At 54.9% G+C, this 53280-nt stretch overlaps 1 protein-coding gene and 2 long non-coding RNA genes across 3 annotated transcripts; 1 reads left to right on the forward strand and 2 right to left on the reverse strand.

The window, feature by feature from the left end:
• The first annotated feature begins 21711 nt into the window (after positions 1-21711).
• LOC142073776 (uncharacterized) lies at positions 21712-33160 on the forward strand. Its single transcript, XR_012670467.1, has 4 exons — positions 21712-22137; positions 24068-25917; positions 26429-26553; positions 31316-33160. It is a non-coding gene; the product is annotated as an uncharacterized LOC142073776 (long non-coding RNA).
• LOC142073777 (uncharacterized) lies at positions 24582-29955 on the reverse strand. The gene is made up of 3 exons (XR_012670468.1): positions 26798-29955; positions 26395-26539; positions 24582-24971 (listed from the first exon to the last, which is right to left on the reverse strand). It is a non-coding gene; the product is annotated as an uncharacterized LOC142073777 (long non-coding RNA).
• A 2211-nt stretch (positions 33161-35371) lies between the features above and the next one.
• On the reverse strand, positions 35372-43902 carry GLI1 (GLI family zinc finger 1). Its single transcript, XM_075133649.1, has 11 exons — positions 43806-43902; positions 43531-43626; positions 42002-42197; positions 41601-41763; positions 41396-41497; positions 41127-41267; positions 40361-40510; positions 39696-39860; positions 39001-39249; positions 38552-38831; positions 35372-37697 (listed from the first exon to the last, which is right to left on the reverse strand). The coding sequence occupies exons 1-11, from the start codon at positions 43900-43902 to the stop codon at positions 35425-35427; spliced, it is 3912 nt and encodes a 1303-aa protein (XP_074989750.1). The 3' UTR covers positions 35372-35424.
• Positions 43903-53280: the final 9378 nt, after the last annotated feature.

Here is a 53280-nt window from a genome sequence, read left to right on the forward strand (position 1 = left end):
ACTCAAGCCAACAGCAAAAGGTAACAAAGCAAGCACAATTATACCTTGTACTTTATATTTCTTCATTACGGCACGTCTTCCACGTCCTTCACGTCCTCCCCTAACATTTTCTCAACCTTCCTTCTCCTTCTGTATTCAGCATTTTCACACAATAGACCATAAACCGTCTGTTTTCTATGCTGACTGCCGTTTTCTTAGCTATCTATTTCTCACCCAGCGTCCAGCCACGGACCAAAAGCCCATCTTTTAACCCTTCCGTATGCGTGTGTATCTCCCGTCAGCTGCGGACAGACTAAAACAGAACAGACCTCATCGACACCCAAATCCAACTGCAAAACCCACCTCAGTAAGGCTCGTGAACACACCTCCCTTTCCCAACCAAAAGGTCCCCTGGTCCCAAAAGTTTAGAAAACCCTTCTCTTCTCCTCAACCGTCAGGGAAGGAACCCCGCTCCTTCCTGACAGCTCCTGCCCTGGATTTGCACCCCCGAACCCCCTGTGTCGCCCGCTCCCCGGGAGCTGCTCTTCCCAGCTATGCCCAGGCTTCCGCGAGCACCTCCTATCTTCCACCTTCCCACACACTCTCACCTCTGCTACAGCCCCACAAAATAAGCAAAGTCCTGACGCTTGTCATCTACGAGGGGCTGGCCGCAAGCTGCATCCGTTCTAGGGACAACATGATACTCTGTGGGCGAACGGGAAAGGCCATGAGCCGTTCCATACGCTGAAAGGTACTATGCCTTATATGTCCCTGCTACTTTCTTGAACAATGCTAGAACTCCGTCTACAGATGCATACAAGATGCTCACCTCAACCCCTGCTAAATACTCTCACCATTGCTCCTATCCAGAGACGATGTCAACAGCTTCTGCAATATACAGCAAGTCTGGTGGAAAAAAAAAACACAACAAGGTTCCATCTTCAATAAAGTCAGGAATTCCAAAACAATACAATGCACCTGGAATAAAATAAAAACCAAAACCATATTATTAACCAAAACCATACATCTTGCCACCTCTGATCACCCAATACAAATTTACTGACCTGGGGGGAAAAAAAAAAAGCTGCATACAAGTGTGCTTTCTTCTACACATGCAGCTGAACCTTGACTGGTCCTGAAGCCCTTACCTTAAACAGACACCTCTGCTTCTCTAAATATCAAAACAAGACTACGCAAAGAGCTTAGGCAGCTCAAAAGCTGCAGTCAGCTGCAGGAACAGCAGACCACCACCTCCAGAGAAGCCCAGCAGCAGAATGAGCTGCCTGAGGAGAGGCTGTAGCTCATATGCTCCGGGCCCCGCCCACCACCCTTCCCACAATCCCCTGGCAAAGGGGAGGAGCGAACGACCAGAAGCACGGGGAAAAAAACCAGGGCCCCGGGGGACAACACCAGGGCCCCGGGGGACAACACCAGGGCCCCGGTATCACAAGCTGGGCCCGAGGCGCGTCACCTGAGCTCCGAACAGCGGAAGTGGCGCCCCATGAGATGCAGAACCGGCGCCTAGAACCGGCGCCTAGAACCGGCGCCTAGAACCGGCGCCTAGAACCGGCGCCTAGAAACCCAGGAGCGTGCTGTGGGCACACCGGGACCCCCAGCAGCACCGCAAGAAGGCCCAGAACCACCCCAAGACGCCCAGAAGCATCCTCTGGCCACCCCGACAACCCCAGGAGCACCCCGTGGGCACACAGGGACTCCCAGAGCATCCAGAACCCCCACAAGCACCCCAGGACCCCCACGAGCACCCCGTGGGCATCCAGAAACCCCCCCGGAGCACAACAAGAACCCCCACAAGCACCCCAAGACCCTCAGGACCATCCTCTGGGCACCCAGACACCCACGGGACCACACCAAGAACCCCCGGCACCACCCCAAAGGCAGCCGGTACAGACCTCAGAGTTCTGCACCATCTATTTCGATGGACCTTAACAGACCTCATCCTTTCCCACAGGAGACTTCTCTCACCTTCAGCCCTCTATCTTGTGATGCGCAGGCCCGGGCCGTTTACTCGGCGTCTCCCGTCACTTTGGGGTTCCTTTAGACTGGCTTTCGAGGATTCCTTTACAAGGGGAGCACACATAGGCTACACAGACTATAAGCAAGGGGAAAAGCAAGCACTTCAGTCACTACAATCATCCATTACGCTAAGGGTATTTTGCAAAGCCAGTGTCTTACCAACCCGACGACCAGCAGAAAGACGAACCATCCCTACATTCTCGGATCGTCTTGCGCCGCAAACTCAGCCCCAGCAGTCGGTAGGTGCCAGCTTTACGTGGGCGTCCCCACGGAGGCAACGGTGACCTCGCTGTACACCGGCCCACTGTTCTTCGGGAAAATCCCGGTATTTATACATTTGCCAAGGAAACGGGTTGCGACACACGTGGCCAGCGGGTGCCGAAACACGCCTCAATTGGCAACTCTCAACATAGGGAGCCTACGGCGCATGCGCTCGCCGATCGAGTGCGCTGCACGAGCCACAGCCACCCCGTCTATTGGTTCCTAGGCCTTGTTCACGCGACATATTACCATAGTCCAGCATTTACGTATTAACCTATACTCAAGCCAACAGCAAAAGGTAACAAAGCAAGCACAATTATACCTTGTACTTTATATTTCTTCATTACGGCACGTCTTCCACGTCCTTCACGTCCTCCCCTAACATTTTCTCAACCTTCCTTCTCCTTCTGTATTCAGCATTTTCACACAATAGACCATAAACCGTCTGTTTTCTATGCTGACTGCCGTTTTCTTAGCTATCTATTTCTCACCCAGCGTCCAGCCACGGACCAAAAGCCCATCTTTTAACCCTTCCGTATGCGTGTGTATCTCCCGTCAGCTGCGGACAGACTAAAACAGAACAGACCTCATCGACACCCAAATCCAACTGCAAAACCCACCTCAGTAAGGCTCGTGAACACACCTCCCTTTCCCAACCAAAAGGTCCCCTGGTCCCAAAAGTTTAGAAAACCCTTCTCTTCTCCTCAACCGTCAGGGAAGGAACCCCGCTCCTTCCTGACAGCTCCTGCCCTGGATTTGCACCCCCGAACCCCCTGTGTCGCCCGCTCCCCGGGAGCTGCTCTTCCCAGCTATGCCCAGGCTTCCGCGAGCACCTCCTATCTTCCACCTTCCCACACACTCTCACCTCTGCTACAGCCCCACAAAATAAGCAAAGTCCTGACGCTTGTCATCTACGAGGGGCTGGCCGCAAGCTGCATCCGTTCTAGGGACAACATGATACTCTGTGGGCGAACGGGAAAGGCCATGAGCCGTTCCATACGCTGAAAGGTACTATGCCTTATATGTCCCTGCTACTTTCTTGAACAATGCTAGAACTCCGTCTACAGATGCATACAAGATGCTCACCTCAACCCCTGCTAAATACTCTCACCATTGCTCCTATCCAGAGACGATGTCAACAGCTTCTGCAATATACAGCAAGTCTGGTGGAAAAAAAAAACACAACAAGGTTCCATCTTCAATAAAGTCAGGAATTCCAAAACAATACAATGCACCTGGAATAAAATAAAAACCAAAACCATATTATTAACCAAAACCATACATCTTGCCACCTCTGATCACCCAATACAAATTTACTGACCTGGGGGGAAAAAAAAAAAGCTGCATACAAGTGTGCTTTCTTCTACACATGCAGCTGAACCTTGACTGGTCCTGAAGCCCTTACCTTAAACAGACACCTCTGCTTCTCTAAATATCAAAACAAGACTACGCAAAGAGCTTAGGCAGCTCAAAAGCTGCAGTCAGCTGCAGGAACAGCAGACCACCACCTCCAGAGAAGCCCAGCAGCAGAATGAGCTGCCTGAGGAGAGGCTGTAGCTCATATGCTCCGGGCCCCGCCCACCACCCTTCCCACAATCCCCTGGCAAAGGGGAGGAGCGAACGACCAGAAGCACGGGGAAAAAAACCAGGGCCCCGGGGGACAACACCAGGGCCCCGGGGGACAACACCAGGGCCCCGGTATCACAAGCTGGGCCCGAGGCGCGTCACCTGAGCTCCGAACAGCGGAAGTGGCGCCCCATGAGATGCAGAACCGGCGCCTAGAACCGGCGCCTAGAACCGGCGCCTAGAAACCCAGGAGCGTGCTGTGGGCACACCGGGACCCCCAGCAGCACCGCAAGAAGGCCCAGAACCACCCCAAGACGCCCAGAAGCATCCTCTGGCCACCCCGACAACCCCAGGAGCACCCCGTGGGCACACAGGGACTCCCAGAGCATCCAGAACCCCCACAAGCACCCCAGGACCCCCACGAGCACCCCGTGGGCATCCAGAAACCCCCCCGGAGCACAACAAGAACCCCCACAAGCACCCCAAGACCCTCAGGACCATCCTCTGGGCACCCAGACACCCACGGGACCACACCAAGAACCCCCGGCACCACCCCAAAGGCAGCCGGTACAGACCTCAGAGTTCTGCACCATCTATTTCGATGGACCTTAACAGACCTCATCCTTTCCCACAGGAGACTTCTCTCACCTTCAGCCCTCTATCTTGTGATGCGCAGGCCCGGGCCGTTTACTCGGCGTCTCCCGTCACTTTGGGGTTCCTTTAGACTGGCTTTCGAGGATTCCTTTACAAGGGGAGCACACATAGGCTACACAGACTATAAGCAAGGGGAAAAGCAAGCACTTCAGTCACTACAATCATCCATTACGCTAAGGGTATTTTGCAAAGCCAGTGTCTTACCAACCCGACGACCAGCAGAAAGACGAACCATCCCTACATTCTCGGATCGTCTTGCGCCGCAAACTCAGCCCCAGCAGTCGGTAGGTGCCAGCTTTACGTGGGCGTCCCCACGGAGGCAACGGTGACCTCGCTGTACACCGGCCCACTGTTCTTCGGGAAAATCCCGGTATTTATACATTTGCCAAGGAAACGGGTTGCGACACACGTGGCCAGCGGGTGCCGAAACACGCCTCAATTGGCAACTCTCAACATAGGGAGCCTACGGCGCATGCGCTCGCCGATCGAGTGCGCTGCACGAGCCACAGCCACCCCGTCTATTGGTTCCTAGGCCTTGTTCACGCGACATATTACCATAGTCCAGCATTTACGTATTAACCTATACTCAAGCCAACAGCAAAAGGTAACAAAGCAAGCACAATTATACCTTGTACTTTATATTTCTTCATTACGGCACGTCTTCCACGTCCTTCACGTCCTCCCCTAACATTTTCTCAACCTTCCTTCTCCTTCTGTATTCAGCATTTTCACACAATAGACCATAAACCGTCTGTTTTCTATGCTGACTGCCGTTTTCTTAGCTATCTATTTCTCACCCAGCGTCCAGCCACGGACCAAAAGCCCATCTTTTAACCCTTCCGTATGCGTGTGTATCTCCCGTCAGCTGCGGACAGACTAAAACAGAACAGACCTCATCGACACCCAAATCCAACTGCAAAACCCACCTCAGTAAGGCTCGTGAACACACCTCCCTTTCCCAACCAAAAGGTGCCCTGGTCCCAAAAGTTTAGAAAACCCTTCTCTTCTCCTCAACCGTCAGGGAAGGAACCCCGCTCCTTCCTGACAGCTCCTGCCCTGGATTTGCACCCCTGAACCCCCTGTGTCGCCCGCTCCCCGGGAGCTGCTCTTCCCAGCTATGCCCAGGCTTCCGCGAGCACCTCCTATCTTCCACCTTCCCACACACTCTCACCTCTGCTACAGCCCCACAAAATAAGCAAAGTCCTGACGCTTGTCATCTACGAGGGGCTGGCCGCAAGCTGCATCCGTTCTAGGGACAACATGATACTCTGTGGGCGAACGGGAAAGGCCATGAGCCGTTCCATACGCTGAAAGGTACTATGCCTTATATGTCCCTGCTACTTTCTTGAACAATGCTAGAACTCCGTCTACAGATGCATACAAGATGCTCACCTCAACCCCTGCTAAATACTCTCACCATTGCTCCTATCCAGAGACGATGTCAACAGCTTCTGCAATATACAGCAAGTCTGGTGGAAAAAAAAAACACAACAAGGTTCCATCTTCAATAAAGTCAGGAATTCCAAAACAATACAATGCACCTGGAATAAAATAAAAACCAAAACCATATTATTAACCAAAACCATACATCTTGCCACCTCTGATCACCCAATACAAATTTACTGACCTGGGGGGAAAAAAAAAAAAGCTGCATACAAGTGTGCTTTCTTCTACACATGCAGCTGAACCTTGACTGGTCCTGAAGCCCTTACCTTAAACAGACACCTCTGCTTCTCTAAATATCAAAACAAGACTACGCAAAGAGCTTAGGCAGCTCAAAAGCTGCAGTCAGCTGCAGGAACAGCAGACCACCACCTCCAGAGAAGCCCAGCAGCAGAATGAGCTGCCTGAGGAGAGGCTGTAGCTCATATGCTCCGGGCCCCGCCCACCACCCTTCCCACAATCCCCTGGCAAAGGGGAGGAGCGAACGACCAGAAGCACGGGGAAAAAAACCAGGGCCCCGGGGGACAACACCAGGGCCCCGGGGGACAACACCAGGGCCCCGGTATCACAAGCTGGGCCCGAGGCGCGTCACCTGAGCTCCGAACAGCGGAAGTGGCGCCCCATGAGATGCAGAACCGGCGCCTAGAACCGGCGCCTAGAACCGGCGCCTAGAACCGGCGCCTAGAACCGGCGCCTAGAACCGGCGCCTAGAACCGGCGCCTAGAACCGGCGCCTAGAAACCCAGGAGCGTGCTGTGGGCACACCGGGACCCCCAGCAGCACCGCAAGAAGGCCCAGAACCACCCCAAGACGCCCAGAAGCATCCTCTGGCCACCCCGACAACCCCAGGAGCACCCCGTGGGCACACAGGGACTCCCAGAGCATCCAGAACCCCCACGAGCACCCCGTGGGCATCCAGAAACCCCCCCGGAGCACAACAAGAACCCCCACAAGCACCCCAAGACCCTCAGGACCATCCTCTGGGCACCCAGACACCCACGGGACCACACCAAGAACCCCCGGCACCACCCCAAAGGCAGCCGGTACAGACCTCAGAGTTCTGCACCATCTATTTCGATGGACCTTAACAGACCTCATCCTTTCCCACAGGAGACTTCTCTCACCTTCAGCCCTCTATCTTGTGATGCGCAGGCCCGGGCCGTTTACTCGGCGTCTCCCGTCACTTTGGGGTTCCTTTAGACTGGCTTTCGAGGATTCCTTTACAAGGGGAGCACACATAGGCTACACAGACTATAAGCAAGGGGAAAAGCAAGCACTTCAGTCACTACAATCATCCATTACGCTAAGGGTATTTTGCAAAGCCAGTGTCTTACCAACCCGACGACCAGCAGAAAGACGAACCATCCCTACATTCTCGGATCGTCTTGCGCCGCAAACTCAGCCCCAGCAGTCGGTAGGTGCCAGCTTTACGTGGGCGTCCCCACGGAGGCAACGGTGACCTCGCTGTACACCGGCCCACTGTTCTTCGGGAAAATCCCGGTATTTATACATTTGCCAAGGAAACGGGTTGCGACACACGTGGCCAGCGGGTGCCGAAACACGCCTCAATTGGCAACTCTCAACATAGGGAGCCTACGGCGCATGCGCTCGCCGATCGAGTGCGCTGCACGAGCCACAGCCACCCCGTCTATTGGTTCCTAGGCCTTGTTCACGCGACATATTACCATAGTCCAGCATTTACGTATTAACCTATACTCAAGCCAACAGCAAAAGGTAACAAAGCAAGCACAATTATACCTTGTACTTTATATTTCTTCATTACGGCACGTCTTCCACGTCCTTCACGTCCTCCCCTAACATTTTCTCAACCTTCCTTCTCCTTCTGTATTCAGCATTTTCACACAATAGACCATAAACCGTCTGTTTTCTATGCTGACTGCCGTTTTCTTAGCTATCTATTTCTCACCCAGCGTCCAGCCACGGACCAAAAGCCCATCTTTTAACCCTTCCGTATGCGTGTGTATCTCCCGTCAGCTGCGGACAGACTAAAACAGAACAGACCTCATCGACACCCAAATCCAACTGCAAAACCCACCTCAGTAAGGCTCGTGAACACACCTCCCTTTCCCAACCAAAAGGTCCCCTGGTCCCAAAAGTTTAGAAAACCCTTCTCTTCTCCTCAACCGTCAGGGAAGGAACCCCGCTCCTTCCTGACAGCTCCTGCCCTGGATTTGCACCCCTGAACCCCCTGTGTCGCCCGCTCCCCGGGAGCTGCTCTTCCCAGCTATGCCCAGGCTTCCGCGAGCACCTCCTATCTTCCACCTTCCCACACACTCTCACCTCTGCTACAGCCCCACAAAATAAGCAAAGTCCTGACGCTTGTCATCTACGAGGGGCTGGCCGCAAGCTGCATCCGTTCTAGGGACAACATGATACTCTGTGGGCGAACGGGAAAGGCCATGAGCCGTTCCATACGCTGAAAGGTACTATGCCTTATATGTCCCTGCTACTTTCTTGAACAATGCTAGAACTCCGTCTACAGATGCATACAAGATGCTCACCTCAACCCCTGCTAAATACTCTCACCATTGCTCCTATCCAGAGACGATGTCAACAGCTTCTGCAATATACAGCAAGTCTGGTGGAAAAAAAAAACACAACAAGGTTCCATCTTCAATAAAGTCAGGAATTCCAAAACAATACAATGCACCTGGAATAAAATAAAAACCAAAACCATATTATTAACCAAAACCATACATCTTGCCACCTCTGATCACTCAATACAAATTTACTGACCTGGGGGGAAAAAAAAAAAAGCTGCATACAAGTGTGCTTTCTTCTACACATGCAGCTGAACCTTGACTGGTCCTGAAGCCCTTACCTTAAACAGACACCTCTGCTTCTCTAAATATCAAAACAAGACTACGCAAAGAGCTTAGGCAGCTCAAAAGCTGCAGTCAGCTGCAGGAACAGCAGACCACCACCTCCAGAGAAGCCCAGCAGCAGAATGAGCTGCCTGAGGAGAGGCTGTAGCTCATATGCTCCGGGCCCCGCCCACCACCCTTCCCACAATCCCCTGGCAAAGGGGAGGAGCGAACGACCAGAAGCACGGGGAAAAAAACCAGGGCCCCGGGGGACAACACCAGGGCCCCGGGGGACAACACCAGGGCCCCGGGGGACAACACCAGGGCCCCGGTATCACAAGCTGGGCCCGAGGCGCGTCACCTGAGCTCCGAACAGCGGAAGTGGCGCCCCATGAGATGCAGAACCGGCGCCTAGAACCGGCGCCTAGAACCGGCGCCTAGAACCGGCGCCTAGAACCGGCGCCTAGAACCGGCGCCTAGAACCGGCGCCTAGAAACCCAGGAGCGTGCTGTGGGCACACCGGGACCCCCAGCAGCACCGCAAGAAGGCCCAGAACCACCCCAAGACGCCCAGAAGCATCCTCTGGCCACCCCGACAACCCCAGGAGCACCCCGTGGGCACACAGGGACTCCCAGAGCATCCAGAACCCCCACAAGCACCCCAGGACCCCCACGAGCACCCCGTGGGCATCCAGAAACCCCCCCGGAGCACAACAAGAACCCCCACAAGCACCCCAAGACCCTCAGGACCATCCTCTGGGCACCCAGACACCCACGGGACCACACCAAGAACCCCCGGCACCACCCCAAAGGCAGCCGGTACAGACCTCAGAGTTCTGCACCATCTATTTCGATGGACCTTAACAGACCTCATCCTTTCCCACAGGAGACTTCTCTCACCTTCAGCCCTCTATCTTGTGATGCGCAGGCCCGGGCCGTTTACTCGGCGTCTCCCGTCACTTTGGGGTTCCTTTAGACTGGCTTTCGAGGATTCCTTTACAAGGGGAGCACACATAGGCTACACAGACTATAAGCAAGGGGAAAAGCAAGCACTTCAGTCACTACAATCATCCATTACGCTAAGGGTATTTTGCAAAGCCAGTGTCTTACCAACCCGACGACCAGCAGAAAGACGAACCATCCCTACATTCTCGGATCGTCTTGCGCCGCAAACTCAGCCCCAGCAGTCGGTAGGTGCCAGCTTTACGTGGGCGTCCCCACGGAGGCAACGGTGACCTCGCTGTACACCGGCCCACTGTTCTTCGGGAAAATCCCGGTATTTATACATTTGCCAAGGAAACGGGTTGCGACACACGTGGCCAGCGGGTGCCGAAACACGCCTCAATTGGCAACTCTCAACATAGGGAGCCTACGGCGCATGCGCTCGCCGATCGAGTGCGCTGCACGAGCCACAGCCACCCCGTCTATTGGTTCCTAGGCCTTGTTCACGCGACATATTACCATAGTCCAGCATTTACGTATTAACCTACACTCAAGCCAACAGCAAAAGGTAACAAAGCAAGCACAATTATACCTTGTACTTTATATTTCTTCATTACGGCACGTCTTCCACGTCCTTCACGTCCTCCCCTAACATTTTCTCAACCTTCCTTCTCCTTCTGTATTCAGCATTTTCACACAATAGACCATAAACCGTCTGTTTTCTATGCTGACTGCCGTTTTCTTAGCTATCTATTTCTCACCCAGCGTCCAGCCACGGACCAAAAGCCCATCTTTTAACCCTTCCGTATGCGTGTGTATCTCCCGTCAGCTGCGGACAGACTAAAACAGAACAGACCTCATCGACACCCAAATCCAACTGCAAAACCCACCTCAGTAAGGCTCGTGAACACACCTCCCTTTCCCAACCAAAAGGTCCCCTGGTCCCAAAAGTTTAGAAAACCCTTCTCTTCTCCTCAACCGTCAGGGAAGGAACCCCGCTCCTTCCTGACAGCTCCTGCCCTGGATTTGCACCCCCGAACCCCCTGTGTCGCCCGCTCCCCGGGAGCTGCTCTTCCCAGCTATGCCCAGGCTTCCGCGAGCACCTCCTATCTTCCACCTTCCCACACACTCTCACCTCTGCTACAGCCCCACAAAATAAGCAAAGTCCTGACGCTTGTCATCTACGAGGGGCTGGCCGCAAGCTGCATCCGTTCTAGGGACAACATGATACTCTGTGGGCGAACGGGAAAGGCCATGAGCCGTTCCATACGCTGAAAGGTACTATGCCTTATATGTCCCTGCTACTTTCTTGAACAATGCTAGAACTCCGTCTACAGATGCATACAAGATGCTCACCTCAACCCCTGCTAAATACTCTCACCATTGCTCCTATCCAGAGACGATGTCAACAGCTTCTGCAATATACAGCAAGTCTGGTGGAAAAAAAAAACACAACAAGGTTCCATCTTCAATAAAGTCAGGAATTCCAAAACAATACAATGCACCTGGAATAAAATAAAAACCAAAACCATATTATTAACCAAAACCATACATCTTGCCACCTCTGATCACCCAATACAAATTTACTGACCTGGGGGGAAAAAAAAAAAAGCTGCATACAAGTGTGCTTTCTTCTACACATGCAGCTGAACCTTGACTGGTCCTGAAGCCCTTACCTTAAACAGACACCTCTGCTTCTCTAAATATCAAAACAAGACTACGCAAAGAGCTTAGGCAGCTCAAAAGCTGCAGTCAGCTGCAGGAACAGCAGACCACCACCTCCAGAGAAGCCCAGCAGCAGAATGAGCTGCCTGAGGAGAGGCTGTAGCTCATATGCTCCGGGCCCCGCCCACCACCCTTCCCACAATCCCCTGGCAAAGGGGAGGAGCGAACGATCAGAAGCACGGGGAAAAAAACCAGGGCCCCGGGGGACAACACCAGGGCCCCGGGGGACAACACCAGGGCCCCGGGGGACAACACCAGGGCCCCGGGGGACAACACCAGGGCCCCGGGGGACAACACCAGGGCCCCGGGGGACAACACCAGGGCCCCGGGGGACAACACCAGGGCCCCGGGGGACAACACCAGGGCCCCGGTATCACAAGCTGGGCCCGAGGCGCGTCACCTGAGCTCCGAACAGCGGAAGTGGCGCCCCATGAGATGCAGAACCGGCGCCTAGAACCGGCGCCTAGAACCGGCGCCTAGAAACCCAGGAGCGTGCTGTGGGCACACCGGGACCCCCAGCAGCACCGCAAGAAGGCCCAGAACCACCCCAAGACGCCCAGAAGCATCCTCTGGCCACCCCGACAACCCCAGGAGCACCCCGTGGGCACACAGGGACTCCCAGAGCATCCAGAACCCCCACAAGCACCCCAGGACCCCCACGAGCACCCCGTGGGCATCCAGAAACCCCCCCGGAGCACAACAAGAACCCCCACAAGCACCCCAAGACCCTCAGGACCATCCTCTGGGCACCCAGACACCCACGGGACCACACCAAGAACCCCCGGCACCACCCCAAAGGCAGCCGGTACAGACCTCAGAGTTCTGCACCATCTATTTCGATGGACCTTAACAGACCTCATCCTTTCCCACAGGAGACTTCTCTCACCTTCAGCCCTCTATCTTGTGATGCGCAGGCCCGGGCCGTTTACTCGGCGTCTCCCGTCACTTTGGGGTTCCTTTAGACTGGCTTTCGAGGATTCCTTTACAAGGGGAGCACACATAGGCTACACAGACTATAAGCAAGGGGAAAAGCAAGCACTTCAGTCACTACAATCATCCATTACGCTAAGGGTATTTTGCAAAGCCAGTGTCTTACCAACCCGACGACCAGCAGAAAGACGAACCATCCCTACATTCTCGGATCGTCTTGCGCCGCAAACTCAGCCCCAGCAGTCGGTAGGTGCCAGCTTTACGTGGGCGTCCCCACGGAGGCAACGGTGACCTCGCTGTACACCGGCCCACTGTTCTTCGGGAAAATCCCGGTATTTATACATTTGCCAAGGAAACGGGTTGCGACACACGTGGCCAGCGGGTGCCGAAACACGCCTCAATTGGCAACTCTCAACATAGGGAGCCTACGGCGCATGCGCTCGCCGATCGAGTGCGCTGCACGAGCCACAGCCACCCCGTCTATTGGTTCCTAGGCCTTGTTCACGCGACATATTACCATAGTCCAGCATTTACGTATTAACCTATACTCAAGCCAACAGCAAAAGGTAACAAAGCAAGCACAATTATACCTTGTACTTTATATTTCTTCATTACGGCACGTCTTCCACGTCCTTCACGTCCTCCCCTAACATTTTCTCAACCTTCCTTCTCCTTCTGTATTCAGCATTTTCACACAATAGACCATAAACCGTCTGTTTTCTATGCTGACTGCCGTTTTCTTAGCTATCTATTTCTCACCCAGCGTCCAGCCACGGACCAAAAGCCCATCTTTTAACCCTTCCGTATGCGTGTGTATCTCCCGTCAGCTGCGGACAGACTAAAACAGAACAGACCTCATCGACACCCAAATCCAACTGCAAAACCCACCTCAGTAAGGCTCGTGAACACACCTCCCTTTCCCAACCAAAAGGTCCCCTGGTCCCAAAAGTTTAGAAAACCCTTCTCTTCTCCTCAACCGTCAGGGAAGGAACCCCGCTCCTTCCTGACAGCTCCTGCCCTGGATTTGCACCCCCGAACCCCCTGTGTCGCCCGCTCCCCGGGAGCTGCTCTTCCCAGCTATGCCCAGGCTTCCGCGAGCACCTCCTATCTTCCACCTTCCCACACACTCTCACCTCTGCTACAGCCCCACAAAATAAGCAAAGTCCTGACGCTTGTCATCTACGAGGGGCTGGCCGCAAGCTGCATCCGTTCTAGGGACAACATGATACTCTGTGGGCGAACGGGAAAGGCCATGAGCCGTTCCATACGCTGAAAGGTACTATGCCTTATATGTCCCTGCTACTTTCTTGAACAATGCTAGAACTCCGTCTACAGATGCATACAAGATGCTCACCTCAACCCCTGCTAAATACTCTCACCATTGCTCCTATCCAGAGACGATGTCAACAGCTTCTGCAATATACAGCAAGTCTGGTGGAAAAAAAAAACACAACAAGGTTCCATCTTCAATAAAGTCAGGAATTCCAAAACAATACAATGCACCTGGAATAAAATAAAAACCAAAACCATATTATTAACCAAAACCATACATCTTGCCACCTCTGATCACCCAATACAAATTTACTGACCTGGGGGGAAAAAAAAAAAGCTGCATACAAGTGTGCTTTCTTCTACACATGCAGCTGAACCTTGACTGGTCCTGAAGCCCTTACCTTAAACAGACACCTCTGCTTCTCTAAATATCAAAACAAGACTACGCAAAGAGCTTAGGCAGCTCAAAAGCTGCAGTCAGCTGCAGGAACAGCAGACCACCACCTCCAGAGAAGCCCAGCAGCAGAATGAGCTGCCTGAGGAGAGGCTGTAGCTCATATGCTCCGGGCCCCGCCCACCACCCTTCCCACAATCCCCTGGCAAAGGGGAGGAGCGAACGACCAGAAGCACGGGGAAAAAAACCAGGGCCCCGGGGGACAACACCAGGGCCCCGGGGGACAACACCAGGGCCCCGGTATCACAAGCTGGGCCCGAGGCGCGTCACCTGAGCTCCGAACAGCGGAAGTGGCGCCCCATGAGATGCAGAACCGGCGCCTAGAACCGGCGCCTAGAACCGGCGCCTAGAACCGGCGCCTAGAAACCCAGGAGCGTGCTGTGGGCACACCGGGACCCCCAGCAGCACCGCAAGAAGGCCCAGAACCACCCCAAGACGCCCAGAAGCATCCTCTGGCCACCCCGACAACCCCAGGAGCACCCCGTGGGCACACAGGGACTCCCAGAGCATCCAGAACCCCCACAAGCACCCCAGGACCCCCACGAGCACCCCGTGGGCATCCAGAAACCCCCCCGGAGCACAACAAGAACCCCCACAAGCACCCCAAGACCCTCAGGACCATCCTCTGGGCACCCAGACACCCACGGGACCACACCAAGAACCCCCGGCACCACCCCAAAGGCAGCCGGTACAGACCTCAGAGTTCTGCACCATCTATTTCGATGGACCTTAACAGACCTCATCCTTTCCCACAGGAGACTTCTCTCACCTTCAGCCCTCTATCTTGTGATGCGCAGGCCCGGGCCGTTTACTCGGCGTCTCCCGTCACTTTGGGGTTCCTTTAGACTGGCTTTCGAGGATTCCTTTACAAGGGGAGCACACATAGGCTACACAGACTATAAGCAAGGGGAAAAGCAAGCACTTCAGTCACTACAATCATCCATTACGCTAAGGGTATTTTGCAAAGCCAGTGTCTTACCAACCCGACGACCAGCAGAAAGACGAACCATCCCTACATTCTCGGATCGTCTTGCGCCGCAAACTCAGCCCCAGCAGTCGGTAGGTGCCAGCTTTACGTGGGCGTCCCCACGGAGGCAACGGTGACCTCGCTGTACACCGGCCCACTGTTCTTCGGGAAAATCCCGGTATTTATACATTTGCCAAGGAAACGGGTTGCGACACACGTGGCCAGCGGGTGCCGAAACACGCCTCAATTGGCAACTCTCAACATAGGGAGCCTACGGCGCATGCGCTCGCCGATCGAGTGCGCTGCACGAGCCACAGCCACCCCGTCTATTGGTTCCTAGGCCTTGTTCACGCGACATATTACCATAGTCCAGCATTTACGTATTAACCTATACTCAAGCCAACAGCAAAAGGTAACAAAGCAAGCACAATTATACCTTGTACTTTATATTTCTTCATTACGGCACGTCTTCCACGTCCTTCACGTCCTCCCCTAACATTTTCTCAACCTTCCTTCTCCTTCTGTATTCAGCATTTTCACACAATAGACCATAAACCGTCTGTTTTCTATGCTGACTGCCGTTTTCTTAGCTATCTATTTCTCACCCAGCGTCCAGCCACGGACCAAAAGCCCATCTTTTAACCCTTCCGTATGCGTGTGTATCTCCCGTCAGCTGCGGACAGACTAAAACAGAACAGACCTCATCGACACCCAAATCCAACTGCAAAACCCACCTCAGTAAGGCTCGTGAACACACCTCCCTTTCCCAACCAAAAGGTGCCCTGGTCCCAAAAGTTTAGAAAACCCTTCTCTTCTCCTCAACCGTCAGGGAAGGAACCCCGCTCCTTCCTGACAGCTCCTGCCCTGGATTTGCACCCCTGAACCCCCTGTGTCGCCCGCTCCCCGGGAGCTGCTCTTCCCAGCTATGCCCAGGCTTCCGCGAGCACCTCCTATCTTCCACCTTCCCACACACTCTCACCTCTGCTACAGCCCCACAAAATAAGCAAAGTCCTGACGCTTGTCATCTACGAGGGGCTGGCCGCAAGCTGCATCCGTTCTAGGGACAACATGATACTCTGTGGGCGAACGGGAAAGGCCATGAGCCGTTCCATACGCTGAAAGGTACTATGCCTTATATGTCCCTGCTACTTTCTTGAACAATGCTAGAACTCCGTCTACAGATGCATACAAGATGCTCACCTCAACCCCTGCTAAATACTCTCACCATTGCTCCTATCCAGAGACGATGTCAACAGCTTCTGCAATATACAGCAAGTCTGGTGGAAAAAAAAAACACAACAAGGTTCCATCTTCAATAAAGTCAGGAATTCCAAAACAATACAATGCACCTGGAATAAAATAAAAACCAAAACCATATTATTAACCAAAACCATACATCTTGCCACCTCTGATCACCCAATACAAATTTACTGACCTGGGGGGAAAAAAAAAAAAGCTGCATACAAGTGTGCTTTCTTCTACACATGCAGCTGAACCTTGACTGGTCCTGAAGCCCTTACCTTAAACAGACACCTCTGCTTCTCTAAATATCAAAACAAGACTACGCAAAGAGCTTCAGCAGCTCAAAAGTTGCAGTCAGCTGCAGGAACAGCACACCACCACCTCCAGAGAAGCCCAGCAGCAGAATGACCTGCCTGAGGAGAGGCTGTGGCTCATATACCCCGGGCCCCGCCCACCACCGTTCCCACAATCCCCTGGAAAGGGGGAGGGATAAAGAAGGGATAAAGGCAGCCAGAGGAGCAGCAGGGAGTTTTCTCACCTGCCTTATGTTTACAGAATGCAAAGCACCAAACAGAGGAAGCCCCCCTTACAGCAAACGACCGTGCCCGCTCTTTTACTACAACTGCATCTATTGCATCAGCAATGTGACCAGGTAGGGACTTAGACTTAATTTTTCTGGGGCGTAGATAGAAAAAGAGAGATGTCCTACTAAGCTGCACGGGAAGGTAGATCATTCGATGCAATAAAAATATCATTCTTAAAAGTTACGTGCCTTGGTTTCCTCTCAAAAACCCAAAATGCTGTGGGGTTAGACTTCATTTCTAGCAACCCCACGCATGCTACCTAACTTCTAACACAACTCTGTTCCAGATAGGACTGAACGACAAAGCAGAATTAGATCCTGTAAGACTCCCTTCTCAAAGATATCTCTGGGTGCAAAGCAAATTATTTGATGTAAATCACCAACGATTCAGAGACCCCCAGGAGCACCCCAGGACCCCCAGCAACACCCCATGGACACCTAGAGACCCCCAGGAGCACCCCACGCGCCCCCAGAGATCCCCAGGAGCACCCCAAAGGCACTCAGGAGACACAAGAACTCCCCAAGACCCTCTAGGAGCACCCCAGGGGAACCCCAAGGATACCCAGAGACACCTAGAACACCCCAAGACCCCCAGGAGCACAACAAGAACGCCCAGAAGCACCACAAGTTCTCCCGGAGCATCCTGTGGGCACCCAGAAACCCCCAGGTGCCCCCTAAAATGCCCAGGAGCACCCCAAGACCCCCAGGAGCATCCTGTGAGCACCCAGAGTCCCCCAGGAGCACTCCAAGACCCCCAGGAGCACCTAGGAACCCTAGCAGCACCCTGTGGACATCCAGAGTCCCCCAGGAATACCCCATGCCCCCTAGGAGCACTACAAGGGCACCCAGAAACGCCCAGGAGCACCCAGATAGCACCCAGGAGACCCTCAGGAGACCCCAGGAGCACCCCAAAGACCCCCCCAGGGGCAACCCAAGGCTACCCAGAGACACCTAGAACACCCCAAGACTCCCAGCAACACCCCATGGGCACCCAGAGACCCCCCAGGAGCACAACAAGAACATCCAGCAGCACCCCAAGATCCCCAGGAGCATCCTGTGAGCACCTAGAGAAACCCAGGAGCACCCCAAGGCCCCCAGAGCATCCTATATGCACCCAGAGACCCTCAGGAACACCCCAGGACCACTCCACGGTACTCAGAGACACCTAGAACACCCCAAGACCCCAAGGAACAACCCATGGGCCAGGGCCGGGGCTGTTGCTGTCAAGGCCCTGGAACTCCTGCCAGGGCCGGGGCTGTTGCTTCTGTGGCCTCGGGACCCAGGTCGGGGCCGGGGCTGGGGCTGTTGCTGCCGGAGCCCCGTGACACCTGCCGGAGCTCGGGCTGTTGCTGCTGGGGCCCCAGGTCCCTGCCTGAGCCTGGGCTGTTGCTGCCAGGGCCCCGGGACCCAGACCCGAGCTGGCCCTGCCCAATCCAAACCCTTACATACTGTAGAAGGGGATAAAGTCCCTGTTGTGCATATGAGAAATATGCTGGGGAAGACAGTCTGGATTACTCCTGCCTCTGGCAAGGGAAAACCCATCTGTGGGATTGCTTTTGCTCAAGGACCTGGGTGCACTTGGTGGGTAATGCGAAAGGATGGGGAAGTCCGATGTGTACCTCAAGGGAATTTAATTTTGGGTTGAAAATAGCCAATTAACTGAATTGTATTATGTTAGTTACTATATAATACTGTATGTCATCACTTCTATGGTTACCATATGCCATATTAACAGTATTACAGTAAGAATCACCCAGATTAATGAAGAATGAACTCCGATGAAACTGAGCAAAGTGCAACGATGGTAGAACCGGACGAGCGCCCAGAACTGGCCTCAGCATGCAACAGTCCAACACCACACACCATCTCTCCTGCCCTGAGAGACTGTTATGACAGATGGAACCCGAAGTCATGGACTAAATGAACTCAACAGACATTTTAGAGGGATGGCCCATGGACTAAGGGAATGATATCTCTGTGTGTGTATATATCAAAAGGCAGGAAAAGTGGTGATGATTAATTGGAGTGTATTGGAAAATGTGAGACCTGGGCGTGATGTAGGTGGTATAGAATAAGGGGTGGATACTGTCCTGGTTCCGGCTGGGACAGAGTTAACTTTCTTCCCAGTAGCTTGGGGGGTGTGCTGTGTTTTGGGTTTGGTGTGAAAGGAGCGTTGATGGCCTGTTGATGCTTTGGCTGTTGCTGGGTGGTGCTTGCACCGGGAAGAGCACAGCCGGGGTGGTGGACCCAGCTGGCCAATGGGGTATTCTGTACCATGTAACATCATGCTCAGTATAAAAACCAGGTGTTGGGGGGGGGCTCACCCCCTGTTCGTGACACGCGGTCGGCGGTCGGTGAGTGGTTGTGTTGTGCATCGCCTGCTTTGTATAGTCTGTTATTCTTGTTGTTCTCATTGTTATTATTACTGTTCTACTTCATTTTATTTCAATTATTAAACTGCTTTGATCTCAACACGGGAGTTTTCCTACTTGTGCCCTCCTGATTCTCTCCCCATCCCACCAGAGGTTGGGGTGAGCGAGCAGCTGCATGGGGTTTATGTGCTGGCTGGCGTTAAACCACGACATGGAGTATAGTATAGACAGGAAAAAATTAAAATAGGACAGGAAACTAAATAAATGGAGACAAAGAAAGAAAATTTTTAACGCAACTGGGTACAGGACAGAGAGGGAGGAATTTAAAAATAGGGACAGGGAACCAGATAGAGGGAGAAAGAAATTTTTAAAAGCAACAGGCTACAAGAAACATAGGAAAGAATTAAAAAATAGGAACAGAGATGAGAATAGGAGGAAACATTGAAAGAAAGTTTAAAAAGTGACAGGGTATACAGAAGAAAGGGAGGAATTAAAATTTAGGGAAAGGGAGCCAGATAAAAGGAATTCTTGAAAGATAAATTAAATAGCAATAGGGTACAAGAAATACAGGGAAGAATTAAAAAAATAAGAAAGGGAGCCGGATAGAGGAAGATGTAGAAGGAATTTAAAAAGCAACTGAGTACAAGAAACATAGACAACAATTAAAACATAGGGACAGGGAGATGGATAGAGGACAACGTAGAGAGAAAATTTAAACAATGATCGGGTACAAGAAACACAGGAATATTAAAAAACCAGGGGTAGGGAGAGGGATAGAAGGAACGATAATGAGAAAATTTTAAAAGCAACAGGGTACAAGAAACACAGGAAATAATTTAAAAATAGGGACAGGGATCTGGATAGAAGGAAACATAGAAAGAAAATTTAAAAAGCGACAGGGTACAGGACAGAGGGAGGAATTAAAAGATAGGGACATGGCACCAGAGAGAGGGAAATGTAGAAAGATAAATTAAAATGCAATAGGGTACAGAAAACACAGGAAAGCATTAAAAAATAGGGAGAGGCAGCCGCAGAGAAGAAAACATAGGAAAAAATTAATAGGTGAACTGGTACAGGGCAGAGTTGGCAGAAGAGTAACAAGTTTTGGGGAGCCGGACAGGTAGGTGGGCTGGCGGAGAGGGAGACAGAAGCAAGGACAGGCAGGGAGGCAGGCAGAGATCTGGAGAACAGCGGCAGAGATGGACCGGGACGCACATGAAAGAACGCGCAACTCACTGCAGCTCCTGGTGCAACTTGAAGATTTTCTGTCATCTGTTGGGGGAAGACCAGAGATCAGGGTCAGGAGCCAGGACATGCCCCCAGGACACACCGCCATCTCACCTGGCAGCCGAGACGAAGGGGGACGCACAGCAAGAGGATGACGATGACTCGGTGTAGAGGAAGGTGGCGACGGCTGTCCACTGCGGGCTCATGGCAGCCTGGGGTGGAGACAGGTGGGGTGGGGTGCTCTGGGGTGTTACGGGGGGGTCAGCACGGTTTGGGGGTAACCATCACAGCTCTGAAGAAGGCAGAGAAGGAGGTGCAGGCCAAGGGGCAAGAGTAAGACCAGTTGCTGGACCGGCACACCCACCTGCAGATACAGGGGACTCCCCCTAAACCACCCCCCCAAACCCCCTCTTCTGCACCCCCCAAAGGCAGCCCATGATGGCCCCCGAAACAAGAAGGAGGAGTGATGGACCAGGCCACGCCCCCCAGGTCCAAGCCAAACCTACTGACCCACCAGACACTCTGGAAGGCAGCAGAGTCCCACACAGGCCTCAGCAAAGCCCCACAAAAGCCCTGGGGCACTCTGGAGAGAAGCAAAGCCCAGCAAAAGCTGTCAGACACTCCAGAGGGCAGCAGTAATGCCTGTGTGCTTCAGCCACGTAATTTGCAATGAATAAATTCTTAGAACCCCATACTTCTTTGTTTCTGTGTATTGTAGAATCTTTAGAACCCCACAGTCATGATCTTTTCACAGGTTTGGGTTGGGTAAGCCTCTTAGCTTGCATCCATGATTGCTACCCAGGGTTATGGTGATCGGTGGGGTTACTGGCTGCTCGGGTTTAAGTGAGATGTGGTTAAAGAGGGCTAGTTGTGGGCTGGTGGAGTTGGTTTTGCCTTACCTCCTATATTTCATAGTTTTTGATTTCAAGGTGTTGTCTTTCCTCATGTTGTCTTTCTTGGGTTTAGGATGGGGTGTCAGATGTGTGTTTGACACGTCGTCTGGGTAAGTTGTTCTTGGTCTTTTGTTTTGGATTTTGATTATGATGTTTTAATGTGTTAGGTCTGGTCTAGTATGGCTGACTTCCAGTAGCTGGTTTTTTCCCTTCTGGGAGTTTCGAGCCACCTCCAGTGGTTATCGTACCACCTATGTTCAAGTTACGTCAACTTCTTGTTGTGGAGAAGACATTTCCACAGTGGTCCTTTCATTTTTTTTAATTTTTAGTTATTTTTATGGTTAATTTTGGACCATTTTCTGTAATTTTGGAGGAGTGCTGTTACACAGAGTGCGATCTCCAGAGGACAGACGGGAAACACCAGGATCCCGGGAGGACTGCCGGCCCGTAGAGTGCGACTTCCGGAGGACTGATGGGCACTTCCGGATCGCTGGAGGACTGCCGGCCCGCAGAGTGCGACTTCCGGAGGACTGATGGGCACTTCCGGAGTCCTGGAGGACTGCCGGCCCGCAGAGTGCGACTTCCGGAGGACTGAGGGCACTTCCGGGAGCCCCTCGGGTGCGCAGAGCTCCTTTCCTGGGGCGCTGACGGGCGCTCTCGGTGCCGCGCGCGTGCGGGTCGTCCGTCGCTCCGGGACGGGGGGAGTGTCTGTTCGTAGCCAAGAAGCCGCTCCGTGCGGCCGGGAGCCCGCCGGAGCCCCGGAAGTGCCGGTCAGTCCCTCCGCGAGGGCGTTTCTGCGTCTCTCGGGGCCTCTCCAGCGGTCACGGCCGCCGTTGCCGCGGTCTGCGGCCGTTTTGCCGCGTTTGCGCTGGGCTGCGGGCGCCGCAGCGGTGCTGGCGGGGCCGGCGCTGTCACGGGGCTCCGGCCGGTGCCCGGTGGGTGCGCGGGGAGGGGGCGGCGGGGCTGTTTGTGAATTATGAGACGTGGCCGAGGCTGTGTGGTGGGGGGAACGCCCTGATTTGCATAACGGCGTTATTTGCATATTTAACCAATAATTGCTATTTGATCAGTATTGCTAATTACGGGTTACAACAAGCTGTTCCCCCCAGTAGTCGCTCCAACTTAGAACAGCAGTCGGGCGTGTGTGAACACGTGACAGTCCAGTAAGAAAAGTATAAAAATACCAAGTCTGAGCACTGGTGCAGCACTATTAAATGGAATACTCCTTGGGTGCAATAAATTCATTCCTTGTATTTTATCTAATTCTTGAACTGGATAACGTTACATTATTTAAATGGCCTAATTAAACAGTTTTAATATAAAATACAACGAATGACCAGCTTGCACCCAGAGAGCGCTCCATTTACTGCTGCTGCAGGAAAAATGGAAAAGGAGATAAAGCACAAAAACCAGACTGACACAAAGAAAGTTTAATTACTATTCTAAATCACGATTTCAGATTGTGGTAATTAAAGAACTCCTAATAAGGTTTCTAATTCACAATTACAGTGAGAGATTATTATAATTAAGTGCTCCCAATGAATATTCTATTTCTACCTCATAACTGGAAATTTTTGTTATGATAATAGGGCTTAGGCATCGCTAATGCATAAATTTAAGATAGCTATTATTAAATAAATAATAGGCATTAATGATGCCCAGTTAGTGTTCTAAATGTTTTTAAAATTAAATTTAACTTTTTGTTAATCATCAGATTTAATTTGCATTATTTTTATTTTAGCTCTACTTAGAAGTAATTAGTACCTGTTTTTATTTCCCCTCTCCCCACCAAAAAAATGGCTATGTTTAAATTTAGGCAGTCATAACTCACTTATTTTTCTAATTTTAGTTTTATTTTAAATCTAAATCCTTTAATGTTATGTTAGTTCTGGTTGGGAATCATTACCGCCTGGGAATTTTTTTAATACTTACATTTAAACGTAGCCATTATTAAATGATTCATTTTTATTTCTCTTTATTTACAAATCTAAAGCTTCGATTACTGTTTTGGTTCTAAGTGGGAGTCATTATTGCCTCCCAATTTACTTATGGCTGTTATAATTTAAGCATTAAAGACTCCCAATTACTTTCCTACTGTATTTATTTTAAAATCTAAAACTTTATTATTTTGTTTGTGATTCGGAGTCAGTAATGTCTGTGATTTATTTAATAATGGTTATGTTTAAATTTAGCTATTGATGACTCCCAATTAATTTTCTATCTTTATCACTCTAAAAGGATTTCTAATTATTAAATTTTTTAGTCACAATGCAGATTGGGAATAATTACTGCCTGGTTTGTTAAGTAATAGCTGCAATTAAAGTTAGTTATTACTTACTCCTAAATAATCTCTCTCTTATTTATTTACACTCTAACATTTTAATCGTTTACTTTACTACTAAGTGGATTAACTAGCACACGTGATTATTTGTTTGTAATATTAACTAGAATTGTTTCTGTACAGGTATTACTTCCAACTAGTGCCTATTATTTATATTCTGCTATTTGTAATTTTATTATATAAATTGGGAGCAATTACTTTCTCCAAAGTTTTAAGTAATAGCTAGAGTAGATTATAGGCATTATTTACTCCCAAAGTCTATTCTAGTTACTGTTATTTAAGTTTTTATTTTAAATGTTTTAAAGTAAATTAGTAGTAAAAATTAAAAGAATAGAAACCAAGGACTTTGGAATTCCCAGGAAAAACAACTGGAATGCCTCAACGTGACCAGAGGTTAGACAAGTGCTACGGTCCAGCTCGGACACTCAGTGATTTTGCACTTCAACTCCAAAGTTCGAAGCTCCGCAGGCAGCGACGCCTCCGAGCAAGCAACTGGGCCTTTAGCCATCACCTGCTCTCCTCCAGCTCCGCCACCCACTTTTTCTGGGGACCCCAGATTCCCAGGGGAACGAACACACATGCCACAGATGCACCACAAGATCAAACCATTGGTGGCGTGGCTGTGCCGCCACCACCAGCTGCACCCCGCCCTCACCGCTACGTCAACAGGAGCCTCCAGCCACGCAGCGCCGCCTGCGACCCCATTGACCGCTGGCTCCGCCAGCAGCGTGTCCAGCGCAGCCCGCAATGCTGCCAAGACTGCAGCGATGCAATGGAAACGAATGCGAGCTGTGGCGAGGACAGACGCATCACAGCAGGTACGATACATAATACTGAAACACTGCGCTAGCTCACCTCACACATGCGCACACACAGAGCACAAAGAATTTTATTCCACATGAGACACACAGCTGTCCTTGGCATCTTCACAACTGTCTCTTCACAGCAACGTCATCTCTGTGATTTGGATTCCTGGTGGAAAACGAGGGAGCTCTGCACGTTGCAGTGGGCCCTCACCTTCCAAACCTGCACACAAGAATAACGCTTCACCCATCAGATAACACGACAAACTAGAAAGCCCCTCAAAAGAATTTACAATCCCACACTTGCACAAACCAGTTACACTCACCTGCTTCACAGCCCGATCCTCCTCTACACTGACAGTCCACTTCAACTCCATGCACCCTTTAACAGTCTGATCCACAGTCGTCACCCCATGGTCATTCACTATGCTATATACAGCAGAGCAGGGGAAAAAAACAGCTGAAGGAAAAAATAAAAAAAAAAATCCGTGGCTGGGGTTTTTTGTTGGGGTTTTTAGGGGTTATTTTTGCTTGGGAGGGAGGTGGGTGTCATTTTTTTTTAATTAAGGAAAGTGCTATTTCAACTCTAAGTCCAACCTGCAAGGAAAAAAAGAAACCACACATACAAGTCTAGACACATTCAAAAACCACAACTCATTTAGCAACTGCTGACACCGCATCCATTCAGCCATCTGCCCAACCTGACAGGCGCTCGCCACCACACATACAGTGCTAGACACGTTCACGTGTATTGCTGAACTTGTACCAGCACCACATTCTGGATAGGGCTGAATGACAAAGCAGAATTAAATCCTGTAAGAATCCTCCTCTAAAAGATCTCTAGTTGCAAAGTGAATACTGTAGATCACTGACAACAGTTCTAAGTCACTGAGACTCCTAGTTTTCTCCGTGTGACTCCCTTTACAGAAATAAGTAAGTCCCAAAGGACAGAAAACACCAGAACAGGGTTGGGGCGGGGGGGCGCGGGGAAAACACAAAACCAACAAAAAAAAAGCATCAGAAACTGTACCAAGCACCTTAAGTAACACTTAAGCAGCTCAAACAAAAATAAATGACAAAACACCTCAGGAGAGGCGTCAAGAAAAACAAACGAGTCCACACAGAGCAATACAGAAGTCCTCCTCCGAAGAGGACTATGCAGGTGAGAGAAGGCCCTTTGAAGGCCAGTGGTTTTGACGAGGCCGCTTGTCACACAGATTGATTCTGGTGCCTGGAAGAAAATGGAGGAGGCTCGAGGGGACAGAGGGCACACAAAGGGTACGGAGGGAATTGAACAGCTTATCAAGGTGCCTGCGGTGCAAAGACAAAAGGATGGCTCCAGTGGAGAGGTCCTGCAGGGACTAGAGGGCACACAAAGGTCTCTGGATCACAAGAAAGGCAAACAGGTCTCTGAGGTGCAAGATACACAAATAGGCAGGTCTCCGGGCAACAAGAATGTGGGGCGGGCAGCTCTGAGGGTACAAGGAAGGTGAACGTGGGGCTCTCGGGTGCCCCAAAAGACAAGCTCAGCTGTCCTGAAAGGAGCAGATGGAAATCAGAGGAGTTCAGAGGGGATTGGAGGCAAACAAAGGGGTCTTGAGAGGGGATGAGAGGGAAAAACAAGGCCTCTGGGATGTACCAAAAGCAAATGGAGAAGTTTTGAGGGGACCAGACAGAAAAGAGAGGGCATTTAATGGGGCAAAAGGACAAACAGGCGCCTTGAGGCTACCAAAGAGCCTGCAGGGACCAAAAGGCAAGCAGAGTAATTGTGGGAATTAGACAGAAACAGGATTCTGAGGGAACAAGGCGGCAAATAAAAAGCTCTTGAGAGGCCCGGAAGCAAATGGATGGGTCCTGAAAGGAGCAAATTGAAAATTTCTTACCTCTGAGAAGTCATCCTTGACTTTTGTTCCGCAGACAGCTGTCCTGCAGGCTCAGCACGCGACGTGGGGATCCCTGCCCAGGCAGCCCCAACCCGCACCACCACACACGCACAGCCATTCTCGGGAAGTCGTGCAGTTTCATAACCTGAACGGCAAATGGCAAGTATTTCTCCAGGACAGCTTTGACATAGTTTTTTTCCCTCCAGAGGACAGGGAGAAATTGCTCCTCCCCTCACTACTGCCTCTGATAACGCACCTCCCTCGCCACCATCTCGCCCTTCTCCTGCCGCTCCTCTCCGCTGCCCACCTCAGGCACCCAGGGCAGCGGGTTCTCACCTGCGTGGTCCCTCGTATCCTGCCCCCAGCCCCTCTCTCTGCCCCGGCACCCCGGCCGAGCGCTCACCTGGGGGGACCCGGCCACCCGCGAGGGCAGAGCGAGGGCAGGGAGAAGGGCGTCCTCCGCACCGCGTGCCTGGGCACAGCCTGACGCAGCAGCACCGACAAGGCGCCCCAGGACCCCTGTGACAGGGGCAGCAGAAGGCTCTGGGGCACAATGGGACCTTCAGATGCCTTCTGGAGCAAAGGACGGAGGTAATAGGGGGGCTCAAGGGCTGATAGGAGAGCCCAGAGAGCGAGCGAGCAAAAGGAGTGCTTCAGGACACGAGGAGGGCCTCAGGAGGGGATCTGAGGAAACCAGAGAGGCTCAAAGCGCGCTACAGGGACAAGAAGGGACCAGAGAGACCAAAGAAGGCTCAGGGACACAGCGAGGAATTCGGGAGCGGATCTGAGCAGAGTGCCTATCTCCTCAGGGGGCCAGGGGCAGAACAAAGGCAACCTCGGTGGCTCTTCATGTTCTGCGGCACAAAGGTGGCCTCAGGAGGGGTCCCAAGGAGACTAAACAGGTCCAAAAAGAGTGAGAGGGGCAGAAGGCTCTGGGACACAATAAGGGATGCAGGAGGGGTTGGGATGACGCTAGAGGGGCCCTAAAAGGAACCTATACAGGTCCTATACAGGCAGGAAAAGGCTCACAGGGAACAACGGGACCTCAGGACAGCTTCTGTGTACAGCACAGAGGTCCTAGAGGAGCAAAAAGAGCAGTGGTCCAAGATGGGGTAGAAGGCCCAGAGTCTCTTAGGTGATTTTTGGGGTCCTTCGGCAGTCACAGTGCTGTCCACATTTCCCTGAGAACATCCCCGTGTGCTGCACCAGCCAGGCCGTTCTGCGCTGTCCCCTCCTGGTACCACCTGTCAAAGCAGACTGAAACATAAGTTTACTTTGAGCTTTTGCTGTTTATTGAGAACATCATAAAATCATGAAGAAGCACTGAGGATAAATCCCACCTTATCTTTAAGTTTACATGCTTTTATACATTCAGACAAACCATAAATTCTCTAGATAAGGGAAAACTCCTCGCTATGGGACTAGAATCTTGGTAGGTTGGTAACTAAGGATACGGTTTAGGGATAGAGAGATAGAGAAAGAGATGAATGGGGAGCAGGACAGAGTGGGAGAGAGAGACAAGAAGAAGAGGAAGAAGGAAGGGGAGAGAGAAAGACTGGGACAGGGAGCAGAACATACAGAAGGAGAAAAAAAGGACAGGCAACAAGCCAGAGAGACTGAGAAAAAAAGAAAGGGATGCAGATCAGTACAAAGATGGAGAAGAAAAAAGCGATGGGCTGTGGGATGGAGATGGAGGAAGAGAAAAAGGTCCGAGGAGCAGGACAGAGGATACAAGAGGCAGCTGGCTGGATGGGGGGATACAGTGAGAAACGAGACAGGCAGCAGGACAGAGAGCTACAAACAGAAAACATGGGAACAAGAAGCAGGACAGAGGAACAATCGGAGGAAAAAAGGGAGAGGGAGCTGGACAGAGATGGAGAAAGAAGCATTAGGGACAGAGGGAGTGTTGTACTTTAACCCCGGTAAGCACCACACAGCCGCTTGCTCGCTTCCCCCCAGTGCGATAGGGGAGGGAACAGGAAGGGTAAAAGTTAGAAAACTTGTGGGTTGAAATAAAAACAGTTTAATAGGTAAAGCAGAAGCTGCACGCGCAAGCAAAATAAAGAATTCACTCACTACTTCCCATCAGCAGGCAGGCATTTACCCATTTCTGGGAAAGCAGGGCTCCATCACACATAACGGTGACTTGTGAAGACAAATGCCATCGCTCCAAACGTCCCCTCCTTCCCCCAGCTTTTACTGCTGAGCATGGTGTCGTATGGCCTGGAATATCCCTTTGGTCAGGTGGGGTCAGCTGTCCCAGCGTCCCCTCCCAGCTTCTTGCCCACCCCCAGCCTGCTCGCTGGTGGGGTGGGGTGAGAAACAGAGAAAGCCTGGATGCTGTGTAAGTGCTGTTCAGCAATAGCTAACACAGCCGTGTGTAACCAACACTGTTTTCCTCACAAATCCAAAACGTAGCCCCATACAAGCTACTATGAAGAAATTAACTCCATCTCAGACAAAACCAGTACAGGGACAGACAGAGCATGATAGGACCAGGAGACAAAGAGAAAGAAAAAGCAGCAATGGGCAGCAGGACAGAGGGAGAGAGGGAAAAAGAAGCACAGGGAGACAGTCAGAGGGATATAGAAAACTAGTGAGGGACAGGAAGCAGGACACTGGGGAGAGAGAACAAGAGTGGCAGGGAGAACGACAAGAGATGGAGCAAGAGAAAGGGACAGAGAGCAGGATGAAGATGGAGCAATAAATAATAGGGAAACAGGGATAGACAGAGGAAAAAAATCGGGACAGAAAGAAAAGCAGAGTAAGCAGAGATGAAAAAAGGGGAAGGGAACAGGACAGAACCACCTCGAGGAGAGGAGGGGGTGGGCAGACCGGACGCCTGGGTCCCTCGCCCACCCTGGGGACATGTGCGCACATGGGCAGGGGGCGGGTAATATTTACATTAACAATAAGTTAAAACTACAAGACGCTGCAAATGGGCATGACACAACGCAAAAAGTGCGATGCGGGGGGTGGGGTCCCAGCGGTCCTGGGAGGGGCAGAAGGTCTCAGGGGTCCCAGGGCTGGGGAAAGCCAGCAAAGAACTGGAAATAAATAGGAACTGAAACCACTGAAAAGCAAGAAATTATCCTGATGGAGAAAAGAAAATTAATAATAACAACAACAACAATAATAATAATAGATTATGGTGATGACAACGATGACGGGGCTGCTATGGGGGGGCTCAGCTGGTCGGGGGCACATTGGGGGTTTCGGGGCTTTTCTGGTCAGGACGCTAGAACCAGCCAAGCAAAAGCACCCACCCTAGCAAGCTGAGGAGGTTGGGGCAAAAATGTCCATTTTAGGGTATTTGGAGAAGGATGGGGACAGGGAAGTGTGGACAAGACCCGCCCCCCCCAGTTTGGGGGTGCTGGAGGCTCAGCGGCAGCGGGACCTCCTAGCAGCCTCGACCTGACTGAGGCCAATTTAGTGCCATTGACCCCCACAAAACATGCTGTGACCCAGCTTGGGGATCACAACCTCTGGCCCTGCCTCCAAACAACGCGGGGGGCACATGGCAGATTCCCACCCACCCAGCAGCTTCTGCCCACGCAGCCCCTGGACAGCCTCCTCTGCCTCCATGCACTTGTCAATGCGGATGAAGCCAACCCCCCGCAAGACACCTGCATGCAGGGAGTCCAGGGGGCAGAGCCCCGAGACTCCGCTGCACCCCTGCAGGACCCAGGCATCTGGGAAATCCCCCCCCAGACCCGCCTGCGGGACCCAGGTGTCCGAGGAATCCCGCCCCCAGACACTCCCCCTGCCAACCCACAGGATCCAGGAACCGTTCCCCTGCTCCATAGACCTTACTGGGGACCCAGGCATCTGGGCAGCCTCCCTCCCCTGGGGGGACCCAGGCTTCCGGGCGCATGTGTGACCTGGTCGACGAGGATGCGGGAGGTGATGATGCAGCCATACTGTGAGAAGAGCTGCTCCATCTCCTGCCCTATGTCCTTGGGGAGGCAGCTGGTGTAGAGGTTGGCGTCACGGATGGAGACCAAGCTAGGCCAGGCACAGGACACCTGGGGGTGGAGGGGGCAGTCAGACCCAGGCGTCCACGCGCCAGAACCACCTCCCACCCATGGACCCCCCCCGCCAGGGACCCAGGCATCTGCTCCCCCCCTCCCCACAAGGGACACCCCGGTGTCCTTCCTCCCAAAGGACCCCAGCATCCACACACACCCCCCCCCCGAAGGACCCCATGGTATCCATACCCCCAAGAGACCCCGGCATCTGCCCCCCTACAAGGGACCCCCTGGTGTCCAGCACCTTGGTGATCTTGGTCTGCAGCTGAGGCCACTGAGGGTGCTGATGGCCTTGTTGGCATCGCCCATCTCGACACAGTTGATGAAGCCGTCGTAAGTCTGCTTACACTTGCCTCCCTGCATCTGCAGCAGGCAGCCATATGCTTTGGGGAGAAACCTCAGACCAGAAGGTGAGGAGAAAAGCCAGGGAAGATCAAATAGGTCCTCCCTGCGGCCCTGCCCTGCCTGGTACCGTTGCTGTGCAGTGCCATCTCCCCTTTCCCTGGTACCTTGGGGTGGCATCGTTATCAGCAGGCACGAGAATCGCAGGTGCCCCAGGCAACTCCGAGGAGCTCTTGCCCGGGCACTTGTCCACCACCAGCTAGGAGAGACTCGGCCCGGGCTGCCAGCCCAGCCGCGGTGCCACTGGCAGTCAGTGGCAGCACCTGTGAGGACAGGGCTGGGCATTTACGCCCTTACTGGCCATTAACCAAGCAGCCCACCAGTACCATGCAACACACGCGATCGGAACCCAAATCGTTATGTTCATGACTTCCCTGACAGCCACCCTATCCTGCAACTTCTTCCGTCTCTGCACCCCCTCCTTGCTTCCACTCTGTGTCCTCCCATCATTTCCTCCTTCCTCCATTCATGAGCATTATTTGCTTCCACAGCTGGAACCCCACAGGCAAGACAACCCCAGACCAGGAAAAAAACAAAACAACAACAAAAATCACAAAGCAGCACAAGAACATCCCTGAAATGTCTGTGCTAGATTCACGAATCAGAATCAGAAGAATCATCAGAAGAACACAATAAGCACAGAAGAGAACGCCAGCCACAAAAACCATACAACACACAACAGTGTAGCACAGGTGTCCTGCTGGAAAAGAAGGGCCAGAGAATGCTGCTCATTAGAAAATAATTAGCAGTACTGACACAGCAAGATGGCTAACCCAAAAGACCTAGGCCATGAAGATCACGATGCAGATGGCACAACTCAAGCACAGGCAACTAGGCAAGATGGATCATCAAGTACTTCCTGCTGGAGAAAGGCCAGCAGACCTGAGAGGGTGGTCACCGAGATGGCCAAACTGAAAGACTTTGGCCAAGATGACCACAGCAGAGACATCAGTACAGGCAGGTGGGAAAGGACCAGAGAGTGCTGCTACAGAGAATAGAGCCAGCAAAACAAAGATGACCAGTGGTAAGAAAGATGGACAGAAGGGCCTACAAACCTGGAATGCCACGATGCACCACTCTACACAACAGAAGACACACCTGATCTGTGCAAGGTCAGGATTGCTCTGAAAAGCACACGGGGGGCTCTGGGGCACACGGAAAGGCACACTGAAGGCCACAGACAGTGTGCTCCCCCATGCAGAAAAGAGCTAGCAAACCTGAGACAACCAGAGCTAAGACAGCTGGCAAGAAAAACCTGACACAAGAACACCACAACGCAACACTCACTGCTTCAGCATGAAGAGCAAGACAAGACATCCGATCCGTGCAGAAGGGACCGGTGATTTCACTCGCAAGGTGACCGTTGTGGTGGCACAATGATGCACGTATCACGCATTTCAAGCAGCAGGAATAATGCAAATAAGAGCTTGGACATCAGAACACCCATAGGTAAGACAAATGAAGCCTGATGGGTGCCACAGATGGCAAAGAGTAGCAAAGAAAAGCCAGAGCCATCCTGTCAGGCCTACCAGCTTCCAAACCCCTCTCTCCTGTAAGGCTCCCACCTCCCTCATTCTCAGTATAGCTCTACGCAGACTCTGTCCCCGGAAGGCACTCCCAACAGCCATCTTCTTTCACCCGCCCACCCTCAGCTCTGCCTCCACGGCAGCTTCTCCCCTGACCTTGTCCCAGCCTCCCCACTGACCTTGTCCGCAGCGCGCCGGCATTCCCCCACTGCCCGCGTCACCAAGCATTAGAACTGGTCCAGCCCCACTGAGCCTGCTGACGCGCTCGCTTTCCCCTGCTGAGCCTCAGCACAAGACGTGCTTCATTGCTGCGGAGAGACCCGGTGACAAGGCTGCATCGGCTCTACTGTGAGTGTTGTAATAGCCAGAAGGAAAAAACAGGGCACCACTGGGAAGAGCTCTGGCCAGGAGCACAACACACTCCCCCACGCCCTCCATCCCACGTGCCTGGACACCTCCATCAGCACGTGGCAGACCACAGTCACAAACTCAGCTTTTCTTTTGTTACCTTCTTTTTACAATTACAGTTCCAGCTCAGAGAACCCTGTATTTCGTCCCTTCCCAAGAACAATAAGCCTGGAGCAACCAGTGAAAATTCTTACCCCTTTCCCGAGAAGGAAAGGAAAAGGGTCGCTTACAGCTGCTAATAAACGAGACTCCCCCTCCCGCCTCCCTTTGCAGGATCGCAGACCTGTGCTTGCCCCCGGCAGACCCCCAAACCCAGGCACGACGGCACGTCCCTTCCCTCGGGTGGCGGCGCCGGCACAGCTCAGCCGCATCGCCTCTCCCACCACGGAGGCCAGCACCGCTGCGGTACGTTACGCCCCGAGGCGCCGCACCCGCCGGTACCAGCTCTGCCCCGGGTGTCGGAGGCGGCTTCTCTGCTCCGTTAGCGCCCGGCCGAGCCCCGGCCCCGCCGGCAGAGCCCCCGGGGCGCCGCCCAGCCCCGGAGGGCAGCGCAAAACGGCGGCGGAGCAGGCACCGGCCGGCGCCCGGGAGCCGTTCGGCGGGGCTCCGGGCGGGGCGCGGCCGAGAGGGCGCGGGGGCGGCGCCGTGTGCGGCGCGGAGGGGCGGGGCGGGCGGCGGATGGGCGGGGCTTCCCCGCCCGCTTGCGATGGTGCACGCAGCGGCGCCGCCTTGGTACCGGCTGGCGCCGAGCCGTCGCCATGGAAACGCCGGTTCCCGGTGCAGGCCCGGCAAGGAGCGCGGGGGCCCTCGTAACCGCCCGGAAAACAGACCCGCAGGCCAGGGAGGAGGAGCGGGAGCAAGCCCTGGAGACCCTGGACACTCCCCGCGGGTCCGAGGTGCAGCCCTACAGGGCAGGACGAGCCTCAGGGCCCTGAGGGAGACGCCAGGGTCGGGAAAGGGCCAGAGCTGCAGCCCCTAGGGACCCACCCCGGCCACAGAGACCCCGCAAGCACCTGGAAAGTCCCGGAGAGTCCCCAAACTCTGGCAGGGCACCTTCAGACCCTGAAAGAACCCCAGTTGGTCTGAGAACAGGCCCAGGGACCAGGAAAGACGCTCTTGAGCATGATTTGGAGGTTCTAGAAAAGCCCAGAGTCTCTGCAGGAGCCTTGGAATAACTGGGAATGCCCCAGCACACCTGGAGCAGCACAAGGACAAGACCTGGAGAACTGCCCCAGCAATGTACTAACAGCCTGGAACGAGCCCTGGAACATCCCCAGAGACACCGGGATGGCCTAAACCACCCAATTTATAGGTCTGAAACACTCAGTGCTGCCCTGAAGACCCCAAATGTCCCTTAGGGGCCTCGGGAAGCCCAGCCAGTTTGCAGAAGCAGCAAGGCAGCCCTCAGAAAGAATGCTGGAGAACACATAGCAGCTCAGAGCCATCAGAAGGCCACCTACAGACCCCAGAAAAGCCCCAGAGGAGCCCCAAACACACCTAGACAGTCCCAGAGACCCTACAAAGAGTCCCCAGCACTCAGAGCTGCCCTAGAGGTGCCAAGGGAGCGCACCAATGCCTAAGGAAGGGCGCATAGTAGCCCCCAGAGATGCCCAGATGGTCTGAAGGAAAAGATCCAGGCATAACTCCAGAGGCACTGAGCCATACCTTGAGACCATGCCTCCAGGTGGACGTGGGTCTTGCTGTGCTGGTGCTTTTGTTCAATGCTGCCAGGTCTGCAACACGAGGGCATCACGGCCCTTTCCTCCCCCCACCCCTGCACTGGGAATCAGTGTGCGGTTGCCCTGTGCAGCACGTGCGATGGCTGGATCCCCAATCCAAAGGGGGGGGTGCTTCTGCAGGGCCAGGCACAAGTGGGTCTTGGTCGCAGATGAAGGAAGGGAGGGGGCTGTACAGCACCTGGCACAGGGGTCCAGCTTGGAGCCCATCTGCAGGGATAAAAAGGCACACAGCTCACACTCCCCTGAGAAAGGGTTTAATGGGGAGGGGAGGCACTGCTGTTTCTTTCAAACAGAAGAAAGGCTGGGGTAACACCCACAGGAGAAACATACACATATGCACACTATGTACAGAGAGACACAGGCAGTGCCAGGTACCCCAAGCCCCCCACCACCATCCCTGTGATGGACAATTGCCTCCCCCTTCTCCCTCCTTGAGCGAGATGGAAGGGAGCGGGGGTGGGCTTGCCAAGCAAGGAGTGATTGCAGTCCTGACAAAGAGGATTTAAAGGGGAGGGGCACTGGGAAGATAGGGATGGGGCCTGCCCACATTGGTCGGGGAGGGTGGAATTCTTTGGTTTCGACATTAAGACTGCGCAGGGCCACCTTGTCCAGAGGGCTGCGGGAAGCAGGGAAAGGTTCCAGGCACTGGAATGGAAGGGGTCAGTAAAACCAGTCCCCCCCGACAAGAGCTGACCTGAAGCGTCTGATCAGGGTTGCGGCTGTGTCTGGGACCCAGCAACATCCCTCCCCTGAAAGAGCGTGACACTTACAGACTGGGAAATGGGAGACTCCAGGGGTGTTTCTCCCCCATTCCCCCCGCACCAGGCATAAATCTGCAAGTGAGAAGGGATTTCATGCCTCTGCCCAAATGTGATTTGGGCCCCCCCTGGTTGCAGACATGCCCACCTGATGGCTGGTACCTCCTAGTTAGGACAGGGAGTTGAGGAAATGGCTCTCCCCTGCCAGAGTGCTCAACATGGAGCTCATGTCACCCACGGCCATGTTGGCACCACCAGATGCAGGAAGCAGGAGGCCACCAGCAGGGCTTGGGGGCCCAGGCAGCAGTGCTGGTGTCTCTGGATCTTCCACAATGGCAGCGAAGTCAAGGTGCGTATTCTCCAGATCCAGGGAGTCCAGGCTGTTGGCCATCTGCTCCCCTGAATCCAGGTAGTAATATGAGCTGCCTTTGAGTCCTTCCAAGCTCCCACCATAATGCCCGGGACCCCCACAGCTTGCTGCCGTTTGGCCCAGCAGCTTATGCCCACCTTTGCCCACCTGCACATGTGTGCCCTGGCCTGGGTAATACAGCAGGGCATTACTGGGCCCCTCAGGTGTGGGGCGGGCAGGGGGCAAGCGAAGTACACGCCGGGAGCTGGCTTCCACTCCCTCGTAGGAATGACTTGGCTGAGCCAGGCTGCCCGCATAGTTCAGATTGTTTTGGTGACCAGGTGGTTTAGGGCCACCAGGTGGGTGTGGCACCATCTCTGGGTTGAAGCATGTGGCATTTAGGAGGTGTTGGGTCTCTGCCAGACCCTGCAGGTGATCTGGTTTGGCTTGGTAACCAGAGTACTTGGGACTGAGGTACAGTGGTGCTTGCATGGCTTGGCACTGCCCAGGTTCGCTGCCCAGCCCCATGCCAGCCTCCCCTCCCTTGGAGGCTAGTTGGTCTCCCCACATCAGAGCCTGCTGGGCCTGCACATAGCTACGGACCATCACTTCTTTGGTCTGCATGGTGGGGGTCTGGGCTCTTCTAGCGCCCAGGCTCAACATGCCCATGTAACTGACAGGTGCCTGTTCCTCAGACTGGTAACCACCAGGCCCTACATTCATGGCTTGGCCAAACGATGCAGGAGGCTGCATGGGCCCAGCAAGCTTGGCGTTCCGGCAGGGAGCAAGTGCTGGGGCAAGTGCTGGGTAACGCTGCTCAGATTTGATCTGTAGTCGATTAAGCCGGTGCCCCCCAGAAAATCCACTGTCCTGGCACGAGCTCACAAGCTTGGGTTGCTGCCCACAAGAACTGGGTAGTGGGTAATCAGTACTTTGGTGGTGACAGTGTTGCCCAGACATGGCAGCAGCAGAGGCACTGACACTTGACTGCCCAGAACTCATCTCCGGATTGCCTTGGGGAGGTTCGTCCCAAGGAGCTGGCATGGTCCTGTTGCCAGAATGCATAGTCATGAAGTGCTGGTTCATCTGGCACTGAGGGAGGGAGAACTCGGACTGAAGCAACCCCTCGTCCATGTCCCTGTGCCCTCCTGGGTTCAGCTGCATACCCACCGTGGTCCGGTGAGTGCTGGCGTAGAGGCTTTCACACTGGAGCTCCACACCTGTCCCCTGGCATGGGAAGCTTTCCTCGGGGTAGTTCAAGTACTGTTCCATCTCCAGCAAGCCAGCCTCCGTTCCTGGGTCAGGGCCCTCTACGCTCACACTCTCCAGGAAGACATTTTCACTGATGCTGGGTGGGCGTGGGGAGAAGATATGGCGCTGAAGGTTGGCATCAGAGCCACCCAAGGGCTGCAGAGCCGTTCTGCCCGCTCCTGGCACATTCACGTTACCCGTGCTCTTAAAACGATGCACCTTGGGCACAGCGTGAGGGTTGGCCGCGGTCCGAGCAGGGTCGCTGGCCCGCCGCACACCATTCCGAGGCACCAGGTGAGGGGGAACGCTGCCTGCATAGCCAGGGTAGTCATTGGAACTGTGCCTTCGCAGCAAACCATTTGCAAGGAAGCGGGTTTCAGCTGGCCCAAGGTAGTCCCCAGGTAAGCTGCTGTGGCCACCCATGCCCACCCGCTCCGTGTTGGGCAGTGGGGTTGGGGGTGGGCCACCTGTGGCTGCAGCATATTTGGCCTTGAGACGGTAGCGCTGGGCCGGGGTAAGGCTGCCCACGCCTGGCAGCCCTCCACAGTGGCTGGCATCACTGGAGCGTCGTGACTCGTCCGGAGAGATGGGGTCATAGCCATCTGCTGGGCCTGCCCCGCCGGGCATTGCCCCTGCCTCGCCACCCAGACATGGCCCAGCCAGATACGGGGACACTAGGGATGAGCGCCGGCTCACGGTGTAGGCTGAGCTTACGGTACTGGTGGCGCTGCTCCGGCGCTCGTTCAGTGGCATGCCCATCTCTGCTGCTGACAGCTCTGCGATGCGCCGGTGCGAAGCAGCTGGCGGTGGCACGGAAATCCCAGGCACCTCCCCAGGCGGGCCTGAGGAAAGAAAAGGAGGAATTACACCAGGACACTCAGGACACAGCATGGCAGCAGTGGTGTCCTGGTTCCAGCTGGGACAGGGTTAACTTTCTTCCCAGTAGCTTGGGGGTGTGTTGTGTTTTGGGTTCGGTGTGAAAGGAACGTTGATGGCCCATTGATGCTTTGGCTGTTGCTGGGTGATGCTTGCACCGGGAGGGGGGTGCACAGCCGGGGTGGTGGACCCAGCTGGCCAATGGGGTATTCTATACCACGTGACATCATGCTCAGTATAAAAACCAGGTGGGGGGGGTGCTCGCCCCCTGTTCGTGACACGCGGTCGGTGAGCGGTTGTGTTGTGCAGTGCCTGCTTTGTGTATTCTGTTATTGTTGTTGTTCTCATTGTTATTATTACTGTTCTACTTAGTTTTATTTCAATTATTAAACTGTTTTTATCTCAACCCGGGAGCTTTCCTACTTGTGCCCTCCCGATTCTCTCCCCCATCCCACTGGGGGGGGGTGATCGAGCGGCTGCGTGGCGTTTATTTTTGCTGGCTGGGGTTAAACCACGACAAGTGGTCAGAGGAGGAACAAGCAGCCTCCTCCAGTACCAGGATGTGGCCTCCTCCGTGGTTAGTGCCTGCTAGGACAGGAAGCAGGTTCAAGTGGTGGCAACAAAGAGGGGACAGAATCATTTAGGTTGGAAAAGACCTTTAAGATCATCGAGTCCAAAGATGGGGCACAGCCCAGATGTGGGGGTCCACCAGTAGTGAAAGGAAGGTGTGGAAGCCTCTCTGGCTGCAAACCAGACCTCTCTTGACACAGTGCCCATGGGACTGGCCCTGCATCTGGGTGGGAGGGAACCACAGTCTCACCGGCTCCAGGGATGGCTGGGAAATTCAGGCCCTTGGTAGCTGATGGCTTCCTCATCTGCTTCAGTTTGTCAATGCGAAGATTTTCTAGCTTGTGGAGGGCCATGAGCCCTGAAGTGCCCATGGGCTCACTGGACACCACATCCTCCAGTGTGGACAGATCCTCGTAGCTCCCACCTGCGTTGCCCGCCATCTCCACTCCGCTGTCATTGTTGGTGGTGCTGCCGAGTGGAGAGTGGTCACTGCTGCACGACGACTGCCCACCTGGGCTGGGCTGCGGCTTCTAGGGGGGACCCAAAACATTAACCAAGGAAAAGGGAGTGAGATATCCACTACACACTTAATGCAACCTGCACCCTGCCAGATGTGGAGATGACTCCCCTACCATGCAAACTGACTCCTCCGACAGGCCTGGCCAGGCCTCCCTCCATCATCACCCCCCAGCTCCTTACCAAGGCCAAGTCAGGCACCAAGAGCTTGCCGTCATCCTTCCGGGCCTCACCGGGGCCATTTGTGTCTTTCTCCTGCTTCATGTCTGGGGGGCCACTGGGGGTGGGCAGTGCACGGCCTGGCACCACATCCCCTCGGTGCTTCTTGGTGACGTGGGCGTCAGGGCCATGCACCGTCTTCACATGTTTGCGCAGGGAACTGGGGTCTGTGTAGCGCTTGGTGCAGCCTGGAATCTTGCACACATAGGGCTTCTGTCAGGGAAAAAAGGTAGGTACAGCGGAGGGAGGGTGTTAGTTCCGACTGGAGATCCCTCCCAACAAAGTACCCGCTGGGCATGAAATAAATCCCCCTCCCCTCCCTCTCGAGTAGGCCCGGGAACTGAGGGTGGGAAGGGATCAAAGAGGCCGAGTCCCCTTGGAGGGGGCATGTGAGGTGCTACAGTAGGGCCTTGGAGGAGGTCACAGGGAGCCAGAGGAAGAATGCAAGGATGGTGCTCCACAGGAGTGGGGCAGGGTGTAAAGGGACTCTGGTGGGAATGCAGGTGACCGAGGAAGGGAGCAGGGGGCCATACTTTATTAGGGAGGGAATCGGGGCACACAGAAAAAAAAAACAGGGATGCAGGGAGTTTTCAGAGCACAGGACTAATCAGGAGGCATACGGGGAGCCCAAAGGGGTGCAAAGAGCCTGGGGTCTGTACCTCATTGGAGTGAGTGCGGTTTTGATGCTTGGCCCGGTCAGAAGCATTGGAGAAGGCCTTGTTGCAGCCTTCGTGTTCACACACGTAGGGTTTTTCACCCGTGTGTGAGCGCAGATGGGTCTTGAGGTTCTCCAGACGTGAGTAGGCTTTGTTACAGCCCTCGAACTGTGCAGGCAAGGAGGGTGAAACATGCCACACACCTTCAACAGACCCTGTACCACATCACCCCCACACTACATACCCACAGCACATCTGCCACGGGCACCTGTCACACCTCCCAGCCAACGCACAACGCACTTGCCCTCCTTCAGGTGCGTGCCCTCGCACCGCTGCACAGCCCGTTACCCTTCTGGCCTATGTCGTGCCATCTCGCTAGGCACTGGCCACATGGCCGTGCTGCACCCAGCCTGCTACATGCCTCTTTACCTCATGTGCATCTCTGTCACGCCATTGATCACACGGGCTCTGGCCTGCCACACGTGAACCCCACTCTATCATGCACTACCACGCTCCTGATCACCTGTCTGTCCCACCTCATTTTCCCCACCACATGTCCCCCTCAATGCCATATACCAGATGGGGCAGCTCGCACCCTGCCCTGAGCTCTGCCTGGTGCAAGGCACCACAGCTCAGCTGAGGTTTTGCAAAGGCTCGTGCCAGCTCACCGTGCATTTGTGAGGTTTCTCGCCTGTGTGACGTCGCATATGCACCACCAACATGTACTGAGCCTTGAAGGGCCTCTGCTCTCGGGAACATGCTGCCCAGTGGCACACAAACTCCTTCTTCTCCCCGTGGATATGCTCATTGTTGATATGCTGAGGAGAGAGGGGCATCACTGGTGACATTGAGGAGGGCACCAAGGGTCAGGGAGATATAGGTGCCTTAAGAGAGTATCATGGGAGAAATGCACATAGAGAGACTGGGATGGCGGGTGGAGAAACCAGAGGTTAGGGGAAAACAGAGTGGTCAGATGGTGTCTAGAGGAGGCAGGGGATACAGGAGATGGCTGGGGGCTATTTTGGGAGGACCAAGAGAAGACATAGGGGTCAAGATGGTCTGAGGGGTGATCAAGGGGATATAGAAGAGTTAGAGTGTCTGGAGGGAGACAAAGAGCAAAGGAGGAAGTCCGGATGCACCAGTGGTTGTTCAGGAGAGCTGCCCCAGGGGTGAGGAAGGCCAGACTGGGAAGGTCGTATGGGAGGGTCACAAAGAACTTGCCCACAAGAAGTGGAGGATGCGTGTCCCTCCCTTCCTAGGGGCAACTTCCAACATCGTAAACCTCTGTGGTGAGTTCTCAGGGTGGGAGGGAGGGGAGCGGCCCAGTATAGGACAGTCTTAGAGTAGGAGTCGTGGGTTCACACAGGGGGATGTCAGCCAGCAGCCTGAGGGCAGGTTGTGGGACTGGGTGTACCCCGGCAGGACCTAACTCACGTGCACCAGCTGCTCCTGCGTATCGAACTCCTTGGCACAGCCATCCCAGTAGCAATTGGTTTCATACACGGTCTCAGACTCAGGTTTCCCATCCTCTTTCTCCAGATCTTCCCTAACATCGAGCATCCCCAGCAAGGGGTCCTGGGGGAGCACAGCCAGATGAGCACGCCCAGGTACGACCCTTCACGCTCCCTGTTACTGGGAGTGGTGCCAGGGAGGAGCGTAGAGCCCTGGGGAAGTGGGGGGGGGTCTCAAGGCCTGGGGAGTACCTGAGTGCCTGTGGAAGCTGGACTGGAGATGTTGCCTTCGGATCTCTCCTCTGGGTATTTGACAGTCAGAGGGCTGCTCAGGCTCCACTCCAACTTTAGCTGCTACCGGGGCAGGAGGAAAGTGGAAAACAGTTAGCACTGAGATGCCCACTGGACCACCGCTTACATGGGAGGCACCGCTTATATGGGTGCAAGGCCCTCTTACCTGGCAGTGTTTGAGGGTCCCACGAGCTGGGGCATGGTGCAGGAGCCCTGGGCGGGTGGACAGGTGTTCATGGGAGCTACATGGCGGGGGTGGGGGGGTGTGGCTGTACAGGTGGCCTTGGCCCTTCTGCTGACCTGGTGGACTCTGGTACCCCAGTGATGGACTGCAAAGAGCAAGAGGGATGAGCAGATGACACCATCAGAGGACAGAAATCTAGGTCTTCTGAGCCAGGGATCCCAGGTGTCTGAACTCCCAGCCACTCCTTCCCTAACCCACCGTCCCACTCTGCTCCCACCTTCCCTAGCCCTCACCCCAGGCACTCCCCAAGTTGGGAATCGGCATTCAGGCTCCCAGACTGACAGGCTGCATGCATGCCAGCGGGGCTGAAGTCTGGTGCCCACCTGATGGTGCTGATGGAGAGGTGGCCATAGGAGCCACTGGCAGAGGCGCAGCGGGAGTTGATGAACGCAACGAGGGAGTTGGGTGAGGTGCGGATTACCGTCTGCAGGTCAATGCTAGAGTCTGACAGGGGTGAGATGGACAGAGCCCGCTTCTTGCCCAGTTTGCCTGCACCACGGGGCGTTGAGAACCGTGAGCCTGGGATGGCAGCAGAGAGTGGGGGGCACTCCTCTCAGCATGGGTCCTAGGAGGCTGAAGAAACCCCCAAGGGCACAAGTCTGGTGCTTTGGAGCCTGGAGGAGTACCCTGAGTGTGCCGGTTAGCTTCTGATTTAGATTAGAATAGAATAGAATAGAATAGAATAGAATAGAATAGAATAGAATAGAATAGAATAGAAAAGAAATAGAATAGAAATAGAACAGAACAGAACAGAATAGAATAGAATATTTCAGTTGGAAGAGACCTACAATGATCAATTAGTCCAACTGCCTGATCCCGAGGCTGACCAAAAGTTAAAGCATGTTATTAAGGGCATTGTCCAAATGCCTCTTAAACATTGACAGGCTTGGGGCATCGACCACCTCTCTAGGAAGCCTTTTCCAGTGTCTGACCACCCTCTCGGTAAAGAAATGCTTCCTAATGTCCAGTCTAAACCGCCCCTGGCACAGATTTGAGCCATTCCCACGCGGCCTATCACTGGATGCCAGGGAGATCAGCACCTCCCTCTCCACTTCCCCTCCTCAGGAAGCTGTAGAGAGCAATTAGGTCACTCCTCAGCCTCCTTTTCTCCAAACTAGACATACCCAAAGTCCTAAGCCGCTCCTCAGAGGACAGGCCTTCCAGCCCTTTCACCAGCTTTGTTGCCCTCCCCTGGACACGCTCGAGGACCTTCACGTTCTTCTTAAATGGTGGGGCCCAGAACTGCACACAGTACTCCAGGTGAGGCTGCACCAACGCTGAATACATCGGGACAATCCCCTCTCTTGACTGGCTGGTTATACTGTGTTATATATATGTGTCCCAGGATGGGGTTTGCCCTCTTGGCTGCCAGGGCACACCGCTGACTCCTGCTGAGCCTGCTGCCAACCAGCATCCCAGGTCCTCTTCTGCAGGGATGCTCTCCAGCCACTCCTCTCCCAATTTATACTTGTTGCTGGCTTTGGACTGTGGCAAGGCTCAAAAGTGTCCCCCCTCCCTAAAACAGCCACCAATGTTCCTAGGGGGTACCTGAACTCCTTGACACACACGTACTCCCTGCTACAGCTGATATCATCCCAAGAAAAGTGCCTGACACCCTTGGCCACAGCCAACACAAATCCTCCTGTTCACACAGGCATCACTGTTTCAGGAAAGCTACCTGAAGCCCCAGCAGCCTCCTCCCTCATGACAGGCGTCACTGTCCCCAGCACTGCCCAACGCCCTCAGCAGACACACCTGCACTCCTGACACAACCAACGCAATCCCCAGGAGATGCCTAAACCCCTTGCAGAGCCCCTGCCTGCCCCATGCCCTCCCAAGACTGGAGACTTACCATCACCATTGCCCGGGTGCTCGGTTCCTGGCACCAACCCATACCCACGGTGACTGCTCATGAGGTTTGACTGATGGCATAAGGGGAAATCAAATCCTGGCAGAGGGGAGGAGAAAGACGGGAAGACGTGTTAGCATGGGTGGCACAAAGGGGAGAGGAAATCCCGAGAGCATCCCTGAACCCAAGGATTGAATCTGAAGCCGGGTGCCCCTTGCGCCCGTGCCAGGCACTGCTCAGGCCCGGGCACTGGCCAGGACGAGGGGGCTACCACCGACCTTGTGGCCCTGGAGCACCAGGGGCTGGTCCGTGGGGCGGGCGCAGGCAGCAGTGCTCAACGTAGCCGGTGGCCGGGGGGCTGGCAGGGTTGAACATGTCGCGGCGGGGCCTGGCCAGGCTCAGGAGCACATCTGGTCCTCGCCGAGGGGCTGGAGCCGGCCGAGGCCTGTGGAGGACAAGGGTGGGCTGCCGTCCCCGCCCGCGAGCTCCGCGCCCGCCGGGCCCCCGCGCCCGCCAGGGGGCGCCGCAGCACAGCTCAGCCGCGGGCAGCGGGACCGGCCGGGCCGCCCCTCGCCGCGGCCGGAGCCCTCGGGCCCGGGGCTCTGCCAGGGCCCCGCCCGGCGCCCCCCCACGTCCCACGTCCACCCCCGCCCCGCCCCCGGCCTGAAACCTCCCGCCGTGGCCCCGCACCCACCTGCCCAGGGAGCACAACCCTCCGTGCGGCCGCTTCGCGGCAGCCCCCAGCACAGAGCTCTGCCCCGAACCCACGGCAAAGGGAAGCCCCGGGGGCACTGCCAAGGCGGGAAGGGCAGGTGACGAAGGGGGAAACCCTGTCCCCCCCGTTTTGGGACACAGACACGAACCATGAAGGTCCTAGGCAGAGGAACTGGGCTAGAGGGCATCTGTCTCAGCAGCAACCACCAATGAACACCTCCGCACACCCAAAAACGTTAGGGACTCCCGCCCTGTCGTGGTGGCCCCTGGCATTTTCCCTTGCCTGCTTCCACAGATACACATTCTGGTGCTCCCTTCCCATCAGGGTGGCCCCCCACCTTCTCCTTGGAGCTGGGGGCCACTCCCCACCTGGGGCACGGGCCTGTATATACCTGGAAGGGAGAAGGGGCTGGTGCAAGAGGAGATGTCTGCAGGGCCAGGGTGCAGCCCCCCACATCCCTCTCCTCCCTTGCTGACATTGCAGAGACATAAACCATGCAGAAAACTGCATGCCTCCGGTGGGCTCACTGGGAGCAGGAGGTACAAGCCATGGCAGCTCTGTGTCACCACAGCCACCTGGCCAAACACAGAGGCCATCTGCCACCCCCTCCAAAGCAAGTATGTCTGTCCCCATGCCCCCAGTGCCTGGCAGGCTCCCAGGCCCCTTGTGGCACCAGCACGGGGGAGTTAACACACCCTAAGCACAAGGACCGCAGTACAGATCAGACCCTTGCCCAGTTCAAGGCCACCTCTGATAGCTTGGCACAAGTGGTGTCACTGCTGCAGGGCATCCTGTGGTCACCCATCACAAGACCCCCCCGATACTACCTTACCAAGGTGCCCTGGTGCTTGGCGCTGTACTAAGAGGGTCCTGTCCCAGCAAGAGTCCCAAGCCCACTGCAGTGTCTGTTGCAGGGGGAATGAAATACACACATGTGCACCCAGACATCTGCACTCAAGCACACACATAGAGGTAAAAATTGTGAGCCCTGAATGCTGAAAGGGGAAACTAAGGCACGGACGGTTAGAACCATTCTCAGTCAAAGGACCCGAGCTGGCACCCTGCTCTGCCCCTCTCATGGGTCCTTGAAGCATCTGCAGGTCCCACCCAGCCTTGCCTTGCCCATGGGTCCCCACCCTGCCTGCAGGTTAAAACCCTGCCCTGTCCCACCCACACATCGCACCCCTGCCCACAGGGCTCAGCCCAGCCCACTATCGCACCCCTGCCTGCAGGTTCCTGCCCTGTGCCTGGGTCTCGTTTCCACCTGCCGCTCTGCCTGGCCCTGCCCATGGTCAGATCTCCAACTGTGGCTGTGCCTTCAGCCTCTGCGCCCAGGTCCTGGCCCACAGCTCCATCCCCACCCATGGTCACTGTCCTGCCCCAAGACCCCCCTTACATGAAGGACAAAGGCTCTGGAAGCAGAAACAACCACAGGGTGAGGGAGAGGCACGTGTGGGTGGCGCTGGGAACAAGGCCTTCTGCCCCCTCAGCCTCCCCCTTTGAGAGACCAAGGGAATTGCCCCAAACAAGGGGTCTGGGGGAGTGGGAGCCCCTCGCCCCGCTGGGAAAGTGCTGGGTTGCGGGGGGGCGAGGGGAGCAGCAATTCTTCCGCATGAGTTGCCCCTTTGAAAGCTTGTCTCGGGGCTTTGTGAGAGTGTCAGCCCGGAAGAATGGGGGGGGGGGGCAGCAGGGCAGGCAAAGGGGGAGGGAGGTACCCGGGAAGGTGGTGGCACTGGGGGCAGGCAAGGGAAAGACAGATGAGTAGGAAACGAGGCGGGGGGATGGCAGAGGAGGGGCCTCCTACCTGCCTGCTGGACCTGGGCCTTGCAGCAAAGACTGGGGGATTAGCTCCAGGGGAAGCCTCCCATCTGCCCTCTAGCCCAGCCACAACAGCTAACGAAGAGAGGATTTGCAAGTTCCTCACAGAAGTTTGTCTAGTTGCGGAGTCAACCACAGCACACCCCCCAGCCCTTTGTCCACACAGCTATTCACGTGTGCGCAGACACACACACACACGGATGCATGAACATACATTGCACATATCTGGAGAGGCAGCTGGGAGATGATGGGGGATGCTGGAGTTCAGCAAAGCCAAAGCCCTCTGTCTGTCCCTCCCAAGAACCTGAGCTCCCCCTGAGCTCCCCCCACAGCCTTAGCCCACCAGTTCCTTGCTCTATGGGAGCAGGCACGTGGCTACCATGCAGTGCAGTAACCGTATGCGGCCACTCCAGCCCAAAGGGGAGCAGGGCTGTGCCTGCCCAGAGAGGTGGCACCCACCTGCTGCAGCAGCAATGGGACGATGGGCTCTGCCCTGGGCCCAGATGGCTCCCAGCTACAGCTCCCTGCCCCGACCTGGACTGGGGACTTGCTGCACTGCTGCCCTGAGCTCCAAGCAGATGGGGCACCATCTGTGGGGCAGCTACCACTTCCAGGAAAAGGGTTCATTCACCCATAGCCTTTGTGATGTCCCCTCTACCTTGCCGACTGTTAGCCCCATTCACCTTGCTATGCGCAGCTGTGCCAGCCCCTGCCATGCCCACCACCTGCTATATCCCTGCACACACATACGCGCACACACACATTCAGAACACATGTACACACACCTGCAGAGTGACGCAAACTCCATGTGCATGCACACAGCACCTGTGTAACATGCAGCGCACACACACACGCACACCAAAGAACACGTATGTCCAATGGAACACATACAAAGCTGTATGGGCATGCATACAGCACACATGCACACAACACAGCATATCCATACGTTTATGTAAACATGCATGGAGCACCTGTGGGCACACTGAGCACACACGCATGCACAGCATACCACCACACATGGGGAATACACAGGCATGTAGCACGGGGCACATTACCGCCGTCTCACGACTCTCCAGCCTTGTGCACCATCTCCCTGCCTGGGGTGGTAACCCTCTGTGCCCCCTCCAGCACCCCCCATGTAGGACTGGGGGCAGCTCAGCTGGGCTCTGGCCCCCACCACCCCCAGTCCCTGGCCACCTAGGTACAGCAGAGGGTCAGGGTCCCGCTGTGCCCAGACAGCCTCTCCTTCCTGGGTCCAGGCAGAGGGGAGGGGTTTGGTGAGCAGACCCAGCCTGGCAAGGGCTGGGTCTCCCCGCTGGGGCAGCCCGGAGGCAGGCGGGTGCCCCCGGGCATGACAGCAGCGACATGGCTCTCTCCGATCCCGCACGTTCCCCCTGCTGAGCACCAGCATAGGGGGTGGCTATGCAAGGCAGAAGGCGCCCAGGGCCCACACGTCCCAGCTGCAGGATGCTCCCCCCAGCCCATGGGGTCCGCAGAGGCTCCCTGGACCCTGGTGGCCCCCTGAGCAGGGGAAGTTGGAGGGGGCCGGGGACACAGGGAGCCAATGGGAACTGGCCCGCGGCTCCCCCACCGCCGCGCTCGCCTCCCCCGCCTGCCGCACACCGCCGCGGCCCACCCAAGTCGCAGCCTATGGGCATAAATTTGAGAGCCAGGCGCAGCCGGGATTGAGGGGAATCTTCCCTCGGTCTCCTCCTGCCAAGAAACTCGAACTGAAACACATTCCTCCTCCTCTCTGCCAAGAAAACAAGGAGCGCAGCCAGCGGCAGGAGCAGTTGAAGCAGGGCTGGCTCCAGACGCCGAAACGCCGCACAGGAGGGGGTCAGGACTGGCCATCCCCCTCCCCCCCCAGCTCCTTGCCTTTTATTTCCTGCAAACACATCTAAAATCTGTCATCTGGCTCCAGTTTCCTGAGGACACTGGGGAACGGTGGGGGGGGAAGGGAAGGAGACAGAGGAGAAGGCGCAAAAGGCAGAGAGGGAAAGGAGATGCAGTGAGCCTGTACCGCAGGACGACAGTCGGGATGCCTGCACTGATGGCTGGCGGAGCAGAGACGGCGGGAAGGAGGGAGAGGCACAGTCACAGGCACTGACAGGGGACTCGCACGCCCTTAGGAGCCCTGGCTGCAAGAGGAGGACGAGGCGGGCTGCATCCCACTGCACCCTGCGCCAGGGCAGACCCCCACCCCGGCTCCCACCTCGCACCAGGAACGCTCCCCGCTCCTGACCAGCTCAGCCAGCCCCGGGGCCGGCCAGCCCGCAGCAGTGGGTGCAGCGTGCTGCGGCAGGGTGGCCACCATCCAGCCCAGCACACAGGGGTGTGGGGGTCCCTGTCTGCGCCTCAGCATTGCCCCCATCATCTCCTGCCGCAGGCCCAGCCCCGGCAGGGTTAACCGCCCCGGAGTCCCACTGTGGAGGAATGTGATGTCAGGGCTGGATTAGCCCGTGCGGCTGAGATCCCAGCCGATAGACCAGCAGCACTGAGCTGTGTGTGGCACAATCCATCAACCCGCCCAGCACAGCCCCCAGCGTGGGGGGCCTGGGGGAGGGCTCTGTGTGTTCATGCGTGGGGGCATCTGTGTTTCTGTAAGCGCGTGTGTGTGTGTGTGTGAATGCACAAGTTTGGCCATATGTGTTTGCATGTGCGGAGAGGGACTTTTGTTTATGTGTGAGCATGTTTTGGGGGGCTGCTTGTGTGTATGTACTCACAGATGTATGCGTTTACATGCATGCTTGCACGTGTGCTTGTGCATGCCTACATATGTGTGGAATGTGCATATGTGCATGTCTACATGTGCATGTTGGGAGCTACAACAGTAACTAAGGGGACCCGCTCTATGTTTGCAGCCCCAGTCACCCCAAAACCCTTACTCACTGAGGGAGCAAGGGAGGGTCAGAGCAGAGAGAAGAGGCAGACAGGGAGCAGGTTCCGGCGGTGCGGCAGGGGCTAGGGTGGGGAGACACCCCAGAAGGCCACCACTGCACATCCTTTTCACTCCCTCAGGAGAGGTAGCTTCTAGCCCTGGGGTAGGCAAACCCCTGAGCCCGCCACAGGCCCAGAGCCCTGCCGACACCCCTGCAGCCCTTGCCTCAGCGGTCTTGTGACCCAAGGTCAGCCACATCCCAATTGGTTTAACCCTGCAGGGCCTTAGGAAAAACATTGATCTGGCTTAAGATCTGCCTTCCCGCACCGGAGCAGCAGTTCAGACAGAGCCGCGGCCGGGGGCAGTTCTGCAGACACAGAACAGGAACGCGGCAGAGGGCCAGGCTGAGCTGCAGCACCAAAGTGCAAGTAGCAAGGCTGGAAGAGAGCTGCCGGGCAGCCAACGCTCCCTCACGCCAGTGACCATCCGGGACCACGGGGACACATCCTAACTGCCTCCCAGGGCAGGTGAGGTCTGGCAGCGTCAACACACTCCTCCCCAGCTCTGATGTCTCCTGCGTGCTGCACAGCCTCCCCAGGCATGGGGGGTACCCGCTGGGTGGGGAAAGGCCACTGATGGTGGGGCAAAGACAGTGAAATTCCCCCCTGGAAGAAGCCCCTTTTCCCTGCCCTGGGACCAAGTTGGGGCCAGGCCAGTCTGCGCTGGGGAGCTGCCTCCCCTGACCCCACACACCTTCTCATCTCTGCCTGCAGCAGAACTGATGCACAGACCTCCCGCCCAGCTGCCTTGCTACGCATCTGACCCCGCTGTTAGGCCAGGCCTTTAGGGCGAGCCCAAGCTCCTCTGCATGGGGCAGCTAATCTGCCCAGGACTGCAGCTGCCACAAAGCACATTGCTTCAGGTTCAGGGGGTCTGAAAGGGGATGATTCAGGGTCGCGATCCCATGCTGGTGTGGGCTGCCAAGCTTGTTCCAAGGTGGTCCCTTGCCTGGAAAAGATGAGGCAGAGAAAAACCAGCTTCGGGGGAAGTTTACACACGTGTGGAGGGAAAGGGGCAGAGACATCCATGCCAGGACAGATTCAGGGCATCCTCCACTCAATTCTCCCTCCCTCCCTTCTCCAGCCCTGGCTGCCACCTTCAGAAAATGTAACACATCCTCATTCCCCACCCCTCGCCAAAATTCTTCTCTGCCCTTCGCACCGCTTCCAGTAAGGACCAGAGGTCCCTCCCCAGCCCACCCATCCCTCCAGCAGCACAGCCTTATGCAAGCCACAGTACACCACCACCCATACACCGCATCTCAGCAGGGGGCAAAACAATCCAGCCCCTTGCTCCCACACGCATCCACACCCGCTCGTGACCATGCACTGACATGCCTCTAGACACGTTAACACATGCTAACACACGTGTGCTTTGGGAAGAGGGGAAGGCAGAGGGGTGCAGCCCTGGCTGCCCAGTCTCTAGTGTATCCCAGGGCAGAGACAGCCCACGGAGGAGGGCTGCAGGGGGAGAGCTCACAGCTCCATGCTCCCTGCGCCTGTTCCCCCTGTAAAGCAGGGACCGCTGGTCCTCAACCACAAGCTGAGCCACTCAGGAAGCCGTGGCAAGCCGGGCAGGAGTGGTGGTGCTTGATAGGTGGTCCCAGGGCAGGCAGGCAATTGTCGCGGGCTTGCATGTTGTTTGCTTTGGCCCGCAGCACACACTACCCCTGCAAATTGCTCACATAAAGCCACTTCCCTGGCCCCTACCTTCATTGAGCTGGAGTCTGGGTGGGGGCAAGGTTTTGGGGTGAGGGTAAGGGGGGGTACACACATGGTAGCAGCTGCTATAAGGATTTTTTATGCTTCCCTCTTCCTTCCCAGTGCTGGGGGGAAACAGCAAAATTGAACATGTGGGACCCATAAAAGCCCAGCCCTGAGTCAAAGCTGTGGGAGCCCCTGCCAGGCACAGCTCCTTCCCATGGCATCAAGGTATCACCCCCACCCCAGCACGTTCGTGTGTTACGTGGAGGGACACCCCCAGAACAGGGGCTCCAATGCAGGAAATCGGCTGTCCTGAGGGAGGGAAGGTAGGACATAGCAGGCAGTGGGCTGCAGTGCCATCTGTCCTCCCACGGCAGTCAGCGTAGGTCACACTGAGCCTCTTCCCACCCAACAGCTCTATCCTGCAGGAATCCTCAGAAGATGGTAACAGGAGGATGTGCAGGACCTGGCAGGGACTTCAGCAGTCATTAAAGGATTAGGTATACAATAGCAATCCTTTTTAATCTGTGGAACTGCCTGTCTCCTGACATGCTGAGCATGGAGCAAGGTAAGCACAGCACTTGGGGATTTAGGAAGCGTAAGTTGCTCCTCCTTTGGGGCAGGAGACCCCCTCTGTCTACTGAGAGGTGGTGGCGGGAGTGCCCTTGGGCTCTTCCCGAAAGTCCCCAGCGATCCCTTGCCTGCTGGGACACATTTGTCTCTCCTGAGGCATCTGCTGCTGGTGGAGGTGGGTGACACAGACCCCTTCCTTCCTGTTCCTTGACTGGAGACCTGCTCTGTCCATACACACAGCAACCCCATCACTTAGAGCCATGTTCTCCTGCCACCATGCGGGGAACCAGTCAGGGCTTTGCTCCCCTAGATCGGGGTGGGAGTTTGACAGTGGGGTTGCACCACATCTGGAAACATCCCCCCACCCTGCCCCAAACTCAGACCTGGATGCAGCAGAGCTGAAACCCGACTCTGCTTTTGCTGCTTGTTCCCACTCTGAGGCAGCTATTTTATCAGCTGTTCACCTTGTTATTCTGCAGCTTCAGAAGGGTTTTGATGTGCCGTAAGGATCGGGGTGGGCACACTTGCTGTGTTCCTGTGAGGATTTCTGTAGAATAATCCCCTCAGTCTTACCAAGGACCCACCCAATGGACCTTTTTTATTTATCACATCACTGGGATTGCTAAACACCAGGAGAAGATATCAAGAGAAACTGAGGCACACAGACAGAGAAACTGCCAGTACCACAGACACCAACCAGGCAGATAATTGTGCAAACAGGTGTGTACATACACACGCAAACAGGCCCCTCTGTATACATGTCCATAGGTGTGCACGCACATACGTGGGGGACGTTCCTGGGGGACCCTCTGGGTGTAGGAGGATTGCTCTCCCTTCTGGCCTCTTCCCAGACACTCAAGGTTTCCCTCTTCTAATACGTCAGTACAGATGGACAAGAACAGGCCTAGTGGCCTGTAGAAGGAAGGAAAGACAACACCACAAATATTCTTTTGTGAAAGCCACGTCACACATGGATATGCACACCCACAGGTATGCACGTGTCTGTGCGCATGTGAACATGCGTGTACACGAGGGTGCATGCATGTGCAGGTGTGTCGATGTGCAAGGGTATGCACACTCGTACAGCATGTTGGAGTGGCGGGGAGAATGCTATTCCCCAGGGACTACGAGCTGGCCAGCTGGAGTCCCGAGCTGCAGGATGTCACTAACAGCATCCCCTAGTTGGGCTGGAAGAAGGGCCTTCGTGTCTTCCAGCCCATCTGCCCACCCACCCTTCACACATGCTGGACAGTGAGTCGCAAATCCCCCTCCAAGCCCAAGCTCAACACCCGCTTCTCCTCAGGCTGCCCTGACACGACAGCACGCATCACAAGGTGTCCGCGCTGACTCACTCCCCCAGATGGAAACTTCCCTGCTCCAGGGAGATTCTCGCAGCTTAGCCAGCTCCAGCACCGCGAGGGGAACGCAATACTGAGCTTGTTCCACCACCTCCCATTAGACCAGCCACGGCGGCCTGGTGACCTTCGGCTCCCAACCTGCTCCTGATTTTGTGCTTGTCTTTGTGATAGAAAAGACCCTGGAACATGGGGGAGATGAGGACCCCCCCCACAAGCAACCAGTGACTTGGCTACAAGCAGATGCCCGGAGAGCCTCGCAAGTCCACTCACAAGCATTACCAGGAGCTCATGCACGCACACAGTGGCAGCTGGGCTGCCAGACGCATGAGGGTATGCACCAGTGGGCTCAGGTCAGTACATGCCAGTCTCCTCAGAGGTGCTGGGATCCTTGGTAGTTGGGGAATTTGGGGGTCCTACCAGGCACAGGGAGTTTTGGTGTGGATCTGCTCCAGGGTCTCAATTTCCAGCAGATCCCCCTGCCCTCGAAGACCCTTGCTGAGTAACAGTAACCTTCACTGTGCTGGGGAAAGGCTCAAGAGAGGGCGTGGACCAACTCACCTCCTGCTATGCAGAGACACGTGCATCAGTAAACCAGCTTCAAACACCCACAAGAGCATGGAGGGAACAGTAGGTGCCTTTGCCATC

The sequence above is a fragment of the Calonectris borealis genome, chromosome 30, assembly GCF_964195595.1.
Source record: "Calonectris borealis chromosome 30, bCalBor7.hap1.2, whole genome shotgun sequence".
NCBI lineage: Eukaryota > Metazoa > Chordata > Aves > Procellariiformes > Procellariidae > Calonectris > Calonectris borealis.

What these genes read in the sequence shown, in the direction of transcription:
- GLI1 (XM_075133649.1), bottom strand. Translation starts at nt 43,902, where the DNA reads ATGTTCAACCCTGCCAGCCCCCCGGCCACCGGCTACGTTGAGCACTGC. An exon ending in TGGTGCTCCAGGGCCACAAG is followed by an intron (nt 43,627 to 43,805) that starts GTCGGTGGTAGC and finishes CCCCTCTGCCAG; the next exon opens with GATTTGATTTCCCCTTATGC. An exon ending in CAGCTTCCACAGGCACTCAG is followed by an intron (nt 41,268 to 41,395) that starts GTACTCCCCAGG and finishes GTGCTCCCCCAG; the next exon opens with GACCCCTTGCTGGGGATGCT.